A 72089-nucleotide genomic window follows, 5' to 3' on the forward strand; every position below is an offset into this window, starting at 1 on the left:
AGCAGGGAGAGCTATGGCAAGTTTCTGAACATAACAAGAACTCTTTTTCCCCATTAAACTCTCAGGTCTGTTCAACTTTAGTATATGAGAGATAGACAGTTTGTGAAGACCCACTGGAGCAGAAAGGTGATAGCTTTTGGGTAAGAGGGTGGAAGGGTGCCTATGTATGAAATGTTAGAGTGGGAGAGGCAGTCATATTCCAGGGCTGATATTCTCACCTCTGAGAGCTGCTGCTACATAGGGGGATGATGAAGAATGTCTGGGACCCAGTTGTAGAGATGCTGATACCACAGATGACAGAGAGGCAAGAAAGGCAGTGTGGTTTACTGTGTGGATCCTTCTGACCAAGTCTACCCTTCTTAACATGATATATTTAACACAATTTCAGTTATGTAAGACAGATGATACAAATACTCATATGTTCACAGTCCCAGAATCTCAGAGACAATCATGCATGAACTGTGTCCCCATCCCAGTCTCTAAAAATTTTAATAGTTTCATTCTTTAATTTGATCCATATTTATCTTGAATATCTCTGAGGCCAGTCATCCTTGATTTGGGAGTCACTTGTCTTAGGGGGCCAATTGAATTTTATGTCCCCTTGTTATACTTTGCCCTAACCAACTGTGTGATATACAATGTCATACCCATCCTCATAAGAAAAGTGGAGTTGAACATAGGCTTCCCAGGTGGCTCAGTGATATAGAATTTGCCTGCCAGTGCAGGAGATGCAGAAGACATGAGTTTGCTCCCTGGATCAGGCAGATCCCCTGGAGGAGGAAATGGCAACTCGCTCCAGTATTCTTGCCTGGGAAATCCCATGGACAGAGGAGCCTGGCAGGCTACAGTCCATGGGATCACAAAAGAGTTGGACTATGTATATTTATCTGTGTATATCTGAAGAATTGATACTTTCAAATTGTGGTGCTGGAGAAGGCTCTTGAGAGTCCTTTGGACTGCAATGAGGTCAAACCAGTTAATCCTAAAGGAAATCAACCTTCAATATTTGCTGGAAGGGCTGAAGCTGAAGCTCCAATATTTTGGCCACCTGATGCAAAGAGCCAACTCATTGGAAAAAAACCCAACTCATTGGAAAAGACCCTGATGCTGGGAAAGATTTAGGGAAAAAGAGAAAGGTGCAGCAGAGGATGAGATGGTTAAATAGCATCACCAACACAATTTGGTGCAAATGAATTTGAGCAAAATCAGGAGAGAATGAAGGACTGGGAAGCCTGGTGTGCTACAGTCCATCAGGGTTGCAGAGTCAGACATGACTTAGCAACTGAGCAACAATAACAAATATATTGATTTGAAATAAAGATTGAAAAAGTAAGTAAAATGAAATTTTGTGTATATTTCATATCTTCCTTTGTTTATATAACATGCTTTCTTTCAAAAAAGGATTAAAAACCTAAGGAAATCTCAAATATATATCAGAGAAACAAGAAAGATATCAGTACCTGTCCCAGAATTCCTGACTTGTTTGTTGCATGCAGTTCTATCTGCTGGAGGATTCAGCATTGTCTCCTGCCTGACCTAGATTATATAACCATCTCTGTGTCTGGTCCCTGGGTGGTGAACCCTTGGTCTCTCAGGAATAATTAACAGACATCATGATGTAGTTTATCATCTGGCATTTCATACAAGTAAGTTGATTGTGAATGGAATACAGATACAGTTAAATGATACCAATCAACAAGCATTCTTTATATCCAGTTCACAAATCCCTATACAGGCACTTTATTTTCATTTGATAAATTACAAAACAAATGCATCAACCATTCACCCTTAGATAATTACACAGACACACAGGCATCCCATTAAACACATCCACAAAGTAAAGATTTTGTAAAAACAGCAAATATCTGAACATATATATACTACCTACAGATAACTAGATTTTGTTTTCTACACCACTTGGCTTTTAATTTTTAAATAAAAATGATGTTACAATGAATTATGTAATGAATTATACATATACATATATACATATAACACCACTTAGTGTATATTCAATTATTAATACCATAAAACCTGTGACGTGAGAAAATTAAATATATATAATTTATCATCTTTCTGCATTTTCATATTGTGTGGATCACAGCAAACTGTGGAAAATTCTTAAAGAGACGGGAATACCAGACCGCATTACCTGCCTCCAGGGAAACCTGTATGCATCTCAAGAAGCAACAGCTAGAACCAAACATGGAGCAACAGACTAGCTCAAAATTGGGAAAGGAGTTACCTTAAGGCTATATATTATCACTCTGCTTATTAAACTTATATACAGAGTACATCATGTGAAATGCTGGGCTGGATGAAGCACAAGCTGGAATCAAGATTTCTGGGAGAAATATAAACAACCTCAGATATGCAGATGACACCACTCTTATGGCAGAAAGTGAAGAGGAACTAAAGAGCCTTTTGATGAAGGTGAAAGAGCAAAGGGAAAAAGCTGGTTTACAACTCAACATTCAAAACACTAAGATCATGGCATACAGTCCCATAATTTCATGGCAAATACATGGGGAAACAATGGAAACAGTGACAGACTTTATTTTCTTTGGCTCCAAAATCACTGCAGATGGTGACTGCAGCCATGAAATTAAAAGATGCTTTCTCTTTGGGAGAAAAGATATGACCAACCTAGGCAGAAATATATTTTTTTTTTATCTTTATTTTTTTTAATTTAAATTTATTTAATTGGAAGCTAATTACTTTACAATATTGTACTGGTTTTGCCATACATCAACATAAATCCACCACGGGTATACACATGTTCCCCATCTTGAACCCCCCTCCCACCTCCCTCCCCAAATCCTCTGGGTCATCCCAGTGCACCAGCCCCAAGCATCCTGTATCCTGCATCGAACCTGGACTGGCGATTCATTTCTTATATGATATTATACATGTTTCAATGCCATTCTCCCAAATCATCCCACCCTTTCCCTCTCCCACAGAGTCCAAAAGACTGTTCAATACTGTGTCTTTTTTGCTGTCTTGCATACAAGATTATCATTTACAATCTTTCTAAATTCCATATATATGCATTAGTATACTGTATTGGTGTTTTTCTTTCTGGTTTACTTCACTCTGTATAATAGGCTCCAGTTTCATCCACCTCATTAGAACTGACTCAAATGTATTCTTTTTAATGGCTGAGTGATACTCCATTGTGTATATGTACCACAGCTTTCTTATCCATTCATCTGCTGATGGACATCTAGGTTGTTTCCATGTCCTGGCTATTATAAACAATGCTGCGATGAACATTGGGGTACATGTGTCTCTTTCAGTTCTGGTTTTCTCGGTGTGTATGTCCAGCAGTGGGATTGCTGGGTCATAAGGCAGTTCTATTTCCAGTTTTTTAAGGAATCTCCACACTGTTCTCCATAGTGGCTGTACTAGTTTGCATTCCCACCAACGGTGTAAGAGGGTTCCCTTTTCTCCACACCCTCTCCAGCATTTATTGCTTGTAGACTTTTGGATCACAGCCATTCTGGCAGAATATTAAAAAGCAGAGACATCACTTTGCTGACAAAGGTCAGTATAGACAAAGCTATCGTTTTTCCAATAGTTACATATGGATGTGAGAGTTGGACCTTAAGGAAAGCTGAGTGTCAAAGAATTGATGCTTTTGAACTGTGGTGTTGGAGAAGACTCTTGAGAGTCCTTTGGACAGCAAGGAAATCAACCAGTCCATCCTAAAGGAAATCAGTCCTAAATATTCATTGGAAGGACTAATGCTGAGGCTGAAGCTCCAGCACTTAGGCCACCTGATGGGAAGAAATGACTCATTGAAAATGACCCTGATGCTGGGAAAGATTGAAGGCAGGATGAGAAGGGGATGACAGAGGATGAGATGATTGGATAGCATCACCGATTCAATGGACATGAGTTTGAGCAAACCCCAGGAAATGGTGAAGGACAGGGAAGCCTGGCATGCTGCAGTCCATGGGGTTGCAAAGAGTTGGACATGACTTAGCAACTGCACAACAACAACATAGTTTATCAAAGTCAGATATTTCTTAAAATAAATTCTATGTGGGAACTTCCCTGGGGGTCCAGTGGTTAAGACCCTGCACTTCCACCACAGAGGGTGAGGGTTCCAGTTTGGTGCCCTTGGTGTGGGTTAAGATCCCACATACCACATGGCAGGCCAATAAATAAATAAATAAATTAAAATCACAAAAAAAAATAAATAAATTCTATAAATGATGTTTAGGAGCAAAAAGTATTAAAATGACTTAAAACTTGCAATTTTTGCTTTTTCACCTATACTCACTTTATATTATCTAATTTTCACTGCATGTTATTATAGATTTGACATATTATCACATATATCCTGACCTAATAGCCTCATAATATGAAACAGAAATTGAAGCCCAGAGGGAATAATATTCTGCAATTCTGTAGACATTGTTTCTTTACTTCCATAGAAATACCTCAAAAATAGATTCCTGAATACAGCACAATGAAACAAATTTGTCTTAAAATATAACTCTAAGTAGTCTCTCAGATGTTATGGCTTGTTTATGTTAAAGTGACACTTGAAAACTCACAAAACAATGACATATGGCTCCTAGGTTTCTGGGAGGACTGATGGATCATACAAGTCCCATTTCTAAACCAAGGAGGGATCCAGCAGTGACCGAGAGCAGAGGGGCAACTAGGAAGTGCTGTCACACTGGGAGGGCGTCTGTTTTAGTTACATCACATGGACTCAAACATAATCAATGTCGGGGTGAAGAGAAAGTGATGTGGGGGACCACTTCGTTGCAGTTTCAGGAAGGAATAGGAAGTAAAGAAAGTGGTGTCCTTGACATTGTACAACCTGACAGTTTTGAGGAGGTGATCTCTGCATTATCCATCTATTGTAGTATTTTATCACACATGTGAATCATTGCTGTATACTTCTGAGCACAGGTTGCTACTTGTTTTTTAGACACCTATAGGTGATAAATATTCTTCCCAAATGTACTATAATCATGTATATTACCTCTACAACTTCAGTCTTAATGCAGTTAATTTAATTGTCACAGATGTGTAAATGCAAAATGTGAGCAAACAAGAAAAGATGTGCAAGGCATGTACCAGTTTATGCATTCCAGTAATTCAGTAAGTTTCATATTTCTTCTGAGCTCTAACTTGGAATAAATACAAAACAAATGATTTTCAGTTATTTTTGTTTATGTCTTCATATTGTTTACTGTTATAGTATTTCCCCTTGCTGTCTATAAAGCTAAAATATCCTTCAGACAAAATTCAATTAAATTAATAATTTTCATAAAAGAGATTTCTGTTACAATTATTAATGCTTTTCCTTAGTGTATTCTCTTCTTTATGTGATGACCTCAATATGAAAATACCAAATGTACTTCTGTGGCAGATATTGACAAGAAAAATCTCAAAAACCCTATGTAATTGCTAAAAGTATTTCAGCATGTATGTATAAGATGATGATATATTTGTGGTCATTAAGAATTTATTTCCATTCTCTATTTCTCTGGTGTGTATTTGGAGGGAGTGAAGTCAACATCATCACCATAACCTGATTTCTTTCCAGGTGTATTTTTCTCAGATGCTTCTCTTTCTCTAAGAATACCATGTTTCCTCAGGCTACACTCTGTTTGTACAGAAACCCATAACCTGATTTATTTTCAGACAAATTTTGACAGATCCTCTTTTCTAAGAATACCATGTTTCCTCAGGCTACACTCTGTTTAGACAGAACCCCATCTTATCTTCACAAACCTGACTGCCCATCCAGGCCATGGCACTAATAGGGAATACCTTTTAGAATCTTGAGGGCGTGGAGGGAGAGACTGAAGGTTGAATTTAAAATGCAAGACTTTAGAGACAAACAACTGAAATAAAAAATCTGTATCTAAACAAACTTCCTTGATGCCAATGATGTCCCTAAACATAATACTGTATAGGTAACTATCTATTTAAAATTTTAAAACAAAATTTAGATTTAGTAAATATTCATACAGTTTTCTATAAAATATGTCAATTCACACCTCCACTATGACTTTTCAGTGTGAATCATCTGGGTTTTCCATATCTTGTGTTAGCCGCTCAGACATGTCTGACTCTTTTCAATTCTCTGGATTGTAGCCCACCAGGATCCTCTGTCCATGGAATTCTCCAGGCAAGAATACTGGAGTGGGGTGCCATTCCCTTCTCCAGAGCATCTTCCTGACCCAGGGAATGAACCCAGGTCTGTTGCAGGCAGATTCTTTACCATCTCAGTCACCAGGAAAGCCCTTTTACATCTTAAACAGCACTATTGTTGTCTGCCTTTTCAATCCTCGTCCATTCAGTAGAATATCTGATTCCCTGATGACACAAAAAGCTGGAAATCAACTTATATGAATATCCTTTTTAATGAAATGTCTCTTAAAGTCAAAATTCTGTATAGGTCAGTTAATTGGGCTAAATTAATGGGATTGGGCCTCCTGTAACCTACTGGACTGGAGATGTCATTTTTTCCATCCATTGCTATATGTGTATGTATATATATATAGAGAGAGAGAGAGAGAGAGAACTGCATCCCTCTGTTATACTTTTTTACATCATCCCAAGTAGAAATTATTGATAGAGGCATATTAACATAGATACAGCACATGGTAGCTGGAATGTTCAATAGTGATTACTGCATTCATAACTCTCTTTTGACCAGTGGAAAATGAGGCCCATGGAGGAAGTGATTTGTTGAAGGTGACAGTTACTGTAAGTTGAATGTTTACACAGACACAATGCTTTTGAAATTGCTTCTCCAGTTCATACCTTATTTCTAGAGAGGTTTTCAAGCTAAGTTAAATTTGCTGCCTCTGAAGAAAGAGCCACATACTTATCAAATCAATGAGAGCTGTTACAATTTTGATTCAACAAACTCTACTAACTAACTTTCCACCAGTATGAGCTCATGGCTCCTATCATTCTGTATATGACCTAACTACCATCCCTGGTTATGCTTATTTGTGGGGATACCAATTGCAGAGTAGAAGGAAAGAACTGTGAGAAAAGAATTGACCTAAGTTTCAATCTCATTACGCACGGTTACTGAAGGAGGCCATGCAATGGGAGTCAGAGACAGTAAATTAAGCCTAAAATTGTTGGGATGATACCTTAATGAGAGGCTGACAAATGACTCAGAGAGGAAATAGGACTGGACAATATAAAGTATTAAACTCAAAGTTGAGGTTGAGTAGTCAGGGAGAGGGTGAACTAGCAAGAGAGAAGAAAGCCTTCAGTATTGAAAATGTATGCTGTGTTATAAATTACATCAGAGTTGCATTTATTGCAGTGGAAACTATATTTAACAGTAGTTTTTTCAGAGGAAGGGATAAGTTAGAAGGTTGGAATCAACATAAACACACTACTAGGTATAAAGTAGATAATCAACAAGATCTTACTCTATAGTATAGGGAACTCAATACTCTGCAATAACCTATATGGGATAATAATCTGAAAAAGAATAGATACATGGATTTGTATTACAAATCACTTTTCTGTACATGACTGAAACTAAGACAAAATTGTTAATCAACTCTAACCCAATATAAAATAGAAATTAAAAGTAGAATTTTGCCAATACAGATCACTGTGAAGGTAAGGTGTGAGCAATGCTGGCTTTCTGTGGGGAAGAATGGAATGGTAGCCTTAGGTGATGAGAATCAAGTGTCTTGTCCTAAATATGGAACAAGAAATGTCCTAAGTGCATGAGTTCATCACAAAAGATAGACATTGTTTCCTTTGCAGCTAAATGTGCCATTTCAACCATGGCCCTTGGGGCAGGACCAGAGAATTACATAAGAAAAGTACTCTGGGATTTATTAGCCAAATTACTTCTTGGCAAGGTGCAACCAGGGAATTGCATCATTAGGGTTGTTTCAGGCATTTGGACTGACTTGGGAATGGTGTGTCCAACGTAGATCACTGTGAAGTAACCTCTGCTCAGTTGGGACAATGAGTGAATGCAGGGTCCTGAAAAACCAGTCCTAAGGGCAAAGAACTTCAAACATGATATGATGATGGGATGTGTAGTGAGATCTAAAACCCTGGATGACCTGCCTCTGAAGTGGATAAAGATGGATCCTGAAGACGCCACTCATGACCTGGTGCTGTGAATGATGCCATCTCTTTTCAGGGCTCGTCCTGAGGGAGTTGTGAAGCTTTATATGATTGTGCAACCTTATGTAAAACAGATAGCGAGTGAGAGCCTGCTGTACAGCACAGGGAGCTCAATGTGGTGCCCTGTGGTGACATAGAGGGGTGCGGTGCCAGAGTGGAGGGGGGGGGGGGGGATATATACACACACATAGGTTATTTGTTTAATGCACAGCAGAACTAGCACAACATTGTTAAGCAACTGTGCCGGGGACCAGCCCCGGCTGATCCAGGGTAAAAAAGTCAGGCAGCAGGCATTTGGACTGAAAATTTGGGAATAGGCTGAGTGTTACGTGGGAGAAACTGTGCTTCAAGACAAGAAGTTTCAATGCAAAGTCCTGGTTCTCCTTATCAACTCGTCGGACAAAGGAATGTAATGCAGGGTCCAGATGGAGACTCAACCAAGTGAGAGACCAGTCCATGGGGAGGGCAAACAAACTGATCCCCAAACATGATACATGATGATGGGATGTGTCAGCAGTCCTGACTTTTATCAAATCCATCTGAAACCTTAGGGGTGACCTCTTCTGCCTGGTGGATAAAGATCTCCTGAAGTCACCAATCAGACCTTATTTTTGCTGTGAATTACATTGCCATCTCATTTCAGGTCTAACGTGATTAATATCAAAGGTTAATACTTATTATTTCTTCTATAATTCTGAGGGCAGGGGATTACTTAGCAACAAACATTGGCTCAACAAATGAAAAATGATTTGTGCAGCCCATTATACTTATAAATAGTTTTCTAACTTTTTTAGGAACCTGTTTTAGAAGGTTTGGAGCCCTCACGGTTGGGAGGCTGTGAGCAATCACATGTAGGAGTTGACGAGCCTGTCAGGCAGGCTAGAGAACCTTCAGAGGAGTTTGTAGGTTAAAACACTCTTGTCACACCCAAGAGTTTTTATTGACTGGGGCTAAAGGTTAACTCCTTCTCCGAAAGAGGTGGTGGGGACAGCCATTATAAAGGTGGTGAGGTATGCACAACACAGGCTCTGGTTATGGGGGTAGGTGATTTCCAGGGGGTTGAAAACATCAGCCTCCTTCCTCATGACCTTTGCCAACTAACACAACATTGTAAAACAACTGTACCCCAACTTAAAAAAATCCAGATTGAATACTCACCTCTCTCACATCTTAATCATTATGTTAAAACAAAAATAAACAGAAACAAATACAAAAACCCTGGTTTCCTTATCATATGTAAAGGCATTAATACAGTGTCATTAGATAAAAAGTTAAAGGAACAAAGTAAAGTCTATCTTTTTTTCCTTAAACATACAGTGGGTAGATGGTAAAGAATCCATCTGCAATGAAGGAGACTAGGGTTCAGTCCCTGGTTAGAAAGATCTCCTGAAGAAGGAAATCCAGTATTTTTGCCTGGAGAATTACATGGACAGAAGAACCTCGTGGGCTATAGTCCATGGGCTCAGCAAAAGTCAGACACTACTGAGTGACTAAGCACCTCAGCACCTTAAATGTAAATGATGGCCAGAGAATCCAATTTTACATAACACAAATAAGCTTATTTTTAATAGGCATGACTATCTTTAATAGGTTTTTAACAAAGTACATTGAATGTGGAAGGGGTTTGGACAATAATTAAGAGGTACTGATATATAAAATATACTGAGAAAAAAATCCATTATTTGAAGTTATAAAAGAAAATAGGTGGGTCATGGAGAAAGCAAGGGATTTTCAAAAAACATCTGCTTCTGCTTCACTGGCTGTGCTACAGTCTTTGACTGTGGATCACAAAAATCTGTGGAAAAATCTTAGAAGTGATGGTTTTTTGCCAAAAGTTTTCATTTCCTTCTCAGGTTCAAAGGATTTGTTAACAAAGTAACCCACTCATTATATACAAATATATAATGCAGATATTTAATAGACAATTATCTAGCTTACTTTCAAGATACTAACATTAATAGAGAAGAGGATACATCACCAAACTGGGTTTTGACCAACATCCAGACTTAAACAGGGCTGGGAGTTCCCATGTCATGGACATCTGGAGTCCCAACTGGGAAAAGGTCCCAGGCAGTACCTCCACTCTGCTCTGTGGGTGAGACTTCAAAGACTGTCCTGATTTCAATTTATAATCCCAGGACAGACTCAAATGGATACATTCATCAATCTGGGACCAAACTGCAAGCCTGGTTTCAAGATAATGCTGTTGGCTTTGCCATGGAAAACTTGGAATGTGGCAAAGCCTGGGGCTTGGTTGGCCAGGCCCCCTCCAGGGGCTTAACTATCTCAGGATTCCTCCCCCATCTTATCTATGGGGCTGCAAGTCTTGCACTCACAGCGGTCACTCCCAGTCAGGGCAGTGCCCAGGTAGGTTAGAAGCAAGGTCACAGGCCTGCTCTGCTTTGTCTCTGAAGCCTAAACAAGACTATTTATTTACTTTCTTTAACAGATGGGAGTACCAGATCACTTTATCTGTCTCCTGAGAAAATTGCATATGAGTCAAGAAGCAACAGTTAGAACCAGACATAGAACAAATGACTGGTTCAAAATTGGGAAAGGGGTATGACAAGGCTGTATATTGTCATCCTGTTTATTTAACTTATATGCAGAATACACCATAAGAAATGCTGGGCTGGATGAATCACAAGCTGGAATCAAATTGCCAGGAGAAATATCAACAACCTTAGATGTGCAGATGATACCACTCTGATGGCAGAAAGTGAAGAGGAACTAAAGAGCTTCTTGATGAAGGTAAAAGAGGAGAGTGAGAAAGCTGGCTTACAACTCAACATTCAAAACACTAAGATCATGGCATCTGGTCCCAACGTTTCATGGCATAATTTTGTTGTTCATTCACTAAGTCATGTCTAACTCTTTGCAGCCCCATAGTCTGCAGCACACCAGGCTTCCCTGTCCTTCATCATCTCCCAGAGTTTTCTCAAACTCATGTCTATTGAGTCAGCAATGCCATCCAGCCATCTCATTCTCTGTTGTACCCTTTTCCTCCTGCTTTCAGTCATTTCCCAAATTCAAGGTCTTTCCCAAACATTTGGCTCTTTGGATCAGGTAACCAACATATTGGAGCTTCAGCTTCAGCATCAATCTTTCCAATGAATATTCAGGGTTGATTTCTTTTAGGATTGACTGGTTTGATCTTCTTGCTGTTCAAGGAACTCTCAAGAGTCTTCTCCAGCACCACAGGTCAAAAACATCGATTCTTTGGACCCAGCCTTCTTTATGGTACAATTCTTACCTCTGTACATGACAACTGGAAAAGCCATATTTTGATGACTACTGCTAAAATTCTGTTTAGAATAAAGTTCCAGTACACATCGCAGATACACGGGGAGCCAAATCAATCATTGCAAATATAATCAATTCTAAACATTACCTTGCATTTGTTTCTTATCTTCCTGTATACCAATACTTAAAATGATAACTTTCTCTTTCATTTAAAAGATAGCAATTGGGCTTTTTCCTTTTTTTTAAATATTAACTGAGGTAATGGCTCACTGGTAAAGAATCAGCCTAATAATGCAAATGACGTGGGTTTAATCCCTTGGTAGGGAAGATCCCCTGGAGAAGGAAATGGTAACCCACTCCAGTATTCTTGCCGGGGAAATCCCATGGACAGAGGAGCCTGGCGGGCTACAACAGTGTCACACACAACTTTGTGACTAAAAACGACAACAGCAAAAGGCTCATGCTAGGAACACCTCAAGAGGTGGAGTTGTGTTTTCCAGTGACCTTTAAAGAAGACCCAGGTTCTTCATCCCCAACTTCTAATCATGAGTTTCTGTGCATCTGTGAAGAGCACCGTATCTGTTCTCTGCAATATTGGCAAAATAGAACATCCACAGGATGATAACCAGTCTCTGAAGTGTAATAGCAATCTAGTACACATGATTCTAAGGTTACTTAGTGATATTATTGGGGCAGAATTATAAGGAATAGACTATGCATGAAGTTCTGTCAATCCCTATGATCCCTGTGTCTGTTACTCATTCAGCTAAGTCTGGAGGCACGAAACAGAGACGTATTTCTTTTACACTGAATACACATCTGTGCTAAGTTGCTTCAGTTGTGCCTGACTCTTAACGACCCCATGGACTAAAGCCCACCAGGCTTGACTGTCCATGGGATTCTCCAGGCAAGAATACTAGAGTGGGTTGCCATGCCCTCCTCCAGGGAATCTTCCCCATTAAGGGATCAAGCCCACATCTCATTTCTCCTGCATTGGCAGGTAGGTTCTTTACCATCTGGAAGGCACAGTAAATATACTAGAATAAAGTGAAACAAAGGGAGGGGTTCTTGCTAGTGTATTTGGTAAATTTACAAGGACTCCTTTGCTTAATAATGCAAGGGGTCCTCATTCATTTATTCAATAAGTGTTTTTGAATGGCATTCTGAAGCCCAGCAATATAAATATCAAAATAGATAATAGGTGAACAAGAAAGGAAAGGAACTTGCATCTATCGAGGTTTTAATTACAACACATGGTTTTATGTTTATTCTTATTTATTTATGAATTTATTTTGTATATGAAAGTATTTATTCACTGCCTCTACAATTTTACATGCTATGATGACACAGTTATAGAGTGATACAAGTACATAAAAAGTGTACAAAAAAACTATTTGACTCACTAATATTTTCTTATTGCTGAGCAACTTTATTAAATCTATTGTTTAAAAAATGTACTGGAATCATAGGATGGTAAGTTGAATTGACATAAGTGGAGGGATAGCTTGGTGAATGCTATCTCACAGGAGGCTTATCCAAGGAAAGAGGTATAAAAAAGACCCTCTCTGCAAACAGCATCACATTCCAGGATCAGTCTGAGACAAACTAAGAGGTCAATGACTACTTTTCAACACTCAATTTATGCACAAAGGTAATCTTTTTGGGTAATATCCAGAAGACTGTAATGATGAGACTACAAGAATCTCTTCAGTACCTGAACTTCAGCTCTCAGAATCTTTATATATGTAGTTTTGGTTGAAAACACTGTATCACTCAGAACACAATTTATTTTTTTATTTTTTTAAATAGATTTTATTATTTAGAGTAGTTGTAGGTTCACAGCAAAGTTTAGCCACAAATACAAAGGCAAATACAAAGACTTCTCATACAGACTTTATCCCCTCCAATTTTTCTTTCAAAATAGAAAGATCTGGCAATGTTTCCCACATAGCAATATTTGCTTTGAGCTTAAGAGCAGCTGTCCTGTTTACTGGGGCTGCTGTTCTCTATTTTACCAGTTTGCAGTCAGTCACTCCCTACAAGCAATTGCCTTCTGTCATGTACATTATCTAACTCTTACAGATATGTAAGAATAAAACTTCCTTGTGAAAGAAAATCACCTTAACTTGTTGCAATAAAAAATCATACGAGAATCTGCTATAACAGGCTTATTAGAAACCTACAAAATGTCAATATTTTGACTCTATAGATTTGAACTCCTAACAGTGAACTTAAAAATTATGTATATCAAACAGTCCCATAATTAAGGGAATTTTAATTTGGTACATTGTCATATAATCTATAACCAGTGATTAAAAGTTACAATTGAAGAGTATATGACACAATAAAGCATGTTACAATTTAAGAATACTTTTCCTAAATAGATAGTAGCAGGTAATGGCTCTCTAGTTAATTTTCCACATAGTAGTATTGATCCATACCTGCTTTAAAAAAAAAGTTACCACGCAGGTAATCATTTCTCCATTGCTAGTTGAATCTGACTACTCTTCCTCTGCTACTTCTGAATTTCTTCCAAGCTGTCTCTCCTGCCTGCTCACCTAAGCCAGAAACCTGGTTATCCTGTTTTCACTTAGTCATCTGTGTTACCACTGCATCATACTATTCTCTCTGCCTCCATTCTTATTCCCTTTTATCTTCCACACAGGTGCCAGAGTGACCTTTAAAATTTGAATTTGATGATGCTATTCTTTTCAGTGGCTTCCTAACTCTCACCAGCTTCTTTAGCTTAATGCCTGGTTGTCACAGAAGATAGTGATGTGACTAATAGCAAAAGGTGTCAGAGACACAATGGGAAGTTTCTTTAATGGCAAAAGATAAGGAAGAGACTTTTAGAGACCCAGTGTTATTTCCTGTCTGAAGCTTTTCTAATTGTCCTCCTCTGTCTGGAATGAACACTTCATTTCCCTGTTTCTGTTTTGTGTTAACTCTTATCTGACTTTAAATGTAGCTCAGATACTATTTTTCCCCCAAAGACCCTGGTTTCCCCACTCCTCCCCTGTTTAGGTTAAGTTCTTTCTCCTGTGTTCCTATAGCTCTTTGCACATCTCTGTCATTATTCAATGTCTTCTGAAGACAGTGAAATAAAATAGCTATGAAATAAGTGGTATTTGTCAAACAGATACTCCTTTACAAAATTGAGTACTCATTAGAATTTATTCAAAAGCCTTTTTGCTAACATGCCTCAGCATTCTCAAAGAGTCAAAACAGTATGAAGCATCTTCCAAACAGAGCAATGAACCATCTATTCAACTATTTATTTTAAATTTCAAGTTTTTAATTATTCTTTTTTTAAATTTAATTTAATTTTATTTTATTTATTTACAATATTGTATTGGTTTTGCCATATATCAACATGCATCTGTTACAGGTATACATGTGTTCCCCATCCTGAACCCTCCCTCCTCCTCCCTCCCATACCGTCCGTCCCTCTGGGTCGTTCCAGTGCACCAGCCCCAAGCATCTAGTATCAGGCATTGAACCTGGACTGGCGACTCATTTCATATATGATATTATACATGTTTCAATGTCATTCTCCCAAATCATCCCACCCTCTCCCTCTCCCACAGAGTCCAAAAGACTGTTCTCCTACATCATGAAATCTCTTTTGCTGTCTCAGATACAGGGTTACTGTTACCATCTTTCTAAATTCCATATATATGCATTAGTAAACTGTTTGACTCACGAATTTTTCTTTCTGGCTTTATTAAACATATTGTATAATAGGCTCCAGTTTCATCCAGGATGGTCATTAGAACTGACTCAAATGTATTCTTTTTAATGACTGAATAATACTCCATTGTGTATATGTACCACAGCTTTCTTATCCATTCATCTGCTGATGGACATCTAGGTTGTTTCCATGTCTTAGTCTATTATAAAAGTGCTGATGATGAACACTTTCAACACGTCAATCTTTCAATTCTGGTTTCCTAGTGGGTATGCCCAGCAGACTGGGATTGCTGGGTCATAAGGCAGTTCTATTTCCAGTTTTTTAAGGAATCTCCACACTGTTCTCCATAGTAGCTGTACTAGTTTGCATTCCCACCAACCTCAGAACACAATTTAGTACTGATTACTTTTTTAATGGCAACTTTCACATCCTTATTTCTTAAGCTTTAGATGAATGGGTTTAACATGGGGATGACAACTGTGTAGAAGCCAGAGGTTATTTTGTCTATGTCCATGGAGTAACTTGAGTTGGGTCTGAAATGCATGAACAGGAGTGTGCCATGAAATATAGCCACAGTGGTTAAATGGGAGGCACATGTAGAGAAAGCTTTGCGTCTCCCCTCGGCTGAGTTCATCCTAAGGATGGTTGCTTTGATGTAGCTGTAGGAGAGGAGGACAGTGATAATGCTGGTCCCCACAACACAACTACTGGATATGAACAGCATTATCTCATTGATGGATGCATCTGAGGAGGAGAGGGCTAGCAAGGCCAGGAAGTCACAGAAAAAGTGATTGATGACATTAGAACTGCAAAATGATAATCAAAATGTACAACAGGTGTGGATTGCTGAATCTACCAAACCTTTCACGTAGACAACAGATATTAGCTGGGTATAGAGTCTTTTGGACATGGAAACTGTATAAAGAAGTGGATTGCAAATGGCTACATAATGGTCATAAGCCATGACAGCCAACATGAGACTTTCCACATCTGCAAAGGTCCCCCAGAAATACATCTGCATAGCACACAAGTCAAATGGAATCCTGTTATGCTCAGATAGGAAATCAGCCAGCATCTTGGGAGAGACAGCAGAGGAGTAGCAGACATCACAGGAGGAAAGATTGCTCAGGAAATAATACATGGGTGTGTGCAGTCTTGGGTCCACCTTCATCAGCAGGATCATCCCAACACTGGCAACCACAGTTACCCCATAAACCAGCAGGAAGAGCATGAAGAGCCCCTGCTGCATGTGCCTTCTGTCTGAAAGTCCTAGGAATGTGAAGTTAGTAGCCACACTGCAGTTCTCAGCACTCATCACTCAAATCTGTTGGGAAATTCCTGGTTGTGAAAGAAGAAATGGAAATGGAGGGTAAATATGTCAATTTACTATCATTATAGTTAAACCCCTGGTCCTTTTGTAGATGTAAGTAATCAAGAAAAGAGACAGACCTTCCTAGGACTGCATGAGGCCAACAGACTCTGAGAAATATTCTCCAATTTTGTTTAAATGAAAAAAAAAAATTGACAACAATACATTTGCAAAGCACTGTATAGTTTTGCAGTGCCCTTTCATCCAAACTAAATCAGACTGTTTTCAATCCAACTTGTGTAGTATTTATGACCATGTTTGTGGCTTTCATGATGGCTGAGATGGTAAAGAATTAACCTGCAATGCAGGATACCTGGGTTTGATCCCTGGGTCAGGAAGATACCCTGGAGAAGGGAATGGCTATCCACTCCAGTATTCTTGCCTGGAGAATTCCATGAACAGAAGATCCTGGTGGGCTCTACAGTCCATGGGGTCGCAGAGTCAGGCACAACTGAGTGACTAACACTTTGCTGCTGCTGCTGCTGCTGCTGCTGCTAAGTCACTTCAGTCATGTCTGACTCTGTGCGACCCCATAGATGGCAGCCCACCAGGCTCCCCCGTCCCTGGGATTCTCCAGGCAAGAACACTGGAGTGGATTGCCAGTTCCTTCTCCAAAAGTGAAAGTGAAGTTGCTCAGTTGTGTCCGACTCTTAGTGACCCCATGGACTGCAGCGCACCAGGCTCCTCCATCCATGGGATTTTCCAGGCAAGAGTACCGGAGTGGGGTGCCATTGCCTTCTCTGAACACTTTGCTACTTCTGTCTAATACTAACAAAATGATATGCTCTGAGTGAAGCAAGGGTCTGATAATTGGGGGTTCACATAACTTGTCTTTTGACAAGATTGCTGGTTTTTTTGGTTTGTTTTGTTTTTCAGTGATGTAGAAATGTTGTTATATCCTGTGTTAGAGAAGAGTATTAAGTAAGAAGCACAGGTGATGAATATATTGCTTTCTTATTCCCCCTGTGGAGAGGGCAGAACTATAGCCAGTTCTGAATATAAGAAGTCCTCACTTCCCCATTAACCTCTCAAGTCCCTCCAACCTCATCATAGGAGGGATAGATGGTTCATGTCTCAGGACCCGCTGGGACAGAGAGGGTGGTGATTTTTGGATAAGAGGGTGGAAGGGTCTCTATGAACTAAATGCTGAGGTGCACACAGAGTAACATGCCAGCGCTGACCATTCTTCTGCTTGGAAGTTGCAGTTATACTGGGGAGATGATGAAGAGCATTTGAGATCCAGTTGCAGAGATGCTGGTAGCAAGGGTCACTGAGGCAAGGCAGAAGGCCTGGCTTGCCGCGTGAGTCCTTTCTGCCCTAACCTACCCTCTTCCACACTTTGTATTCTGCCATAACAGTTTTGTAAGACACATAACATAAATGCTCTCATAGTCACACTTCTGTAACCTCAGAGACATTCACGTCTGAGCTGTGGCCCCACTCCAATTCTCTAAACATTTTAATATTGTTTGATTGTTTTATTTGAGCCAGATTTCTCTTCAGTATCTCTGAGTTCTGCCTTTCTTTGGTTTAAGAATTACTTGTCTTTGGAAGGACAATGGAATTCTATGTCCAACTGTTATATTTTACCCAAACCAATTATGTGATATATAATGTCATCAGTTAGTCAGTTGAGTCACTCAGTTGGGTCTGACTCTTTGTGACCTCATGGACTGCAGCACGCCAGGCTTCCCTGTCCATCACCAAATCCAACCATCTCATCCTCTGCCATTCCCTTCTCCTCCACTTGTCCTCTTATGTTCTAGGAGAATTTAAAAAGCAGGAATTGAATGTAGATGAGAAATAGAGAAGAGCACTGGAACAGTGGTCTAGTGATCACTGTGCAGGTTTTCAACCCTAGGACTTAACTCGTATATCTGCTTAGAAAGACATAATTAAACAAAAATACTTTCCTTTAAAACTTAAAACATTTATAGAAATATAATATGTATGTTACACATAATGCATAGTATAACAGATAAATTTTTAAAATAGTAAAACATCTGACCATTTCCATAATGCATGTTTGCTCCTTTTATATTCCCTATTTATATGTATTTAAAATAAACAACTTGTACAACTAACTAAAATAAAAATGTGTGTACTATTTCATATGTTCCTTTGTTTATATAAAATACCTTCTTTCAAAAAAGCATTAAAAAATAAGGAAATCTCAAATATAAATGAAAGAAACAGCAAAGATATCAGTGCCTGTCCCAGAACTCCTGACTTGTTCGTTGCACGCAGTTCTGTCTGCAGGAGGGTTCAGCATTGCCTACTGCCTGACCCAGATTATATAATCATATCTGTGTCTGGTCCCTGGGTGGTGAACCCTTAGTCTCTCAGGAATAAGTAACAGATATGATGTAATTTATCATCTGATATTTCATACAAGTAAGCTGATTGCACATGGAATATAGACCTTTAGAATAGTTTGCCTTTGGCCCCCTTAATGCCCAATATTATACTTATTCAGAAACAGTGAATGCCTCTGATCTGCAAGCATTCCTAATTCCCAGTTCACCAATCCTTATGTAGCCACTTTGTTTTCATTCAACACATTAGCAAACAAATGCATACCCATTCCCCCTCACACACTTACACAGACACACAAACACTCTCCATTAAACACATTCATGAAATAAAGATTTTGTAAAATCAGCAAAAATCTCAACATATTTACATTCCAAAGGGATAACTGGATGTTTTCTACACTATTTGGCTTTTAGTTTTTAAATAAAAATGATGTTAGGATTATGTGTATGTACAGGGAAGCCTGACTTGTATGGACACAGTGACTGACCAACAGTGACTGACCAACAGCAAGGCTTTTTATATTATGTCATAATTACAGTCTGTTAGAAATAATTTTAATAATTATTTAATTGACAGTGGTCACTTCCATTATATGGCAAGATTCATTAGTAGAAAAGCAGATGGAGTCACGGTGAAATAAAGCCCACATAGAGTGCAACAGCAACTTAGAAAACACTAACTTTCGGAAAATTTTAAAAATTAACACATATAAAGACTGAAGAAACACAAATTTGACAAATAAAGAGTCTGAAAATTTTCCACAAATAAGGAGTATTAAACAGAAGTTTAAGATATAAAATGAAACCTGTGGCATTTAGGAAATCATACATATTGCTAGGATTGGAAGATAGTATAAATACAAACAGAATCATACAACATTAGTCAAACCAATTTTGATTTTCATAAATTATTGTGTAACATTGGGAGGAAAATGTATACGAGCAAATTTTCAATGGACCATTTTTTATTTTTACATTTCATCAGAGCCTCTTTCACATCTTTGTTCCGTAGGCTGTAAATCAGAGAATTTAACATGGGAATCACAAGGGTATAAAACAAGGAGGTCATTTTGTCTTCATCTAGAAAGTAGGAAGCACTTGGCCTGAAATACATGAAGAGCAGAGTTCCCTGAAAATTGCCAAAGCAGTTAGGTGGGAGGTGCAGGTGGAGAAAGCCTTGAACCTCCCCTCAGCAGAGTGGATCTTTATCACTGCTAGGATGATGTAACAGTAAGAACAAAAAGACCTGAGAGGGTGATCAGTTCAATGAAGCCAAAAATGATAAATATCACTAATTCATTGACCTGTGTATCTGAGCAAGATAGCAAGAGGAGAGGAGGGACATCACAGAAAAAATGGTTAATTTCATTTGACCCACAGAAACATAAATGGAGGGTTAATATTGTATTTATCAAAGCATCCATAACTCCCACCATATAAACCCCAGCCATCAGCAGGGAGCACACCTTGCCAGACATCTTGACTGTATAAAGCAAGGGGTTGCTAATAGCCATGTACCAGTTGTAGGCCATGACCGCCAACAGTAGACACTCAGAATCTGCAAAGGTACAGAAGATCAGGAATTGTAGGGCACAGCCATAGAAGGGGATTGATTTGTTCTTGATGAGGAAGCCTGCCAGCATCCTGGGTCCATGGCTGTGGAATAGCAGAGGTCACTGAAGGAGAGGTGGCTGAGGAAAAGTACATGGATGTGTGCAGCTGGGGGTCTGTTCTAACTAAAATGATCATCCCGAGATTTGCAACAAGAATAATGAGATAAACAACTAGAACATGGTAAATAGAGTCACTTTGATTACAGGGCTACTACTAATTCCCAAGAGAAGGAATTCTTTCAAGGAAGTGCAATTTTCCCCATCCATTCTTCTTTATTCTTCTTGTAAAAATGCTCCAGAAATGACTGAAACAATGACAGATCAATGTTTTTACTCTTTTTGAGACAAAATATTATCTGTAAATCAGATAAAATTAATTCCAGTACATTTTATTCTGAGAAAATAGCCCATACAAATTTCCCCACGATTTGATTTTAAAAGGTTAAGTGTGGGATAGGAGTTTTGAGAAAGTCTGACTCTAAATTTGGATGTCACCTATGATGTATGTGACTAGTTGGAACCTTCACTTGCTTTATTTCAGCAATCAGTTCTTTACTGAAACCTCATTGCATGTCAAACATAATATGAAAGTAACACTTTAATTAAAGACAGGTTGGAGTATTCAACCTTATATTTTAAAGATACCTATCCAACTAAGAATACAAGTGATTACACTTCTTGAGTACTTAAGAATCATAATGTGTTTATTTGTTCGTTTGCTTGTTCAATTGCTAAGACATGTCTGGCTCTTTCAACTCAATGTTGAAGCCTACCAGGCTCCTCTGTCCATGGGATTTACCAGGCAAGGACACAGGAGTGGGTTGCCATTTCCTTCTCCAGGGCGTCTTCCCGAATCAGGGCGATTGAACCCCATCCGCTGAACTGCAGGCAGATTCCTTACCACTGAGCCACCTGGGGAGCCCAGTTTGCTTATTATTGTGTATTAAATAATGACAGAATGAACTTATCTCTGATTTTGAAAGAATGAACAATATGGTATTATTGTCTCTGCTCTACTTTTTAATGTAGATATTGAGCATTAGATATATTTTAGTAAAATTATCTCTAGAAATATTTTACTGCTTTGACACATTATTATTACTTACGTGCAGGAGCAGTCTAGTATCAAAGGACATATCTCTTGACCAGATAAAGAAAAATTCTAGAAACAAGAAACTTTAGCTAATGCATTTTCATCCCTTTTGATTTTAACCCTGCTTGTTCATTAAAAATAGATGGGACAAAAGTAACAAACATATATTTGATATAAGCTTCTATTTGTGTGTATGTTTATATGTATGTGCACGTGAGTGCTTGTGTGTGCATGCACTCTGTTGATATGACATTTGGAGTATGAATGATGAACTGATTTTGCTTTAGATTTGAGTAAATATGGTATGTGGTTTTTATGGATTGAATTTGCACAAATTATTAATAGTATTAGTATTGTAATAAGTCATTATGCACAGCAGCAAAGAATTTGCCTGCAATGCAGGAGACACAGGTTCAATCTGGGGCTCAGGAAGATCCCCTGGAGAAGGAAATAGCAACCCACTCTAGTATTCTTGCCAGAAAAATCCCATGGACAGAGGAGACTGTTGGGCTACAGTCTTTGCAGTCACAAAGAGTCAGACATGACTGAGTAATTGAGCACACACAACATGAACAATATGACACTTTTTACTGTTAAAATATTCAAAAAAATCTTAAATCTTTGTTATACCTTTTCACAGTGCTTAAAAAAAAATCCAACTTTTCCCTTAATTTTGTTTAAGATATACATATGTAAAATTGTTTGCTAATCAAAATAAATCTGATTTGTCCTGCTTTAATAAGAAATACAATGGGGGACAGATGTACACCCATGGCTGATTCATGTCAGTGTATGGCAAAACCACCACAATATTGTAAAGTAATTAGCCTCCAATTAAAATTAATAAATTAATTTTAAAAATAAATACAATGTTTTTTTTCCATTAGATTACAGATAATTAACCAAAGAAAATAAATAAATAAAGTGTTCATTTACAAGTCTCTAAGTATTTGATTCCTTAGTTTTTGAAATCTTATTCTTCATTCTTCAAATGTGGCAACTCAGAAACCTACCTGCGATGAGCAAGTTCTCCTGAGCTTGCCTCTGGCAGGTGAACAATATAGACAGATCACACTTAATTTTTACTTAGTGACAGTTGGGAGTTAAATCTCTAAGGCACTTGCCCTCACTTTTCTGTGTTATGCAAGCATGAGATTAATTAGATTTCCAGTTTTGTATTTTCCCCCATGAATGCTGTAACTTTAGAAAATGCCAAACTTTAATTCTTCACACTTGAAGAAAATTGATCGTATCAGGACGGTTAAATGATTTTTTAGTATGATTTATTGTGACCCCAAGTCTACATCATCTTCCTCCTGTCAAATAAGACATATAATGAAACTCAAATGGACTCTCTACTTATTTTATTTATCTATTATTTCTTTTGCTAAATTTATGAAATTAATAGATTTATTAAATATAGTGATTATTTATTAATTTGTTTACCCTTAATTATTTTTAATGTTTCTTTACTGCTGAAACAATTTCCTTCACCTTCCTACTTTGGAATATAACAGTTTTTCAATGGTATGTTACTAACCAATACCTTCTTATCCTCATAAACTGTCTGTGATTTCATTTCTGAAGTCACATGTTATCCAACAAGATTTCAATTATTTGTATAATTTCACACATATAAAATCATTTATTTTTTTTCTCTAAATGGATTCTGCAGGAAGAAAAAAAGTGAATTTCTAGATCCAGTTCTAAACTAATTTGATTCATCAGGACACCATTGAAATCCTCAGTTACTTAGTTTCTTTGATGATCTTACACCAGAGGTTTATATTCAGTTTATAATTATGGTGGTATTAAAGAGTTATCATGTTTCATCTTATAGTTTGCACTGTTTAGCAAATCAAAACCAAAATATTTTTATAAATAAAGATATTGATGAAGTGATGTGCATTTAAGTTCCCTTAACAATCATTTTGTTAACCTCTACATCAAAGGGTAATACAAAAATAGCTGTTCAGAGACATATATGGTACTCAAGTGGTAAACTAATAGCTGAAGGTAGGGCAGGTTTCTGTATATGACTTTTATTCTGCAACTCTGTTGAATTTATTGATGGGTCCTAATAGTTTTCTTTTTTGCCGATGTCTTTCCTTGTTGGCAAAGTAATGTCTCTGCTTTGAATATGCTATCTAGGTTGGTCATAACTTTTCTTCCAAGGAGTAAGTGTCTTTAATTTCATGGCTGCAGTCACCATCTGCAGTGATTTTGAGCCTAAAAATAAAGTCAGACACTGTTTCCACTGTCCCCATCTATTTCCCATGAAGTGATGGGACCAGATGCCATGATCTTCGTTTTCTGAATGCTGGAGTTTTAAGCCAACTTTTTTCAGTCTCCACTTTCACTTTCATCAAGAGGTTTTTAGTTCCTGACCTGTATACAGGTTTCTCAAGAGGCAGGTCAGGTGGTCTGGTATTCCCATCTCTTAAAGAATTTTTCCACAGTTTATTGTGATCCACACAGTCAAAGGCTTTTGTCATAGCCAATAAAGCAGAAATAGATGTTTTCCTGAACTTTTGCTTTTTTCCATGATCCAGTGGATGTTGGGCAATTTGATCTCTGGTTCCTCTGCCTTTTCTAAAACCAGCTTGAAACATCAGGAAGTTCACGGTTCACATATTGCTGAAGCCCGGCTTGAGAATTTTGAGCATTACTTTACTAGTGTGAGATGAGTGCACCAGCAGCAGTTTGAGCATCCTTTTAGCATTGCTTTCTTTGGGATTTGAATGAAAACTGACCTTTTCCAGTCCTGTGGCCACTGCTGAGTTTTCCAAATTTGCTGGCATATTGAGCGCAGCACTTTCACAGCATCATCTTTCAGCACTTGAAATAGCTCAACTGGAATTCCATCACTTCCACTAGCTTTAATGGCTCACTGGTAAAGAATCAGCCTTATAATGCAAATGATGCAGGTTTAACCCCTTGGTAGGGAAGATCCCCTGGAGAAGGAAATGGTAACCCACGCCAGTATTCTTGCCTGGGAAATCCCATGGACAGAGGAGCCTGGTGGGCTACAATAGAGTCAGACACAACTTTGTGACTAAAAACAATGACAGCAAAAGGCAAATGCTAGGAACACCTCAAGAGGTGGAGTTGTCTTTTCCAGTGACCTTTAAAGAAGACCCAGATTCTTCATCCCCCAACTTCTAATCATGAGTTTCTGTACATCTGTGAATAGCACCATATCTGGTCTCTGCAATATTGGCAAGATAGAACATCCACAGGATGATAACCAGTCTCTGAAGTGTAATAGCAATCTAGTACACATGATTCTAAGATTACTTAGTGATATTATTGGGGCAGAAGTATAAGGAATAGACTATTCATGAAATTCTGTCAATCCCTGTGATCCCTGTGTCTGTTACTCATTCAACTGAGTCTGGAGGTACAAAACAGAGACATATTTCTTTTACACTGAATACACATGTGTGCTAAGTCACTTCAGTTGTGCCTGACTCTTAATGACCCCATGAACTAAAGCCCACCAGGCTTGACTGTCGATGGGATTCTCCAGGCAAGAATACTAGAGTGGGTTGCCATGCCCTCCTCCAGGGAATCTTCCCCATTAAGGGATCAAGCCCACATCTCATTTCCCCTGCATTGGCAGGTAGGTTCTTTACCATCTGGAAGGCACAGTAAATATACTAGAATAAAGTGAAATAAAGGGAGGGGTTCTTTCTAGTGTATTTGGTAAATTTACAAGGACTCCTTTGCTTAATAATACAAGGGGTCCTCATTCATTTATTCAGTAAGTGTTTTTGAATGGCATTCTGAAGCTCAGAAATATAAATATCAAAATAGATAATGGGTGAACAAGAAAGGAAAGGAACTTGCATCTATTGAGGTTTTAATTACAACACATGGTTTTATGTTTATTCTTATTTATTTATGAATTTATTTTGTATATGAAAGTATTTATTCACTGCCTCTACAATTTTACATGCTATTTGACTCACTAATATTCTCTTATTGTTGAGCACCTTTATTAAACCTATTGTTTAAAAAATGTACTGGAATCATAGGATGGTAAGTTGAATTGACATAGGTGGAGGGATAGCTTGGTGAATGCTATCTCACAGGAGGCTTACCCAAGGAAAGAGGTTTAAAAAGATCCTGTCTTCAAAACAGCATATTGCTCCCCTTTCTTAGTCTGGAGACAAATTAAGATGACCAATGACTACTTTCAACACTCAATTTAGGCACAAAGGTGACTAATGGGTAATATCCAGAAGACTGTAATGATGAGACTACAAGAATCTATCAGCACCTGAACTTCAGCTCTCAAAATCTTTACATATGTAGTTTTGGTTGAAAACACTGTATCACTCAGAACACAGTTTAGTACTGATTACTTTTTTAATGGCAACTTTCACATCCTTATTCCTTAAGCTGTAGATGAGTGGGTTTAACATGGGGATGACAACTGTGTAGAAGGCAGAGGTTATTTTGTCTGTGTCCATGGAGTAACTTGAGCTGGGTCTGAAATGCATGAACAGGAGCGTGCCATGAAATATAGCCACAGCAGTTAAATGGGAGGCACATGTAGAGAAAGCTTTGCGTCTCCCCTCGGCTGAATTCATCCTAAGGATGGTTGCTATGATGTAGCTGTAGGAGAGGAGGACAGTGATAATGCTGGTCCCCACAACACAATTACTGGATATGAACAGCATTATCTCATTGATGGATGTATCTGAGGAGGAGAGGGCTAGCAAGGCCGGGAAGTCACAGAAAAAGTGATTGATGACATTAGAACTGCAAAATGATAGTCGAAATGTACAACAGGTGTGGATTGCTGAATCTACCAAACCTTCCACGTAGACAACAGATATTAGCTGGGTACAGAGTCTTCTGGACATGGAAACTCTATAAAGAAGTGGATTGCAAGTGGCTACATAATGGTCATAAGCCATGACAGCCAACAATGAGACTTTCTACATCTGCAAAGGTCCCCCAGAAATACATCTGCATAGCACACAAGTCAAATGGAATCCTTTTATGCTCAGATAGGAAATCAGCCAGCATCTTGGGAGAGACAGCAGAGGAGTAGCAGACATCACAGGAGGAAAGATTGCTCAGGAAATGATACATGGGTGTGTGCAGTCTTGGGTCCACCTTGATCAGCAGGGTCATCCCGACACTGGCAACCACAGTTACCCCATAAACCAGCATGAAGAGCACGAAGAGCCCCTGCTGCACGTGCTTTCTGTCTGAAAGTCCTAGGAATGTGAAGTTAGCAGCCACACTGCAGTTCTCAGCAGTCATCACTCAGATCTGTTGGGAAATTCTTGGTTGTGAAAGAGGAAATGGAAATGGAGGGTAAATATGTCAATTTACTATCGTTATAGTTAACCCCCTGGTCCTTTTGTAGATGTAAGTAATCAAGAAAAGAGACAAACCTTCCTAGGACTGCATGAGGCCAACAGACTCTGAGAAATATTCTCCAATTTTGTTTAAATGAAAAAAAAATTGACAACAATACATTTGCAAAGCACTATATAGTTTTGCAGTGTCCTTTCATCGAACTAAATCAGACTGTTTTCAATCCAACTTGTGTAGTATTTATGACCATGTTTGTGGCTTTCTTGATGGCTGAGATGGTAAAGAATTAACCTGCAATGCAGGATACCTGGGTTTGATCCCTGGGTCAGGAAGATACCCTGGAAAAGGGAACGGCTATCCACTCCAGTATTCTTGCCTGGAGAATTCCATAAACAGAAGATCCTGGTGGGCTCTACAGTCCATGAGGTCGCAGAGTCAGGCACAACTGAGTGACTAACACTTTGCTACTTCTGTCTGATACTAACAAAATGATGTGCTCTGAGTGAAGCAAGGATCTGATAATTGGATGGTTCACATAACTTGTCTTTTGACAAGATTGCTGGGTTTTTTGGTTTGTTTTGTTTTTCAATGATGTAGAAATGTTGTTATACCCTGTGTTAGAGAAGAGTAGTAAATAAGAAGCACAAGTGATGAATATATTGCTTTCTTATTCCCCCTGTGGAGAGGGCAGAACTATAGCCAGTTCTGAATATAAGAAGTCCTCACTTCCGCATTAACCTCTCAAGTCCCTCCAACCTCATCATAGGAGGGATAGATGGTTCATGTTTCAGGACCCGCTGGGACAGAGAGGGTGGTGATTTTTGGATAAGAGGGTGGAAGGGGCTCTCTGAACTTAATGCTGAGATGCACATAGAGTAACATGCCAGTGCTGACCATTCTTCTGCTTGGAAGTTGCAGTTATACCAGGGAGATGATGAAGAGCATTTGAGATCCAGTTGCAGAGATGCTGGTAGCAAGGGTCATAGAGGCAAGGCAGAAGGCCTGGTTTGCTGCATGAGTCCTTTCTGCCCTAACCTACTCTCTTCCACACTTTGTATTCTGCCATAACGGTTTCATAAGACACATAACATAAATACTCTCATGGTCACACTTCTGTAACCTCAGAGACATTCACATCTGAGCTGTGGCCCCACTCCAATTCTCTAAACATTTTAACATTGTTTGATTGTTTTATTTGAGCCAGATTTCTCTTCAGTATCTCTGAGTTCTGCCTTTCTTTGGTTTAAGAATTACTTGTCTTTGGAAGGACAATGGAATTCTATGTCCCCCTGTTATATTTTACCCAAACCAATTATGTGATATATAATGTCATCAGTTAGTCAGTTGAGTCACTCAGTTGGGTCTGACTCTTTGTGACCTCATGGACTGCAGCACACCAGCCTTCCCTGTCCATCACCAACTCCCAGAGCTTGCTCAAACTCATGTCCATTGAGTCAGAGATGACATCCAACCATCTCATCCTCTGTCATTCCCTTCTCCTCCACTTGTCCTCTTATGTTCTAGGAGAATTTAAAACACAGGAATTGAATGCAGATGAGGGATACAGAAGAGCATTGGAGCAGTGGTCTAGTGATCACTGTGCAGATTTTCAACCCTAGAACTTAACTTGTATATCTGCTTAGAAAGACATAATTAAGAAAAAATACTTTCCTTTAAAACTTAAAGCATTTATAGAAATATAATATGCATGTTACACATAATGCATAGTATAACAGATAAATATTTAAAATATTAAAAAACATCTGACCATTTCCATAATGTATGTTTGCTCCTTTTATATTCCTTATTTATATATATTTAAAATAAACAACTACAACTAACTACAATAAAAATGTGTGTACTATTTCATACGTTCCTTTGTTTATATAAAATACCTTCTTTCAAAAAAGCATTAAAACATAAGGAAATCTCAAATATAAATCAAAGAAACAGCAAAGATATCAGTGCCTGTCCCAGAACTCCTGGCTTGTTCGTTGCACTCAGTTCTGTCTGCAGGAGGATTCAGCATTGCCTCCTGCCTGACCCGGATTATATAATCATCCCTGTGTCTGGTCCCTGGGTGGTGAACCCCTAGTCTCTCAGGAATAAGTAACAGATATGATGTAATTTATCATCTGATATTTCATACAAGTAAGCTGATTGCACATGGAATATAGACTTTTAGAATAGTTTGCCTTTGGTCCCCCTCTACCTTAATGCCCAATATTATACTTATTCAGAAACAGTGAATGCCTCTGATCTGCAAGCATTCCTAATTTCCAGTTCACCAATCCTTATGTAGCCACTTTGTTATCATTCAATACATTAGAAAACAAATGCATGCCCATTCACCCTCACACACTTACACAGACACACAAACACAAACACTCTCCATTAAACACATTCATGAAACAAAGATTTTGTAAAAACATCAAAAATCTCAACATATTTACATTCCATAGGGACAACTAGCTGTTTTCTACACTATTTGGCTTTTAGTTTTTAAATAAAAATGATATTAGGATTATGTGTGTATACAGGGAAGCCTGACATGCTTAAATTCATGGAATCACAAAGAGTTGGACACAATGACTGACCAACAGCAAGGCTTTTTATATTATATCATAATTACAGTCTGTTAGAAATAATTTTAATAATTATTTAATTGACATTAGTCACTTCCATTATATGGCAAGATTCATTAGTATAAAAGCAGATGGAGTTATGATGAAATAAAGCCCACATAGAGTGCAACAGCAACTTAGAAAACACTAATTTTCAGAAAATTTTAAAAAAAATTTAACACATATAAAGACTTAAGAAACACAAATTTGACAAATGAAGACTGAAAATTTTCCACAAATAAGGAATATTAAACAGAATTTAAGTTATAAAATGAAACCTGTGGCATTTAGGAAATCATACATATTGCTAGGATTGGAAGATAGTATAAATACAAATGGAGTCATACAACATTAGTCAAACCAATTTTGATTTTCATAAATCATTGTGTAACATTGGGAGGAAAATGTATATGAGCAAATTTTCGATGGAACCGTTTTTTATTTTCACATTTCATGAGAGCCTGTTTCACATCTTTGTTCCATAGGCTGTAAATCAGAGGATTTAGCATGGGAATCACAAGGATATAAAACAAGGAGGTCATTTTGTCTTCATCTAGAGAGTAGGAAGCACTTGGCCTGAAATACATGAAGAGCAGAGTTCCCTGAAAAATTGCCGCAGCAGTTAGGTGGGAGGTGCAGGTAGAGAAAGCCTTGAACCTCCCCTCAGCAGAGTGGATCTTTATCACTGCTAGGATGATGTAACAGTAAGACACAAAAAGACCTGAGAGGGTGTTCAGTTCAGTGAAGCCAAAAATGATAAATATCACTAACTCATTGACCTGTGTATCTGAGAAAGATAGCAAGAGGAGAGGAGGGACGTCACAGAAGAAATGGTTAATTTCGTTTGACCCACAGGAACATAAGTGGAAGGTTAATATTGTATTTATCGAAGCATCCATAATTCCCACCATATAAACCCCAGCCATCAGCAGGAAGCACACCTTCCCAGACATCTTGACTGTATAAAGCAAGGGGTTGCTAATAGCCATGTACCGATCGTAGACCATGACTGCCAACAGTAGACACTCAGAATCTGCAAAGGTACAGAAGATCAGGAATTGTAGAGCACAGCCATAGCAGGGGATGGATTTGTTCTTGATGAGGAAGCTTGCCAGCATCCTAGGTCCAATGGCTGTGGAATAGCAGAAGTCACTGAAGGAGAGATAGCTGAGGAAAAAGTACATGGGTGTGTGCAGCTGGGGCTCTGTTCTAACTAAAACGATCATCCCGAGATTTGCAACAAGAACAATGAGATAAACAACCAGAAACGTGGTAAATAGAGTCACTTTGATTATAGGGCTACTACTAATTCCCAAGAGAAGGAATTCTTTCAAGGAAGTGCAATTTTCCCCATCCATTCTTCTTTATTCTTCTTGTAAAAATGCTCCAGAAATGACTGAGACAATGACAGATCAATGTTTTCACTCTTTTTGAGACAAAATATTATCTGTAAATCAGATAAAATTAATTCCAGTACATTTTATTCTGAGAAAATAGCCCATACAAATTTCCCCACTATTTGATTTTAAAAGGTTAAGTGTAGGATAGGAGTTTTGAGAAAGTCTGACTCTAAATTTGGATGTCATCTATGATGTATGTGACTAGTTGGAACATTCACTGCTTTATCTCAGCAATCAGTTCTTTACTGAAAGCTCATTGCATGTCAAACATAATATGAAAGTAACACCTTAATTAAAGACAAGGTTGGAGTATTCAACCTTATATTTTACAGATACCTATCCAACTAAGAATACAAGTGATTGCACTTCTTGAGTACTTAAGAATCATAATGTGTTTATTTGTTTGTTTGCTTGTTCAATCGCTAAGACATGTCTGGCTCTTTCAACTCAATATTGAAGCCTACCAGGCTCCTCTGTCCATGGGATTTACCAGGTAAGGACACTGGAGTGGGTTGCAATTTCCTTCTTCAGGGTGTCTTCCTGAATCAGGGATCAAACCCCCATCTCCTGAACTGCAGGTGGATTCCTTACCACTGACCCACCTGGGGAGCCTAGTTTGCTTATTATTATGTATTAAATAATGACAGAATGAACTTATCTCTGCAGAATGAACAATATGGTTACTGTCTCTGCTCTACTTTTTAATGTAGATATTGAGCATTAGATATATTTTAGTAAAATTGTCTCTAGAAATATTTTACTGCTTTGCCACATTATTATTACTTATGTGCAGGAGCAGTCTGGTGCCAAAAGACATGTCTCTTGACCAGATAAAGAAAAATTCTGGAAACAAGCAGAAACAAGAAACTTTAGCTAATGCATTTTCAACCCTTTAGATTTTAACCTGGCTTGTCCATTAAAAATAGATGGGACAAAAGTAACAAACATATATTTGATATAAGCTTCTATTTGTGTGTATGTTTATATGTATGTGCACGTGTGTGCTTGTATGTGCATGCACTCTGTTGATATATGAGAATTGGAGTATGAATGATGAACTGATTTTGCTTTAGACTTGAGTAAATATGGTATGTGGTTTTTATGGAATTGAATTTGCACAAATTATTAATAGTATTAGTATTGTAACAAGTCATTATGCACAGTGGCAAAGAATTTGCCTGCAATGCAGGAGACACGGCTTCAATCTGGAGCTCAGGAAGGTGCCCTGGAGAAGGAAATAGCAACCTACTCTAGTATTCTTGCTGGGAAAATCCCATGGACAGAGGAGACTATTGGGCTATGGTCCTTGCAGTCACAAAGAGTCAGACATGACTGAGTAATTGAGCACACACAACATGAACAATATGATACTTTTTACTGTTAAAATATTCAAAAAAAATCTTAAATCTTAGTTATACCTTTTCATACTGCTTAAAAAGATCAATATAGTTTTGGAAGTTTTGGCCACAGCAATCAGAGCAGAAAAAGAAATAAAAGGAATCCAAACTGGAAAAGAAGAAGTAAAACTCTCACTATTTGCAGATGACATGATCCTCTACATAGAAAACCCTAAAGACTCCACTAGAAAATTACTAGAACTAATCAATGACTATAGTAAAGTTGCAGGATATAAAATCAACACACAGAAATCCCTTGCATTCCTATACACTAATAATGAGAAAACAGAAAGAGAAATTAAGGAAACAATTCCATTCACCATTGCAATGGAAAGAATAAAATACTTAGGAATACATCTACCTAAAGAAACTAAAGACCTAGATATAGAAAACTATAAAACACTGGTGAAAAAAATCAAAGAGGACACTAATAGATGGAGAAATATACCATGTTCATGGATTGGAAGAATCAATATAGTGAAAATGAGTATACTACCCAAAGCAATTTATAGATTTTGCAATCCCTATCAAGCTGCCAACAGTATTCTTCACAGAGCTAGAACAAATAATTTCACAATTTCTGGAAATACAAAAAACCTCGAATAGCCAAAGCGATCTTGAGAAAGAAGAATGGAACTTGAGGAATCATTACCTGACTTATATTTTACTACAAAGCCACAGTCATAGAAATATTTTACTGGCACAAAGACAGAAATATAGATCAATGGAACAAAATAGAAAGCCCAGAGATAAATCCACGCATATTATAACTTATCTTTGACAAAGGAGGCAGAATATACAATGGAGAAAAGACAATCTCTTTAACAAGTGGTGCTGGGAAATCTGGTCAACCACTTGTAAAGAAAAAACTAGAACACTTTCTAACACCATACACAAAAATAAACTCAAAATGGATTAAAGATCTCAATGTAAGACCAGAAACTATAAAACCTAGAGGAGAACATAGGCAAAACACTTTTACATCACAGCAGGATCCTCTATGACCCACCTCCCAGAATATTGGAAATAAAAGCAAAAATAAACAAATGGGACCTAATTAAACTTAAAACCTTCTGCACATCAAAGGAAACTATTTGCAAGGTGAAAAGACAGCCTTCAGAATTAGCAAATGAAGCAACTGACAAACAACTAATTCAAAAATATACAATGCAACTCCTACAGCTCAACTCCAGAAAAATAAATGCCCAATCAAAAAATGGGTCAAAGAACTAAATAGACATTTCTCCAAAGAAGACATTGAGGGCTAACAAACACATGAAAAGATTCAACATCACTCATTATCAGAGAAATGCAAATCAAAACCACTATGAGGTACCATTTCACACTTTAAGAACTTCCAAAAGTCTACAAATAATAAATGCTGGAGAGGGTGTGGAGAAAAGGAACCCTCTTACACTGTTGGTGGGAATGCAAACTAGTACAGCCACTATGGAGAACAGTGTGGAGAGTCCTTAAAAAACTGGAAATAGAACTGCCTTATGACCCAGCAATCCCACTGCTATACACTCTGAGGAAACCAAAGAAAGAGACACATGTACCCCAATGTTCATCACAGCACTGTTTATAATAGCCAGGACACAGAAGCAACCTAGATGTCCATCAGCAGATGAATGGATAAGAAAGCGGTGGTACATATACACAATGGAGTATTACTCAGCCATTAAAAAGAAAACATTTGAATCAGTTCTAATGGGGTGGATGAAGTAAGCCAGAAGGAAAAACACCAATACAGTATACTAACGCATATATATGGAATTTAGAAAGATGGTAACAATAACCCTGTTGACAGCAAAAGAGTCCTGATGTATAGAACAGTCTCATGGACTCTATGGGGAGGGAGACGGTGGGAAGATTTGGGAGAATGGCATTGAAACATGTAAAATATCATGTATGAAACGAGATGCCAGTCCAATGCGATACTGGATGCTTGGGGCTGGTGCACTTACCCAGAGGGATGGTATGGGGAGGAGGAGGGGAGGAGGGTTCAGGAAAAATCTATAAATTCATTTTGATATGCAAAACTAATACAATTATTAAAATTTAAAAATAAAATAAAATTTTTAAAAAAAAAAAATCCAGCTTTTCCCCTTAATTTTGTTTAAGATATACATATGTAAAATTGTTTGCTAATCAAAATAAATCTGATTTGTCCTGCTTTAATAAGAAATACAGTGGAGGACAGATGTACACCCATGGCTGACTCATATCAATGTATGGCAAAACCACTACAATATTATAATTAGCCTCCAATTAAACAAATTAATTTAAAAAATACAATGTTTTTTCCATTAGATTACAGATTATTAACCAAAAGAAATAACTAAATAAAGTGTTCATTTACAAGTCTCCAAATATTTGATTCCTCAGTTTTTGAAATTTAAGGCTCTTATTCTTCATTCTTCAAATTTGGCAACTCAGAAACCTACCTACGATGAGCAAGTTCTGCTGAGCTTGCCTCTGGCAGGTGAACAATATAGACAGATCACACTTAATTTTTACTTAGTGACAGTTGGGAGTTAAATCTCTAAGGCATTTGCCCTCACTCTTCTGTGTTATGCAAGCATGTGATTAATTAGATTTCTAGTTTTGTATTTTCCCCCATGAATGCTGCAACAACTTTAGAAAAGGCTGAACTTTAATTCTTCACACTTGAAGAAAATTGATCATATCAGGAAGGTTAAATGATTTTTCAGTATGATTTATTGTGACCCCAAGTCTACATCATCTTCCTCCAGTCAAATCAGACATATAATGAAACTGAAATGGACTCTCCACTTAATTATTTTATCTGTTATTATTTCCCTTGAAATCAATAGATTTATTAAATATAGTGATTATTTATTTGTTTGTTTGTTTACCCTTAATTATTTTTAATGTTTCTTTACTGCTGAAACAATCTCCTTCACCTTCCTACTTTGGAATATAACAGTTTTTCAATGATATGTTACTAACCAATACCTTTTTTTCCTCATTAACTGTCTGTGATTTCATTTCTGAAGTCGCATGTTATCCAACAAGATTTCAATTATTTGTATAATTTCACACATATAAAATCATTTATTTTTTTTCCTCTAAATGGATTCTGCAGGAACAAAAAAAGTGAATTTTTAGATCCAGTTCTAAACTAATCTGATTCATCAGGACAGCATTGAAATCCTCAGTTACTTAGTTTCTTTGATGATCTTACACCAGAGGTTTATCTTCAGTTTATAATTATGATGGTATTAAAGAGTTATCATATTTCATCTTATAGTTTCCACTATGTTTAGCGAAGCAAAACCAAAATATTTTTATAAATAAAAATGTTGATGAAGTGATGTGCATTTAAGTTCCCTTAACAATCATTTTATTAATCTCTACATCAAAGGGTGATACAACAATAGCTGTTCAGAAACATATATAGTACTCAATATATAGCTGAAGGTAGGGCAGATTTCTGTATATGACTTTTATTCTGCAGCTTTATTGAATTTATTGATGGGTCCTAATAGTTTTATTTGTTGCCAATGTTTTTAGGATTTTCTAGATACTATATCATGAATCTTCAAGTAATGGTGTGTGTGTGTGTGTGCGCGTGCACACACGTGTGTGCACTCAGTCGTGTCTGACTCTTTGTGACCCCATGGACTGTAGCCTGGCAAGTTCCTCTGTCCATGGGATTCTCCAGGCAAGAACACTGGAGTGGGCTGCCATTTCCTTCTCCAGGTCAGGTAATGATAGTTTTATTAAAACTGTCTCCTTTTCAATTTTGATTTCTTTTATTTTTTACCTTGTCTTCTTGCTGAAACTGGGATTTTCAGCACTATACTGAATAAAATTGATGAAAATGAGCATCCTTGTCTTGCTCCTGATCTTAGATAAAATGCTGTCAGCTTTTCATTGTTGTGTTTGATGTTGATTATAGGCTTGTCATATATATCCTTTATTGTTTTTTGAGCTATGCTCTCTTTATATCAACTTCAACATCATATGTTGAATTTTGTCATTAGCTTTATTTTCATCTATTAAGATGAACATATGAGATTATTTTTTTAACTTGTTAATGTGATGTATCACACTGATTAATTTGAAAATTGAATCATCCTCATGATGACTGCTTTGAAATTTTATCATAGTTGCTTATCACCAGTTAGGTTAGTTATTCTTCTAAGGTTTTATTTTGTCCTTTTGTTTGGAATTTATTTCTCTGCTTCCTCACTTTACATGAAGTGAGGTGAAGTGAAAGTCACTCAATCATGTCTGACTCTTTGCAACCCGATGGATACACAGTCCATGGGATTCTCTAAGCCAGAATACTGGAGTGGGTAGCCATTCCCTTCTCCAGAGGAGCTTCCCAACCCAGGGATTGAACCCAGGTCTCTCACTTTGCAGGTGGATTCTTTACCAGCTGAGCCACCAGGGAAGCCCAAGAATACTGGAGCGGATAGCCTATCCCTTCTCCAGGGGATCTTTCTGATCCAGGAGTTGAACCAGGGTCTCCTGAATTGCAGGCAGCTTCTTTACCAGCTGAGCTATGTATATGTACTAGGTAAGTCAGTTATGTTTCCTATCTTTCCACCACATAGGGTTCCTGTATGTGAGCTGTGTGAGCCTTTGTGTTGTGATGGAGCCAGCTACTGTGAAAGTACTCCTAGGTGAATTGCCCTCTGGCCAGTTTGGCTAAAAGGTTCTGCCTGATACAGTGGCTCCTGGCCCATTGTTGTACAGGCTTAGGTCCTGAGGTGACTGGCTACAGGCATGGAGGGGCTAGGACTGTTCCAGGCCTGCTAGTGGACAGGACTGGGGTCCCTGTGGCTGGTCAGAGGCTTGGAGAGGTTGGGGTTCATTTCAGCCCATTGCTGGGAGAGTTCTGGTCCCTGGGCATCTAGCTGCAGCACCTGGGGCTTCTGGGTCTGATGGCAACTATCTAGTGGATGAGTAAGCACTTTGCACTAACAGAGCAGAGTGAGGACTAGGCAATGCTGGTTGTCATAAGAGTGTCCTAGTGCCCAAATGAGATCTCAGAAGTGGCTGCTGCCAGCATCTGTGTTTCCACAGGAGTTCGACTTGGCTGCTGCTTCTACAAGAGGCTCTCCAAGATCAGCAAATGGATCTGATCTGGGCTCCCTTAAAATTAAGGCCTTTACACTCACACTCAGAATGCATGAGATCATGTGCAGACCCTTTAAGAATTGAGTCTGTTTCCTGCAGCCATCCAGCTCTCTCATAGGCACGCCTTTCCAGCTTTCAAAGCCAGACCTTCTGGGCTTGTTTTGCAGTGGAGGGGCCCTGGGCGAGGCAGTCCAATGGGAGCTCAGCCCCTTCACTCCCTTGGGGAGAGACTCTGCAGTTGTCTCCATCCCTCCATTTGTGAGCTGCCCGCCTGGGGTGTGGGTCTGACCATGCCATGTCTCCGTCCCTCCTCCCCATTTCACAGTGGTCCTTCTCTGTATCTTTAGGTGTGGAAATCTTTTCTTCCAGTCTTCAGGTATTATCATAAATAGTTGCTCTGTAAATAAATATCAACAGTGTTTTTATATCATCATATAATTTTCTATGAAATATGTCAATACCCACCTCCACTAACACACTATCATTGTGAATCCTCTGGTTATTAAACATCAATACCAGTGATGTCTTTCACTTTAATTTTAGCTACTGTGTAGTTTTTTTCTCATGGCTAATACATTTGATTACCCATTTAAAAAAGGCAGAATGAAATAATGGTTTAATGGGTCCAGCTTGATGGCATTAGGACTCCTGAAACACATGCTGTCTTATGATTGCCACTTTCATCCAAGGTCTATTGTAATGAATATGCTTAAAGAGAAAAAACACGCACACCAAAAGAATTGGCTATTGTCTTGATAGGTTCATACCAATGTAGCTACAGAATGTGGTAGCAGGAATAGACAAGAAAGATTATTCTGTCTAAGCCCATCTTTTAGCAGAGTAGACACTATATCCCAAAGAGAAAAAAAATGATTTTTTCCAGGTCACTTTGCTACTGCTGAGCTGAAATACAAATTCAGACCCAATTCCGTTATGCATTTTTTCAGTTCATAGAATGCTGAAGAAGATGACTTCAAACTAGGTTAAATTTGCTGCCTCTTAAGATCAAGCCACACACTTATTGATGTAGTGAGTATTAATACACACAGAAGAATTATCACACATACACAGGCACAGATATACACACTATATTTTAAAAATTTCATCCAAATAGTCTTTAAAAATGTCAATCAGACAGAACATTGAGTGTTTACTGCTTGATAATTTTCTTAAGATTAAATACAAATAGAACCAGAAAATCCTATTAAAGCAGTTTTTAAAGAAAAGAGTTAAAAATACAATGGTAAAGAGATTAAGGGATGTCTCTTTATCTTAAACATATATGTGAAAGATAGTCATTGAATCTAATTTTATACAACACAAAAAGTTTTAATTTTTATAGCCATGAATATGTTTAGTATGTTTTTATTAAGGTAAATTGAAAGTGGAAGGAGTTGGACTGTAATTAATTTCCTAATATGTGAAATATTCTATGAACAACAAATATATTATCTGGAATATAAAATAAAATATTTTAGAGTAATATATACTTTTGTGTTAAAACTCAATTCAATCAGTAATTGAAAGCAAATAACCTGCTGATAATTATGTTTTAATGTGTTGCTTTATTCTTATGATATTTTAAAGTACATAGTATTCAGCACTTTTATGCCTAATGAGATATATAGAATTGGAAAAGAAATTAAATTGAAAACCTTGTATAACTCATTATCCCATCCTCCTGGAATCAGAAAAGAGTGACCCCATGTTCATTTTTGATGATGTAAAATAAAGTGAGTGGTCATGACAACCTGATATAATGTTATGTTTTTCATAAATGGATTAACTGCTAATTTATTACTGTGAGAACAACCTAAGCGCTTAATTTAGTGTTACAAAGTGAGGATTACTTAATATCCATCTACTTGGCAATCACCACTATTTAAACTGTTAAGAATACAGTTCCTGTTTATTTCACAAATACACAGAGAGCAAATATAAGTACTTACAAATGGAATACTAATACAAATACTACTTTTTCCCCATTGAACACAATTTTTTTAATAACCATTCCTTTACAACTGCAACTGTATTAACCAGTTTGTTTGTTTTTTGGGTTTTTTTGCTAATTTTAAGAAGAATGCTATGAGCACATGAAAAGAGATGGAGTCTTCTTTTCTAGTGAGCTTTAGAGAGGGTCCTGGTACATTGCCCCCAGCTCCCATTCACGTAGTTACTACCAAGTTGTTCCCGCTGATGTAATCAGGGCAGAATGACGAAGAATAGAAGATTGAGAAATTCTCTACATCCAATGACCCCTGCCTCTGATACATATTTAGCCTATGCCAAAAGATAGACGCATAAGTGAATTTTGTCTAAAATAGACATTCTGGAATAAACTATTAAAAATATAATATTTTTTTATTTCAAAAATTGGCAAAATTCATTTCTGCATCAGTTTTTCAAACTCATTTATTTATTCATTAAATGTTTCTGAATGGCACTTTGAGTTAAGGTGAAACAAGACAGGCTAGGGCCTTGTATTTTTTCTTTGAGTTAAGGTAGGAGGTTTTTCTTTTCTTTCTTTCTTTATTTTTATTACTTAAGTACTACTAAGTGTCATGATGGAACATGTGTTACTATTACACAAGAGAGGCAAAAACAAATCTTTTAACCCACCAACTCTCACTTTTGAGGGAGAAAGTTTATTAATCCCATTGTTTTTTAAAAAATTACTGGAATATTTGGACCACAAGTTGAATTGGTGTGGGAAGAAGGATTGCTCTGCCCATGATATCTCTCTGAAGCATACACATGAACAGAGAAGAGATATAATATATCTTTCCTAAAAAATAGCAAAGGGAACCCATAACTATTCTTCATTAGTTTAGAGAGACAATGAAGATAAATCATTTTTGACCCCCACATTCATTTTAGGCATAAAGATAAGCGATAGAAAATATCTAGAAGTTATATTGGTGAGATTACCAGACTCAGTCAAAGTACCTGAACATTAGCTATCAAAATCTTTAAATAAATCATTTTGGGTAAAAACGTAATTTAGAGACAATTGCTCTTTTCAGTGCATTTTCACATCCTTGTTTCTTAAACTGTAGATCAGTGGATTTACAGTCAAATCAGTGGATTTGACTGCATCCTCCAGACCAGAACCTGGGGTCACACATCCACCATCTTCATCGTGAATCCACTCCCTACACCCTGCAACTGGGATCACACGTCCACAGTCTCCAGGGTGACCCCACCACCCAGATCCTGCACCCAGGGTCTCATGTCCACTGTCTCCAGGGTGACACCCCTCCCAGACTCTGAACCTGGAGTCACACGTCCTCAGTCTCTGGGGTGACAACACCTCACAGTGCCTCCATCTGAGGTCAAATTTCCACAGTCTCCAGGGTTACCCCCTCCCAGACCCTGTACCTGCAGACACACGTCCACAGTCTCAAGGGTGATCCCACACTCCAGACCCTTTTCCTGGGGTCACACATCCAGTCTCCATGGTGAAACCCTTCCCCAGGCCCTGTAGCTGGGGTCACATATCCACAGTCTCAAAGGTGACACCCCTCCCCACATCCTGTACCAGTGATCACATGTTTAGTCTCCAGGGTGATCCCACCCTCAAGACCCTGTACCTGGCTTCACAAGTCCACACTCCCGGGTGACCCCACCTCTCAGACTCCACACCTAGGCTCACACATCCACAGTCTCCAGGTTGACCCCACCTCTCAGTACTGTACCTGGGCTCACACGTCCACAGTCTCCAGGGTGACCCCACCTCCTAGACCCTCCATTGGAGTCACACGTACACAGTCTCCATGATGAACCCACCTCCCAGACCCTGCACCTGGGTAGAGGTTACAACAGACAATGCAGAAATATAAAGGATTATAATAGACTATTACGAACAACTATATGGCAATAAAATTGATAAACAGAAGAAATGGACAGATTCTTAGAAAAGTTTGATTATTCAAGACTGTATCCACAGTATCCAAATTTGGTGAAGATTGAAACAGACACCTGGCCAAAGAAGATAAAAAGATTATAAATAAGCATACAAGGGTATACTCAAGATGCTAATGGAATGTATGTTCAGTCAACTTTGGAAGACAGTTTGGCACTTTTCTCCAAATCTAAAGAGTCTCACCTTAGGAATCAAGAAGTGCACCTCTTGTATTTAGACAACTGCTTTGGAAAACTGAAATAAAAACTAGCATCAAGTAATGTACAAGAGTGCTATTCATGATTCATAATAATTAAAAACTTTAAAATATCAGGATATCCTTCCATAGATGTGCATTCACAGGTAAATTAGGGCACAGACATTTCAAGGGGAGCACAAAACAGCACACCCAAAATATGCACATTTGACAAAAGGATTATTTTAGATTGATTAATTAAAAAAAAAAAAAAGCAGCCCCTGAGAGAATTTTTGAAAACCAAGTAGAAATGCCATTTTATGAAGTAGATTTACATTTATTAAGGACATCTCCATCTGTAGGATATGTCCCTCTCTGGACAATGAAATGGAGGATGACTAAATATCAAGAATGACTTGACTAAATGACTTGACTAAATATCAAGAAGGTCTATGGAATGGACCTGGATGTTCATCTGCATAACCACCATACCTTTGTTCACTGTGCTTCACTTAATCTCCCTTAAATAGCTTCTTCCATCCCCTAACCTCCTTCTTTCATTCTTAGCTGATGATAGCATTTAAGGTGAAGTCTTGGACCATTTCAGGAAGAGACTTAGTTTTCCCACGTATCTTTAAACTATACAGGAGGTATCTTTCAATATTAGACAAGATTGTTTTTCTCCAGTCCATTTCATTATGAGCATCTCAATGAAGAACATTGAGGGTAGAGGGAAAAATTAATTTTCTTCTCATATAATGCAATACAATAGTATTCAGAGAAATAAAGGAATGAACAACCAACCCATTTATTTAAAAAAAAAAAAAGGAAAAAAAAAGCATGAATCTAACACTTATATTACTAAGTGAAGGAATCCAGCCTCAAGTGCTACACACTGTATGACCTTATAAGACATTTTAGAAAAGGTAAAACAGACGTGATAAACAGTTTATGGAATATGTGGCTGAAATATTTCATATGGTATTTTAGTGATGAATACCTGCCACTATGCATTTGTCTAAGCACATAGATTTTTGTTTTCAGAACCCAACAAGTAAATTATTACCTATTAACATTTATTTATTTATGGTATGGGAGTGTCAAAGACTGGAATGCAGAATTTAACAAAGAGTCTAACAGACTGAGAAATATATCTTCCATCAGACTTCCCTGGTGGGCCAGTGGTTAAGGCTCCATGTTGCCAATGCAGCAGAGGTAGGTTCAATTCCTGGTCAGGGACCTAAAATCCCACATGCCACAGCACAGCCAAGAGATTAAAAAAGAACAAGAAAGTTTTTTTAAAGCCACTCTTAGTGTTAAGACAAAATTATCTGACTTAAGTTCACTGTGGAAATGATTAGAATCTGCAGGCCAAAGGCAAAATGTACCAAACATAAACAATGGGCTCTGTAAGTTCTTCCCACAGGGGTTGTAGCTAACAGGACGGAAACTACCGTATCAGTCACTGAATGGAGCAAGCACTGAATTTGGTAAATGACAAGTAGTGGAAGCCAAGTTTCTTACCACTGGAGTGGGAAGTGACAGGCAGTCAAAGGGAGAAGGTTATAATACCTGTGTCATAAAAAATCAGGTTGGAGACATTATTATAAACTACTTTAGCCTAATACAGAAACACACAGCTCCATGTGAAAATCTTCAGAACCATGTGTATGTATAGTCTGGGATACATGCATATGTATTTGCATTCATTTTCTGCTGAGATTACTAAGTTCCCACATTCAAATTTTTATTAACATTCTTTAATAAAAAGGAACAAGGACTCTTTAAATATTTGGCTGATACTAGGACTGAGACAGTAAATATGTAAAGCAGCATAATCTTAAAATATGAGAAAGAAGAACCAAAAAACCCATGAAAGCTGAATTATTTAAAATAAAAACAGGACAGCATGGAAGAAAGCTCTCAATAGTCAAAGCAAGAATGAACTAAGCAGTCTAATTGGCTGGATTATAGTCAAAAGAAAGTAAAAGTGAAGCATCTCTGTCGTGTTTGACTCTTTGAGACCCCATGGACCATAGCCTATGAGGATCCTTCATCCATAAAATTTTCCAGGCAAGAGTACTGGAGTGGTTTGCCATTTCCTTCTGCAGGGGATCTTTCCCATCCAGGGATTGAACCCAGGTCTCCTGCATTGCAAGCAGATGCTTTTACAGTCTGAGCCACCAGTGAAGCTCCCAAAACTTTAAAATAATTTTCAGGTGTCCAAACAGGTTAAAAAAAAAAAAAAAAAAATAGGCAAATGAAGCAATGTTGAACAAAAAATCTCTAATCTCAAAACATTCTAAATAATTGATACAGACAGCTCAACTGTCCAGAAAAATAAATAACTCCCCAATCAAAAAATGGGTCAAAGAACTAAATAGACATTTCTCCAAAGAAGACATACAGATGGCTAGGGGAAAACACATGAAAAGACAACATCAAATTATTGAGAAATGCAAATCAAAACCACTTGGAACGTTACTTTACTTGTCAGAATGGATGTGATCCAAAAGTCTATCTATGCAACAAATGCCAGGGTTTTCTCAAAAACATTAAAATGTTGGTATCAATGCAAGCAGTACAGCCACATGGAGAAAAGTGTGGAGTTTTCATTAAAAAACCCAAAAAAGAACTGCCAAAGAATGATCCCAATCCCACTGCACAGTTATACACACTGAGGAAACCAGAAGGGAAAGAAAGTAATGCTCAAAATGTTCATCAAGCCAGGGGACATGGAAGCAGTACAGATGCCCATCAGCAGATGAATGGATGTTCAAGCTGGTACATTTACAAAATGCAGAATTACCAGAGATCAAATTGCCAACATCATTTGAATCAGTTCTAAAAAGATGGATGAAAAAAACCTATTATAAAATGACTGCTTTATTGAAAAAAAACACCAATTTGAGTATACTAAGCATACAAACTGGAAAAAATTTAGAAAGATGAATACCAACCACCTGTACCTGCCTCCTGAGAAATCAAAAGAGACACTGATGTATAGATCAGTCTTATGGACTCTGGAGAGGGAAGGGTGGGAGATTTCCAAATGGCATTGAAAATGTATAATATCATGTCAAGGCAGTCCAGGTTCAATATTGTCACCCTGTTTATTTGCTTTATATGGTACATCTGGGAATCCCAGAGGGATGGATGGGAGAGCACAGGGCTGAGGGTTCAGGATGGGAACACAGGTATACCTGTAATCTCAGGATTCATTTGGATATTTATGCAGAAACTAAACAAGAACTAAAAGTTTAAAAATAAAATAAAATTGAAAAAGTTGGCTTAAAACAGTATTGAAAGTTTAAAAATAAAATAAAATTTAAAAAACATAGGTTTGTTTATAGTAGCCAGGAACAAATATCTCTAGATGAAAAATTCTAAATGAATTGATACAGACACTCAGCTGTCCAATGGAATATTCAGTTCAGTTCAGTTCTCCTCAAATGTAGGTCCAACATTTTGAGATCCCATGAAGGCACTCCAGGATGGACGTGGGGAAATCAACCTGTCAAATCAAATGTTCACTCAAAATGTCCATCAAGAAATTGGAATCCAGAATCTTTCCTCTGTGGAGATGTAAAATCCTGCGATCAATCCCTCCCAGCATTTTCTCAAGTCTTTAAAAATGTAGTTATCTCTTCACATGAGGTGGCCACAGGACTGAAAAAGTTCACTTTTCATTCCTTCCAAAAACAAGGACAATGTCCAAAGAATGGACTGGTTCCAACTTGCACCAAGGGACACTCATCTTCACAATTACCACAGTTCAAAAGCATCAAAATTCTTCAGCAGCCAGCTTTCTTCACAGTCCAAGTCTGTGAACCATCAAATGACCAGATGTTCAAGCTGGATTTAGAAAAGAATACATTTGAACCAGACTTCTAATGAGGTGGATGAACATCCATTGGATCATTGAAAAAGCAAGAAAGAAAAACACCAAAACATCTACTAATGCATTTATTGAATTTAGAAAGAATTTGACTGTGCAGAGCATAACAAACTGTGCAAGAATTCAAAAGAGACACAGATGTACCAGACCAGTCTTTTGGACTCTCTGAGAAATCTGTATGCAGGGTGGGATGATATGGGAGAATGACATGGAAACAATAACTTATCAAATTGGGAAATGAATCACCAGTCCAGATTTGATCATGATACTGGGTATTTAACTTATATGCAGAATACATGGGATGACCCAGAGGGATGGAGGGGGAGGGAGGTGGGCTGGAATCAAGACTGCCAGAACAAATATCAATAATCTCAGAGATTCAAGTCAATCTTATGCAGAAAGCAAAATAACTAAAGTAAAATAAATAAATAAATCATTCTTGGAAGAAGATTAAAAAAAAAAAAAACTCAGTATTCAGAAAACTAAGATCATGTCATCTGGTCCCATCACTTCATGGCAAATAGATGGGAAAACAATGGAAACAGTGACAGACTTTATTTTGGGGGGCTCCAAAATCACTGCAGATGGTGACTGCAGCCATGAAATTAAAAGACATCTGCTCCTTGGAAGAAAAGTTATGACCAACCTAGACAGCATATTAAAAAGCAGAGACATTACCAACAAAGGTCCATGTACTCAAAGATATGGTTTTTCCAGTAGTCATCATGTATACATGTTAGAGCTGGACTACAAAGAAAACTGAGTACCTAACAAGTGATGCTTTTGAACTGTGGTGTTTGAGAAGACTCTTGAGAGTGCCTTGGACTGCAAGCAGATCCAACCAGTCAATTCTAAGGGAAATCAGCCCTAAATATTCATTGGAAGGACTGATGCTGAAGCTGAAACTGCAATACTTTGGCCACCTGATGTGAAGAACTTATGCATTGGAAAAGACCCTGATGCTGGATAAGACTGAAGGCAGGAGCAGAATGGGATAACAGGATGAGATGATTGGATGGCATCACCAACTCAATGGACATGAGTTTGAGCAAGCTCTGGGAGTTGGTGATGGATAGGGAAGCCTGGTGTGCTGCAGTCCATGGGGTCCCAAAGAGTCGGATATGATTGAGTGACTGAACTGAATTATATGTTTTGGCAATTCCTCTCCTAGATATACATCCAAAGAATTTAAAGCATGTGTTCAAATATAAACTTGTACACCAATATTCACAACAACAGTGTTCTTGAGAGCCCAAGTTAAAAACAATGAAAATGCCCACCAACAGGTTAATGGAAGAGCAAATAGGGTAGATCCATCCATAAGATGAATTACTCTACCATATAAAGGAATATAGTAAAATAGTACCACAGCTGCAGAAAACAGGGGGCTTCTCAAAAACATAAACACAGAGTTAACACAGAATCCATCCATTCAGGTTCAGGTTATACACCCAAAATATTTAAAACCAAGAACCAGAACAGATATTCGAACCCTATATTCATAGCAGCATTATTCATAGTAGCCAAAAGCTGGAAGCAACACACATATCCAACAGATGACTGGACAAGCACAATGTAGTATAAACACAATGGAATATGATTCAACCTTTAAAAACAAGATAACTCTCACACATGATATAATGTGGATGAAACCTCAAGTCATTATGCCAAGTGAAAGAAGCCCGACACAAAAGGAAAACTGTTCTATGATTCTACTAGTATGAGATATCCATATAAGACAAATTCCAAGTAGAATAAGATGGCCAGGGGTTGAGTGTGGTTGAGTGTTTAATGGTTACAGTGTCACTTCAGGAAAAGGAAAAGATTCTGGAGATGAATGGTGGGGAAATTTTTACAATGTGAGTGCAGTTAATGCTATAGAAGTACATACTTAAAATGACTCAAATGATAAATGTTGTTATATGTCTGTAAGCTCAATGAAAAAATGACACGTGGAACAACATGGAAAAGCACTGAAAACATTCTCAGTGAAAGAAACTACACAGAAAAAGCCACCCAGATCATAGTCATCTTTTCACTTTAAATCCACGAAGGCTTTTAATATGAGGGAAAGGCCCAGTGATAGCTCCAGAAAATGAAAACTGCATTAGAATGGAGAAAGACATTTGCACAAAGCTTGGACAGCTGATTAAAGTTGAACTGCTCCTATGGATAAGATTGTAATATGGAACCATAATTATCCCCAATTTTGGGGTTATGGGCTGGTTCCCCAGGAAAGTGACCCTGTTTTGAGCAAAACACATTGCAGTATTTGGTGTGAATGTAGAAAAATTTGTACCACTATTTAAAGTTGAAGCATTTGAAAATTTACTAGAAAGTAAATTACTTTAAATACAACCATGTATGTCACATGCAGAAAATCAGAGATGACATTGAACATTGCAATAGAGGCCAAGACTTAACCAAACCAAATTCAATGAAAGTAGTCATGCTAATTGCCTTATACTAGTCCACATGGTATTAAAAGTCACTGTAGGAAGAGTATATTAGTAGACACCATGCCTTGGGTGCTGTGGATGACCCAGATAGAACTAAAACTATGAGATATCTTAATTCTAGTTTTCCCATAACACTACACCAAAGCAACTTTCAGAACTAAAAAGTTAATTCATGGACTTGCCTGGCAGTCCAGTGGTTAAGACTCTGCACTTCCACTGCAGGGGTACAGGTTTGATCCTTTGTCAGGGAACTAAGATCCAACATGTCAAGCTGCAGGGCCAAAAGAAAAAAAGAAAGCATGAAACTGAAAGAAAGTAGAACTGTAAGATCATTTGTGATTCTCTACACTAATAATGAACTATTATAAAGAGAAATTAAGAAAATAATCCCTTTTACAATTGCATTCCCCACCCCCAACCCAGCTAAAATCTAGAAATCTAACCAAGGATTTGAAAGACCTGCAAGCTAAAAAACTCCAAAACAATGATCAAAGAAACTGAATGGACACAAGTAAAAAGATATCCCATGTTAATGGGTGAAAATACCATTAAAATATCCATTCTAACCAAAGCAATGTACACATTCATGCAATCACTGCCAACATTTCAATGGCATTTCTTACAGAAACAAAAGCAATCTTCACATCTGTGTGGAGCCACAAATGACCCAGAAGAGCCAAAGGGACCCTGAGAAAGCAGAACAGGCTGGCAGCATCTCCATCCCTGACTTCAATCTAGAGTATACACCCAGAGTCACCACAAGACGTGTGGAGTTGGCACAGAAATAGGCACAGAGACAAGAGAGCTCAGAAGTAAACCTACAGGTACATGGTAATTAATTTACAAGAAAGGAAGTAAGAACATTCACCCAGGAAAGGACAGCTCCCCCCCACCCCGCAATAAACCGTGCTGGGAAAAATGGAAACCACACACCAAGAAACAATACAGGACACCATCTTATACCACAGACAAAAACTGACTAAAATCCCACAACTTTCCACATCAAGCCCTAACAGTCCTGGGTTCTCATAAGGCAGACTTTCAGCAACAGCCACACACAGAAAGCTTCTTCCCAATTTTCCTCACATTTTCCATCAGCATCACCACCTCCTTGCAGGTCTTGAGGAAACTAGACTCCCATCAGACTCAACTGAACCCCACAATGTCCCAAAGCTGAAGCCCCAGCAGGTCCTGAGGAGACCAGAGTCCTGTCAGCCTCAACTGAACCCCACAATGCCCCAAAACTGAAGCCCAAGTGTGTCCTGAGGGACCAGGCTCCCATCAGCCTCAACTGAGCCCTGCCATGCCCCAAAACTGAAGCCCAAGTGGGTCCTGAGGAGACCAGATTCCATCAGCCTGAACTGAACCCCACCATGCCCCAAAACTGAAGCCCAAGTGGGTCCTGAGGAGACCAGATTCCATCAGCCTGAACTGAACCCCACAGTGTCCTGAAGCTGAGGCCTCAGCAGGTCCTGAGGAGACCAGATTCCATCAGCCTGAACTGAACCACACCATGCCCCAAAACTGAAACCCCAGTGGGTTCTGAGGAGGCAAGACTTCCATCCACCTGAGCTGAACCCCACCATGTCCCCAAAGCTGAAACCACGTGGGTCCTGTAGTGACCCATCTCCTGTCAGCCTGAACTGAACCTCACACTGTCCTGAAGCTGAGGTCTCAGCAGGTTCTGAGGAGGCCAGAGTCCTGTCAGTGGCCACCCACAGCCACTGGAAGTGTTCCAGCAGAGCAGGGAGTTCCCACTTGGCTGTGGTGGGGGGATTGTCAGGGAGGCGGGCTCTACATTATCATGGACAGGCATGATCAAGCAGGTTTGCAGGGGCCAGGACCAGGGTGAAGGAGGCAAGCTCCAGCTCCAAGTATTGTAAGTCCCCACTTTCTGAGACTGTGTAACCTACATGATCCAGACTTTGCAAGGAGCAAGCTGAGTTACAGAGGCAGAAGGGCAGGAGGTGATGTAAAATTTTAACATTTCCTCTTCAGGTTCAGGAACACGAAGGCCTCCAAGGTTCCCAGTTCCTTGTGCCCCAGTGACTGTGAGCTCCTCCTCCAGGGCGTATGGCCAACCCCCATACTAAGTCCCTTGACATCCACAGCCCTGGCCCAAGCCTAACCTCTCCATCAGGCCCTGATGAAGCAATCAATGTAATACACCACATTAACAAATTGAAAGATAAAAACCATATGATTATCTCAGTAGATGCAAAGAAAGCCTTTGACAATATTCAACATCCATTTAGGATAAAAACCCTCCAGAAAGCAGGAATAGAAGGAACATACTTCAACATCATAAAAGCCATATATGATAAACCCACAGAAAATATTATCCTCAATGGTGAAAAATTGAAAGCATTTCCCCTAAAGTCAGGAACAATACAAGGATGCCCACTCTCACCACTACTATTCAACATAGTTTTGGAAGTTTTAGCCACAGCAATCAGAGAAGAAAAAGAAGTAAAAGGAACCCAGATTGGAAAAGGGAAAGTAAAACTCTCACTGCAGATAACATGATCCTCTATATAGAAAACCCTAAAGACTCCATCAGAAAATTACTAGAGCTAATCAATGAATACAGTAAAGTTACAGGATATAAAATTAACACACAGAAAACCCTTGCATTCTTATACACTAACAATGAGAAAACAGAAAGAGAAATTAAGGAAACAATTCCATTCACCATTGCAATTGAAAAGAAGAAAATACTTAAGACTAAAGCTACCTAAAGAAACAAAAAACCTATATATAGAAAACTATAAAACACTGATGAAAGAAATCAAAGATGACACAAATAGATGGAGAAATATACCATGTCCATGGATTGGAAGAATCAATATAGTGAAAATGAATATACTACCCAAAGCAATCTATAGATTCAATGCAATCCCTATCAAGCTACCAATGGTATTCTTCAAAGAACTAGAACAAATAATTTCACAATTTGTATGTAAATACAAAAAACCTTGAATATCCAAAACAATCTTGAGAAAAAACAATGGAACTGGAGGAATCAACCTGCCTGACTTTAGGCTCTACTACAAAGCCACAGTCATCAAGACAGTATGGTACTGGAATAAAGACAAAAATATAGATCCATGGAACAAAATAGAAAGCCCAGGGATAAATCCACACACCTATGGATACCTTATCTTTGACAAAGGAGGCAAGAATATACAATGGAGAAAAGACAATCTCTTTTAACAAGTGGTGCTGGGAAAACTGGTCAACCACTTGTAAAAGAATGAAATTAGAACACTTTCTAACACCATACACAAAAATAAACTCAAAATGGATTAATCATCTAAATGTAAGACCAGAAACTATAAAACTCCTAGAGGAAAACATAGGCAAAACTCTCTCTGACATAAATCACAGCAGGATCCCCACCTCCCAGAGTAATGAAAATAAAAGCAAAAATAAACAAATGGGACCTAATTAAACTTAAAAGCTTTTGCACAACTAAGGAAACTATAAGCAAAGTGAAAAGACAGACTTCAGAATGGGAGAAAATAATAGCAAATGAAGCAACTGACAAGCAACTATTCTCAAAAATATACAAGCAACTCCTGCAGCTCAATTCCAGAAAAATGAATGACCCAATCAAAAAATGGGCCAAAGAACTAAACAGACATTTCCCCAAAGAAGACATACAGATGGCTAGCAAACACATGAAAAGTTGCTCAACAACACTCATTATCAGAGAAATGCAAATCAAAACCACAATGAGGTACCATCTCACACCAGTCAGAATGGCTGCTATCAAAAAGTCTACAAACAATAAATGCTGGAGAGGGTGCAGAGAAAAAGGAACCCTTTTACACTGTTAGTGGGAATGTAAACTAGTACAGCCACTATGGAGAACAGTGTGGAGATTCCTTAAAAAACTGGAAATAGAACTGCCATACAACCCAGCAATCCCACTACTGGGCATACACACCAAGGAAACCAGAATTGAAAGAGACAGGTGTACCCCAATGTTCATCGCAGCACTGTTTACAATAGCCAGGACATGGAAGCAACTTAAATGTCCATCGGCAGACAAATGGATAAGAAAGCTGTGGTACATATACACAATGGAATATTACTCAGCTATTAAAAAGAATGCATTTGAATCAGTTCTAATAAGGTGGATGAAACTGAAGCCTATTATACAAAGCAAAGGCAGAAAGAAAAATACCAATACATTATATTAACACATTTATGTGGAATTTAGAAAGATGGTAATGATGACCCTATATGCGAGACAGCAAAAGAGACACGATGTAAAGAACAGACTTTTGGATTCTGTGGGAGAAGGTGAGGGTGGGATGATTGGAGAGAATAGCATTGAAACATATGTGAAATATGTGAAATCAGGTTCTCAGGTACTGCACAAAGGCACAGACCTGGCTGGGTCTGCGTTTTTTGCCCTTTCCATGTACAAGGAGCTCAGGTGACCAGGTGCTTGGTGAGTGCACTGTCCCACGTGGACCATGCGTCTTAATCACCTCCCTGGTCCCAGCTGCTCGGTTTCCCAGATGCACCGAAAGAGCCCTGTCTCAGGTGTGCCGCGTGTCTCCTCTGGGGAGCTGATATCAGGCTGTGACCCTCCTGGCAGATGTCAACCATCCAGGATCCCAGGAAGACTTGGTTAGCAACTGGAAGCCTGCTCGCAGTTTGACAGAGGATGCCGTCTCTGGGGCTGAGTTTGCCCCTTGCCTTCCAGCTCTGGCTGTCGCCCACCTGCCTCTCTGCCTCCAGCAGGGGGATGGGCCGGTCTGCAGCCCGCCAGCTCTCCTCTGGTATTGGCTCAATCCTTTGTTCTATGAACTGGCCAGGCTGTGCCTTAGGTTATAGGTTAGAGCTTTTCACAGGAAAGTTCTCTCTCTCTCTCTCTTTTCTCTCTCTCTGGCTATCCCACAGTTTGGGTTGCTATCTTATGTTAGCTCCTTCAGATTGTCCTCAGGGCATTCATGCCCAGTCCTTATCCTAATCATGCAGCCCACGCCTCCCCTGCCCGCTGGTGGCAGATGCGAGCGTCTGGGCTCTTTATCCACTGGGAGTTGCAGTTAAAGGGCGTATTCTGAGGGGTTGTTTCTTTTCCCCCTCCCCGTTATGTTGCCCTCTAAGATTCCAAAGCACTCCACAGACCCGCTGGTGAGAGGGTTTCCTGGTGTTTGGAAACTTCTCCTTCACGACTCCTTCCCCGGGACAGGTCTCTGTCCCTAACTCTTTTGTCTCTCTTTTTGTCTATTTTGTCCTACCTTCTTTTGAAGTGAATGGGCTGACATTCTGGGTGCCTGGTGTCCTCTGCCAGTGTTCATAAGTTGTTTTGTGGAGTTTGCTCAGCGTTCAAATGATCTTTTGATGAATTTGTGGAGGAGAAAGTGGCCTCCCCATCCTACTCCTCCACCATCTTAGGATCGCCCCCCCTCCCTTCTGTGTATTCTTGCCACCTCTTCTTAATATCTTCTGCGTCTGTTAGGTCCATATCATTTTTGTCCTTTATTGTGTCCATCTTTGCATTAAATATTCCATTGGTACCTCTAATTTTCTTGAAGACAGCTCTAATCTTTCTTTCCCATTCTATTGTTTTCCTCTATTTCTGTGCATTGATCACTGAGGAAGGCTTTCTTATCTCTCCTTGCTATTCTCTGGAACTCTGCTTTCAAGTGGGTATATCTTTCCTTTTCTCCTTTGCCTTTAGCTTCTCTTCTTTTCTTAGCTATTTCTAAGGCCTGTTCAGACAACCATTTGAGAAGACAAACCAGAGTTGGGCAGGAAAAATGCTGCCGCCTTGTGGCCATTTCCCATAACAACAACTTTAAAACGGGTATGGATGTGAGAGTTGGACTATGAAGAAAGCTGAGCACCGAAGAATTGATGCTTTTGAACTGTGATGTTGGAGAAGACTCTTGAGAGTCCCTTGGGCTGCAAGGAGATCCAACCAGTCCATTCTAGAGGAGATCAGCCCTGGGATTTCTTTGGAAGGAATGATGCTAAAGCTGAAACTCCACTACTTTGGCCACCTCATGAAGAGTTGACTCACTGGAAAAGACTCTGATGCTGGGAGGGATTGGGGGCAGGAAGAGAAGGGGATGACAGAGGATGAGATGGCTGGATGGCATCACTGACTCAATGTACATGAGTTTGAGTGAACTCCGAGAGTTGGTGATGGACAGGGAGGCCTGGCGTGCTGCGATTCATGGAGTCACAAAGAGTCGGACACGACTGAGCGACTGAACTGAACTGAACTGGATGATCTCTGAATATTCACAATGCATGCAGGGATGGAAAGGACACCCACTCTCAAGCAAAGTCCTTGGGGTAAATCACCAAACAAAGAATTCAAAACAGAGTCAACGTTCAAGAAGCCAATTGCAACAGCACACTGTACTCTCACTGTATAAGATCAAAAAGCACATGGAAACATACTCCACATGACTTATTATCAAATCAATGCAAATCAAAACACAGGGAGGAATTACCTCACCATTGTCAGAATGGCCATCATCAGAAAGATCCACAAATAACAAATGCTTCAGATCTTGAATACAAGAGGGAATCTTCCTACACTCTTGGTGGGGGTGTAATGGGTGCAGCCACTGTGGAAAACAGCATTCAGTTCAGTTCAGTTCAGTCACTCAGTCGTGTCCGACCCCTTGTGACCCCATATACTGCAGCACACCAGACCTCCCTGTCCATCACCAACTCCTAGAGCCTACTCAAACTCATGTTCATCAAGTCGGTGATGCCATCCAACCATCTCATCCTCTGCCGTCCCCTTCTCCTCCCGCCTTCAATCTTTCCCAGCACCAGGGTCTTTCCCAATGAGTCGATTCTTCACATCATGTGACCAAAGTATTGGAGCTTCAGCTTCAGCATCAGTCCTTCCAATGAATACTCAGGACTGATCTCCTTTAGGATGGACTGGCTGGATCTCCTTGCAGTCCAAGGGACTCTCAAGAGTCTTCTCCAACACCACAGTTCAAAAGCATCAAATGTTCGGTGTTCAGCTTTCTTTATGGTCCAACTCACATCCATACATGACTATTGGAAAAACCATAGCTTTGACTAGATGGACCTTGGTCGGTAAAGTAATGTCTCTGCTTTTTAATATGTTGTCTTGGTTGGTCATAGCTTTTCTTCCAAGGAGCAAGCGTCTTTTAATTTCATGGCTGCAGGCACCATCTGCAGTGATTTTGGAACCAAAAAAATAAAGTCTCTCACTGTTTCCATTGTTTTCCCATCTATTTGCCATGAAGTGATGGGACTGGATGACATTATCTTAGTTTTTTGAACGTTGAATTTTAAGCCTACTTTTTCACTCTCTTCTTTCACTTCCATCAAGAGGCTCTTTAGCTCTTCTTTGCTTTCTGCCATAAGGGTGGTGTCATCTGCATAACTGAGATTATTGATGTTTCTCCCAGCAATCTTGATTCCAGCTTGTGCTTCGTGGAAGTTCCTTAAAAAACTCAACACACAGGTACCATATGATCCAGCAATCCCACTCTTAGACTCAGATATGGAAAAAATCATAATCTGAAATGATTTGTGCACCCCTTTATTCAGAGCAGCACTATTTATTAGAGTTGAGATAGAGAATCAACCAACAAGATCAGGGATGGAAAAGTGAAGACTAAGTGAGACAACTAGATACAGGAATACTCCTCACTCATAAAACAGAATTAAATAAATAATGTCCTTGGAGCAGCAGAGATGGACCAAGACATGACCATGCACAGTGAAGTCAATCAGAGAGAGAGAAATACCATCAGGTATCACCTACAGGTGGAATCTATCCATTTATACCAAAAAACTACTATACAAAAGAGAAACAGACTTACCAACTTCGACAGCCAACTTACAATTACTTAAAAAAAAAAAAAAATTAGGAAGAAGGATAAATTAAGACTTCTGCATTATCACATACACTAATATATATCCAATAGATAATCATAAAGGACATACTGAGTTGCACAGAGAGCCCTACTGAGCACACTGTTCAGAGCAAGAATAGATACACATCTACGTATATCTGAATCAAGTTCCTGGACACCTAAAAAAAAACACATTGGACACCTAAAAATCCACACTATTCTAATATATAATAAAGAAAGGCAATGACAAAGAATATTCAAAATACCATACAATTGCACTCATTTCACATTCTAGCAAGGTAATGCTCAAAATTCTTCAAGTTAGGCTTCAACAGTACACGAACCAAGAAATTCAACGTACATGCTGGATTTAGAAAAGGCAGAGAAACTGGAGATCAAATTGCCAACATCCAATGGCTCACGGAAAAAGAAACAGAATTTCAGAAAAACAACTTCTTCACTGACAACACTAAAGCCTTTGAGCGTGTGGATCACAACAAACTGTGGAAAATTCTGAAAGAGATGGGGATACCAGACCACCTGACCTGCCACCTGAGAAACCTGTATGCAGGTCAGGAAGCAACAGTTAGAACCAGACATGGAACAACAGACTGATTCCAAACTGGGAAAGGAGTACATCAAGGCTGTATATTGTCACTCTGCTTATTTAACTTATATGCAGAGTACATTATGTGAAATGCCAGGCTAGATGAAGCACAAGCTGGAATCAAGATTGCTGGGAGAAATGTCAATAACCTCAGATATGCAGATGACATCACACTTATGGCAGAAAGTGAAACCACCCTTATGGCAGAAAGCGAAGAAGAGCTAAAGAGCCTCTTGATGGAAATGAAAGAGGAGAGTAAAAAAGTTGGCTTAAAACTAAACATTCAAAAAACTAAGATCATGACATCCAGTCCCATCACTTCATGACAAATAGATGGGGAAACAGTGGAAACAGTGTCAGACTTTATTTTTTGGGGCTCCAAAATCACTGCAGATGGTGACTGCAGCCATGAAACTAAAACACGCTTACTCCTTGGAAGAAAAGCTATGACCAATCTAGACAGCATATTAAAAAGCAGAGACATTACTTTGCCAACAAAGGTCCATCTAGTAAGCTATGGTTTTGCCAGTAGTCATGTATGGATGTAAGAGTTGGACCATAGAGAAAGCTGAGCACCAAAGAACTGATGCTTTTGAACTGTGGTATTGGAGGAGACTCCTGAGAATCCCTTGGACTTCAAGGAGATCCAACCAGTCCTGGAAGGACTGATGCTGAAGCTCCAATACTTTGGCCACCAGATGTGAAGAACGAACTCATTGGAAAAGACTCTGATGCTGGGAAAGATTGAAGGCAGGAGTGTTGCCGAAACCAGTACTTGAGAAACCAAGCACCACACTTGGAGAGTTGGAGAACTCAGGTTTATTATGCCAGTGGGCCCAGAGGAGTTAACACTCCAAACTCTGAGCCCTGAACAAAGGGATTACAGAGATTTTATAGACCTACTATAGTGGGCAACACTAGCTGGTAATAGGCTGGTTTAAACTAAGGGGTTTCGCACACACGGGAACAGTGATCAAGATGGGGAGGTGAATGCCTGACCTGGACAGGCATGATTAAGCAGGTTTGCAGCAGCTGGGTGGCTCCAAAGAGCAGGACAAGGGTGTATGAGATAAACTCCGGTTCCGAGTATCGCAAGTCCCCACTTTCTAAGACTACGTGACCTATGTGATCCAGACTTTGCAAGGAGCAAGCTGAGTTACAGAGAGAGAAGGAGGTAAAATTTTAACTCTTCCTCTTCATTCCCTCCTCTTGATGCTTCTGTCACTCATTGTAGAAAGCATCATCTCATGTTTTAGTAGGACATTCAGAGCTCCCCATTGTTTAGGGGGCTATATTGAGTGGAGAAGGCAATGGCACCCCACTCCAGTACTCTTGCCTGGAAAATCCCATGGACGGAGGAGCCTGGTGGGCTGCAGTCCATGGGGTCGCTAAGAGTCAGACACGACTGAGCAACTTCACTTTCATTTTTCATTTTCACGCATTGGAGAAGGAAATGGCAACCCACTCCAGTGTTCTTGCCTGGAGAATCCTAGGGATGGGGGAGCCTGGTGGGCTGCCGTCTATGGGGTCGCACAGAGTCAGACACGACTGAAGCTAGTTGTTGGTGGTCTCCCTTGAGCTTTTTTATCACTGGGGGTGGTCTCCCATATAAGATCTCAAAGGGAGAATAGTCTGAGGACCCCGCGGTGCATTTACAGAGGGCAATGAGAATAACGCAGCTTGTTCTGGCAGCACTGTCTGGGTGTTGGCTGGGGGATTTTCTTGTCGTACTACTACTTGGAGAAACAAACTTAACAAGAAAGTTAAAGATGTATGACCCAAAGATTAATAGAAATAGGAAAGCTGCCAAGGCACTAGCTAGGAGAACCAGGTCCAGACATTGGTTTGTGACATTAGTGCTTCTCTAGGCATGAGAAGATGTAAGAATTTGGACTCATAAAAATCCTTACCTGAAAACATCTGACTATCCAAAGGCCTGTTTTTATGGGTTTTCCCACAGCACAGAATGCCTTATTTTTTGAACTCCTTTCAACGGGGTGTTGAAGGTTGGCATCTTGTAGTGGCCATGATTTAATCTTTGTAGAGGCAGCTGGCAAGGGCCAACTTCTAGTCAGCAGGGCCCCTTCATAGTCATATTTGACTGTGTTTTGGGGGCATTTCATGGTCGTTGTGTCCTGCGGCGCTGGGAAGGCCCATTCCCAGATCTAACAAAGATTTCACTTACAGGCCACTCATGTGTTGGCACCAGACCAGGCCTTGTAAGTAGCAAGTCTCTGGACCATACCTGTCTTACTAGCCTCTTGTTCCAAGAAAATATTTCCTCTTGTTGCTTCTTCTCATATCTAGAGTTACATTATTACATTTATTGATCTCATATGGAACTGCATATCAGCAGTTTATCACAGGCTCAGTCACACATTTTGTAACATAAATAATCTTCTGAAACAAGCTACATAGAAAATAATATAGCTAGCAATTATTAGTAAAGTCACAAGCAAGAATTTAAGTCAAGAACTTTCATTGGGTATAGCCCAGTATACCCCAGGTCATCTGTCTCAGTTAAATGATTATCAGTTCAGTTCAGTTCAGTCGCTCAGTCGTGTCTGACTCTTTGCGACCCCATGAATTGCAGCAGGCCAGGCCTCCCTGTCCATCACCAACTCCCGGAGTTCACTCAAACTCATGTCCATTAACTCGGTGATGCCATCCAGCCATCTCATCCTCTGTCGTCCCCGTCTCCTCCTGCCCTCAATCCCTCCCAGCATCAGAGTCTTTCCCAATGAGTCAACTCTTCGCATGAGGTGGCCAAAGTACTGGACTTTCAGCTTTAGCATCATTCCTTCCAAAGAACACCCAGGACTGATCTCCTTTACAATAGACTGGTTGGATGTCCTTGCAGTCCAAGGGACTCTCAAGAGTCTTCTCCAACACCACAGTTCAAAAGCATCAATTCTTCGGCGCTCAGCTTTCTTCACAGTTCAACTCTCACAGCCATACATGATCACTGGAAAAACCATAACCTTGACTAGATGGACCTTTGTTGGCAAAGTAATGTCTCTGCTTTTCAATATGCTATCTAGGTTGGTCATAACTTTCCTTCCAAGGAGTAAGCGTCTTTTAATTTCATGGCTGCAGTCACCATCTGCAGTGATTTTGGAGCCCAAAAAAATAAAGTCTGACACTGTTTCCACTGTTTCCCCATCTATTTCCCATGAATTGATGGGACCAGGTGCCATGATCTTCGTTTTCTGAATGTTGAGCTTTAAGCCAACTTTTTCACTCTCCTCTTTCACTTTCATCAAGAGGCTTTTTAGTTCCTCTTCACTTTCTGCCATAAAGGTGGTGTCATCTGCATATCTGAAGTTATTGATATTTCTCCTGGCAATCTTGATTCCAGCTTGTGTTTCTTCCAGTCCAGCGTTTCTCATGATGTACTCTGCATATACGTTGAATAAGCAGGGTGACAATAAACAGCCTTGACATACTCCTTGTCCTATTTGGAACCAGTCTGTTGTTCCATGTCCAGTTCTAACTGTTGCTTCCTGACCTGCATACAGGTTTCTCAAGAGGCAGGTCAGGTGGTCTGATATTCCCATCTCTTTCAGAATTTTCCACAGTTTATTGTGATCCACACAGTCAAAGGCTTTGGCATAGTCAATAAAGCACAAATAGATGTTTTTCTGGAACTCTCTTGCTTTTTCCAAGATCCAGCGGATGTTGGCAATTTGATCTCTGGTTTACAGCTTGAACATCTGGAAGTTCACAGTGTATGTATTGCTGAAGCCTGGCTTGGAGAATTTTGAGCATTACTTTACTAGCGTGTGAGATGAGTGCAATTGTGCGGTAGTTTGAGCATTCTTTGGCATTGCCTTTCTTTGGGATTGGAATGAAAACTGACCTTTCCAGTCCTGTGGCCACTGCTGAGTTTTCCAAATTTGCTGGCATATTGCATGCAGCACTTTCACAGCATCATCTTTCAGGATTTGAAATAGCTCAACTGGAATTCTATCACCTCCACTAGCTTTGTTCATAGTGATGCTTTCTAAGACCCACTTGACTTCACATTCCAGGATGTCTGGCTCTAGGTCAGTGATCACACCATCGTGATTATCTTGGTCCTGAAGATCTTTTGTACAGTTCTTCTGTATATTCTTGCCACCTCTTCTTAATATCTTCTGCTTCTGTTAGGTCCATACCATTTCTGTTCTTTATCGAGCCCATCTTTGCATGAAATGTTCCCTTGGTATCTCTAATTTTCTTGAAGAGATCTCTAGTCTTTCCCATTCTGTTGTTTTCCTCTTTTTCTACAAATGATTATAGCCAAGTGTTACTCTCCTGGTTGTACATCATAGAGCATCTGACCTTTATCCAAAGACTGGTTACTGAGATAAGCTTTGGAAACAATCTTAGAGTGTCCTTTTTAATAATTTAATTAAAACTTTTAGCAATATAACCTAACAAGGAACTATCTCAGAAGTGAGTCTTAGTAAACACAGACCTTAATTAACAAAACTAGAACTTAATACTTAGTGACACATAATTTTTTCTTTTCTTTTTTTTTTTTTGGAGAACTCATTGTGAGGGCATTAACAGTGTAGCCAGGTAAGGCTTTAACCCATCAAATAAAAATAAGGTCTGTCAGGGAACTGGGAAAAGCCAAGGGGCCATCTTGGATTTCCCATAGCCCTGGCTCTTTGATTTTCAGTTGTTGTTTATCCATTTTTAATTTGCTGATTTAAGAGCAGACTATCGCCATGTTTTAAGGATATCAAGATAGTAAAAGTCTAACCATGAGGGGTTATTTTTTGCAGAAGCAGAATGAGCTGTGTCCACAAATACCATAATCTTAAATGTTTATTTACTTTACCAAAGTAACAAAAAGATTTTAAAAACAAATATAAATCACTTAAAGGCAAAGAAATTCATAATCTGTTATCAAAAGCTGCATTTTAAGAAAACTTTGTTCTCTAAACAGAGAGAAGACCAAATTCCAATCTGGTACCAGCTTACTGTTAATAACAAAATTTGTTTATCTGTTTAATCTTAGAAAGTCTTTTCCATAAATCTTGAAGAACTAGCAATATTCTTCTAAAAACATGAGAGTAAAACTGTAGAAGGTATGTTTAAAATCTGATTCTATTGCAATTGACAAAGAAACCTGTTCATAACACTTTAATGTGATAACTAGAATTATAATTGACCATATGTTATCAGGGCATATCAGATCTATATGAATTTCACATAATTTTAGGATATCTATATTAGTAACATCAACCATACAGTATAACCTGAAAAGATTTATCACCCCTTCAACAATAATTCCCATGTAATTTAACATGTCCAATGAACCCAGGTAGCTTAATAGCTCTTTAGGATGTCTCAGGGGCCCTCTGAAGCATCCCAAAGTTAGCTAGAAATCAAGTTATTTAGGAAGTTTTGTTGATAAATATCAAAAGGGTTTATAATAGTCAGGTGGGATCATATAAGTTACCACAAAATAATAGTTATTTACTCAGCCAAAGTTAACAAAAAATTTCAAAGGTAAATATAAAACAGGTCAATTAAGAGGTAAAAAAAAAAATTAAATCTAATATTAAAAGCAGTTCAACACCTGAAGAAAGTATGTCCTCTTAACAGAGAGAAAGGCCAAATTTAAGTTTTTCCACCAGCTTACTTGAAACTCATTTAGGTAAACTTAATTAAATTTATTTTAAATTTAGTCAGTCCTAACCATGCACAAAATTTTTTCAGGGTCCACCTTCCACAAACCTTTTAATTACTTTCTGTAACAACTACCTGTAAATCAAACCTACTTTCTTTTCCCTTTATAAAATGTAATTTTATTTTTTTGTATTTTCTTTATTAAAAACATACATCCTACTTTCTTATTAGATAACCAAACATTAATACTAGATATTTAACATTGAATATTTCCCAGTTCACTTGAATCTGAAATTTATTTAGGCTAGTTTTTCTTGTATTTAGAATTGTTTGATTTGTAAGGGCTTACTTTTCTTTAGGCCAATTAAATTAGAACTCATTTACAACTTCAACAATATTATCAGAAAAAAAGATATATAGTGAGACATACATAAATCCAGACAGACTGACTGACTGAGATCTTATAGTTTTCTGCTTGAGATTTAAAATATACCTTTGGGTCCCAGCAAAGGTCCGTCTAGTCAAGGCTATGGTTTTTCCAGTGGTCATATATGGATGTGAGAGTTGGACTGTGAAGAAGGCTGAGCACCAAAGAATTGATGCTTTTGAACTGTGGTACTGGAGAAGACTCTTGAGAGTCCCTTGGACTGCAAGGACATCCAACCAGTCCATTCTAAGAAATTCTAGCAATGACGAATTTAGTAAGTGCCTATCAGAATAATGACATCATTGAATTTGAAAAGATTCTAAAAACAAATCACAGCAACATCATGGATGATTCCTTCATAAGGGAACACAATGAAGAGCTTTTGCGAAACATCAGAACACAAGTGCTTATAAAATTAATTAAGCTTTACACAAGAATACATATTCCTTTTATTTCTAAGGAGTTAAACACAGATGTAGCTGATGTGGAGAGCTTGCTGGTGCAGTGCATATTGGATAACACTATACATGGCCGAATTGATCAAGTCAACCAACTCCTTGAACTGGATCATCACAAGAGGGGTGGTGCCTGATATATTGCACTAGATAAATGGACCAACCAACTAAATTCTCTCAACCAGGCTATAGTCAGTAAACTGGCTTAACAGAGAACAAGCTTTTACAGACATACTTAAGGCAACAGTGCAGAGATGTAACCCTTAAAAGAACTGGGAATGGTAAAACTACTATCGGTTGATGTGCCCTGAAAATTACTGGACTTATGGCAGAAATGGTTTTTTTTGATCAACTGGTTTGTGTTTTGCTGCTGCATTTATCCCAAGGCCGGGGGGGGGGGGGGGAAACAGCTTTAATCTCTAGAAGAAAACCAAAATGCCACAGGATTTATGCTGTATTGACATCTTGCCCTAAAACATACAACATCGTAGTAATTTGTCGTGGGCAACATGACCAGAGAGATTTTTGTCATGATTTTAAATACACTGACACGCTGCTGCTGCTGCTGCTGCTAAGTCCCTTCAGTTGTGTCCGACTCTGTGCGACCCCATAGACGGCAGCCCACCAGGCTCCCCCGTCCCTGGGATTCTCCAGGCAAGAACACTGGAGTGGGTTGCCATTTCCTTCTCCAAAGCATGAAAGTGAAAAGTCAAAGTGAAGTCGCTCAGTCATGTCCAACTCTTAGCGACCCCATGGACTGCAGCCTATCAGACTCCTCCATCCATGGGATTTTCCAGGCAAGAGTACTGGAGTGGGGTGCCGTTGCCTTCTCCAACACTGACACGCTACTGTTGGTTAAATTTAAACATGTTTTACCTGCAGAAATTCTCTCACAAATAACCTGCAATAACTTGAAATGCATACCCTTTTGAACACTTCCTTTTCTCATGTATAAATTAAAATGTTTGCTGAATTTTGCAAAAATAAAATAAAATATATCTTTGACCCCTTTTTTTCTTCACTTGAAGTTTTAATTTGCCCAAGGCTGAGGTCTCAGGCAAAGCTGGCTGTATATTTCAAGGACATGGAAAGGGTTAACTTCAAGCTTTCCCCTGAGCAGGTCTTTTTACAAGCTCATTGTTTTTAATTACATATGCAAAAAGAATTGGTTTTGCAGTTTCCAAAAAGAAAAATTTCTCTCACTCTGTTCCATCAGCCATCACGCACTCACAATCATCAGAGGCTATCACAATGCTTTCCTTACCCTGAGTCCCCAGGTCTCCCTATCTGATGCTCCCTTCCTGGGAGCCCAAGGAGGTGATCAGTCTCCTCTTCCACCCACTGGGGTAGGTTCCTGCCTAGGGATTGGCCTTGGGCCTTACCTTATCCTGTGGCCATTCCTGGTGAGTTGGTCCGTCCCTCCAGTGAGTACAGTTGGGGCTCGGCCGTCTGGAGAGTCGGAACGCAGGTCCAAAAGAGAGCCCGGAATACCGTCAGGTGGCGCGCCTCCTCCTTCGTCTCAGGGTTCCTTCACTCCAGCCCGGCCGAGCCACCAGTCTGGCGCCTCAAGGGCCTAGCGGGGTTGGAATCTGGCTGGGGCCTTCAGAAATGTTGCAGAAACCAGTACTCAAGAAACCAAGCACCACACTTGGAGAGTTGGAGAACTCAGATTTATTATGCCAGCGGGCCCAGAGGAGTTAACACTCCAAGCTCTGAGCCCGGAACAAAGGGATTGCAGAGTTTTAATAGACCGACTGTAGTGGGCAACACTAGCCGTTAATAGGCTGGTTTAAACTAAGGGTTTTCGCGCATGGGAACAGTGGTCAAGATGGGGAGGGGGATGCCTGACCTGGACAGGCATGATGAAACAGATTGGCAGGGGCTGGGTGATTGCAAAGAGCAGGAAAGGATGTGTACGATAAACTCCAGTTCCTAGTATTACAAGTCCCCACTTTCTGAGACTACGTGATCCAGACTTTGCAAGTGGCAAGGTGAGTTACAGAGGCAGAAGGAGGTAAAATTTTAACTTTTCCTCTTCAGGAGGAGAAGGGGATGACAGAGGATAAGATGGTTGGATGGCATTGCAAACTCGATGGACATGAGTTTGAGCAAGCTCCGGGAGTTGGTGGTGGACAAAAAAGCCTAGCGTGCTACAGTCTGCAGCGTTGCAAAGAATCAGACACATCTGAGTGACTGAACTGAACAGAACTGGACAGCAAAGAGATCAAACCAGTCAATCCTAAAGGAAATCAACCCTGAATATTCATTGGAAGGACTGATGCTGAAGCCGAAGCTCCAATACTTTGGCATCAGATTTGAAGAGCTGACTCATTGAAAAAGACCCTGATGCTGGGGCAGATTGAGGTAGGAAGAGAAGGGGGCAAGATGGTTGGATGACATCACCAACTCAATGGACATGAGTCTGTGCAAACTCTTGGATTTAGTGAAGAACAGAGAAGCCTGGTGTGCTGCAGTCCGTGAGTTGCAAAGAATAGATGCAACTTAGCAACTGAACAACAATAAAAATGAAATTACCAAAAAAAAAAAAAATAGGGGCATGAAGAAATGCTGCCATCTTGTAGCCATTCACTGTAACAGCAAGTTTTTAAGGTGTGTTTGTGGCTCAGTCGTGTCTGAGTCTTTGCAACCCCATTGATTGTAGACTGCCAGGCTCCTGTGTCCATGGAATTTCTCAGGCAAGAATACTGGAGTGGGTATACATTCCCTTCTCCAGGGGATCTTCCAGACCTGGGAATCGAACCCAGGTCTCCTGCATTGCAGGCAGATTCTTTGCCATCTGAACCACCAGGGAAGCACTTAAAAGGTGCGTTGATGGGCATTTAATGTTCACACGGCCTGCGGGGCTGTACGTAAAACTCACCTGCCTTCAAGAAATGTCATAGGCATGGTCATTAATTTTAAAAAACCCAATACACAGCAGAAGTTCAAGAAGCCAATTTCAAGAGACATGTTTCACTCACACCCTTTTAAAAAATCACATGAAAAGAAAGATGTCAGCATTGCTAAATATTAGAGAAATGCAAACCAAAACTACACTGAGGTATCACCATAGAGTGGTCAGAATGGCCATTGGCAGAAACCCTACAAAGGATAAATACTGGAGACAGTATGGAGAAAAAGGAACCCTCCCACACTGATGCTGGCAATGCAAATTGCGAACAGCCACTCTGGAGGACAGAGTGGAGCTTTCTCAAACAATGAAAAGGCCAGTGAAATTAGAATACTCCCTAACACCACACACAAAATTAAACTCCCAACAGTTTAAAGATCTAAACCTAAGGATGGGTACTATAAAACTCCTGAGGAAAATATAGGGAGATGTAAATCACAGCAAGTTCTTTTGGGATCTACTTCTTACAATAATCAAAAACAAAACAAGAATAAACAAATTGTGCCTAATTAATCTTAACAGCATTTGCACAGCAAAGGAAATCCTAAAATAAATTCATTTCTTCTTCTCCAGAAAATAATTTAGGATGCCCTGTAAATATAACCACAAACTGAGTCAAATATTACAGTAATGCTTTCCTATTATCCAGACAAAACATATCTTAGAGATGTTTTCTTTAGAAATATATATATATATATATATATATGTATATATCTGATATATATACATATATATATCTGTAACAGATATGCAATCATAAAAGAGTCACCCACTTGATTTTCTCCTAACCCCCACCTTTATGGATTTAAGTCTTGGTGACCAGTGACTATTTAATAAATACATTTAAGAAATTGTTGGCAGAGATGGCTCTTTTAAACAATAACTTGCAGTTATATCTCAGAACATAATTTATCTACAAAAAACACTTTAAGTATAGGGAAAGATTGCTTCTGTTTCCCTCGGCTGCAGGGATGACTGCATTGGGGTGCAGTCTCCCCTCACGCATCACCTTGGACAGGCCTAACCCTCGGTCGCTCGCTGGAGCTCAGCTGCAGGGCTGGCCCAAGGAGCCTCTTCTGTCGAGGGGGATTCAGGCTCATGCTCCCCTAAGAGCCCACAACACGTGGAGCTAGGAGTGCTCACTGCAGCCCCCAGGCTACATGGTCTCATGAGGAGCTACTGTGGGAACAGAGGCAGTTCAGGCCTACACTCCACATCAGTTCGATTTACCAACTCTGATTTGTGTCCTGAACTGCTTTTCTTTTCTTCTTCTTCTTTTAGAAAGCTGTTTTTCTGGTTTTATCTATATTTGCTTATTTATTGATGTCACGGTATGGTTTTCGGGATCTTAGTTCCCTGACTACACTGGTGCCTCCTTGCAGGGGAAGCCGGGGAAAAACCACAAGGGAACTCCCTGGAACTGCTGTTCTTGGGGTGGTTCTGCTGTGTCTGTCTTTCACCCTTTAATTTTACATAATAACCATTAGAACCAGTTTGTAGTTGAAGACAAAAGGATGATTTTTCACTGGGAATTAGCCAGTTATTTCGCAAATCCCTTGGGAATTCAAACACTGATGGGTATTCCTATTTGCAAACAGTGATTATACAAGACTAAATGCCATGTTACGTGGTTAGACGATGTTGTCATGCAGAATCCACTTGCATACAACAACTTGCCCCGGAAGGACCCAGAAATCCCAGGTCCTGCCTTGTCCCAGGCCCTGCACCCACCGAGGCTGGGGGCACGTAGAGAGAAAGGTTTGCCCTGCACATCCTGTTCTAGGACTGCCGGTCCAGGATCCAGGCAGCTGTGGTCAGCCAGCCAGCACACCCAATGGAAATTCACATCCAGTGGAAAGGACAGACAGAGAAACAGAAAATGACAATGTGGTGTGGCACGTGCTACGAGAGGAGACATTCAGGGGAACAACTCAGACAACAGGAGGGCCAAGGTGGTGTGCAGGGCCGGCCAGACCGGGTGGATCTGTAGAGGCTCCAGGAGGTGGACACAAAGGTTTCCTTGAACAGCACAGGGGTCAGTGTGACCAGGAAACAACCAGCAGGGGATGCTGAGGACCTGACCAAGCACCAGGAAGAGATGACGGTTGGCCTAGCTCCAGACAATCAGCCAGCACCTTGGGTCACCCAGGCCTGCTCTGGCCTTCTGTTTCCCCAGACACAGGCCACCTCTCCAGACAGCTCTGGGCAAAACCGTGTCTTCACCCACCTCCACCCAACTCCCTCCTCACCCACCTCAGGTCTTGGTGAGCCCAGAGCACCAGGGATGCCCACCATCCTCCCAGTTGAAGCCCACCAGCCAGCCCTTCGAGGTCCTGCCAACACACTTACATGGGCGGTCACGAGATGCAGCTGGAGTCCAAATCGCACAGTCCACTCATTTCACCTTGAGTTCCTAGGAAACAGCTCTTTACCCGTGAATCATACTTTGCATTTGCACTTTCACGCATTGCTGGTCCTTTACAAAACACATTTTCTTAGGGACTTTTACACTAAAGTGTCTTTTGCAAAGCAAGCATTCAGTTATAACGTTGATTTTGGTACAGTTTCATTTTATGTGCATAGATGTGTTAAAGAGGGCCATGTATAAAATGAGCTGCTTAGTTTGCCACTTCTTTGAAGTCTGAGGCACCTGAGGGTGAGCTCGCCTGGTGTTTAGGATTGTTTTCTCAGAGTCTTGTCTTCCCACCTTCATCTCCAGACACAAGGGAGATGACAAAACAGGTCTGCTGCTGCAAAGTGTCTTCAGGAATCTTCAAACCCAGCTTCTTCCAGGAGTTCAGGGTTAGGGACCAGAACAGTGAGAGGGTGTGTGTGGGAGGCAAAAGCAAGTCACCGAAACCAAGGGTCCGTGACCGGCCCACCTTCTGTCAGGGGCACCACCTGGAGCTGGTCTCCACACGGGCCAGCCCTTGTGCTGAGACGGGGGGAGCAGTTGACCCCAGAAACCACCAGCTAAGTGCCTGTGGGACCGACTGTCAGCCCCGAGCTAAGGTTGAACCATGACTACATTTACCTGCATATTTACTGTGAGTGGCTGTATTGTCCCCTATTCTTTCTATTTTCTATAAACCCGCTTTATGAAGGTATGATTGACATACAGAAAGCTGAGTTTGGAAATAGGTTACATCCACAAAGCCATGACCACAGTCTACACCGTAAACATTTATTTATAATTATCAGTATCATCATCATTTATGTGTACGGTAAGAATACTTAAGATAGGATCCATCCTATCGTAAATTTTAAGTACACAGTGCAGTATTGTGAAGTACAGGAGCCATATTTAACAGCCAACCTCCAGGACTTATTCATCTGGCATCACTGAAATTTGTGCCCTTGCACCAGCACCTCGCAACTTCTCAGGGACTCAGGAGGGTAAAGTATTGCCTAGGGCCTTTATAGCTGGGATTGTAGCAGCAGAGACTTGGTGTCTTTCTGCTCTGTCCAGACCTACTTGAGGTTGGTAAATGCTCTGCTCCCTCCAGAAGCTGGGTTTGAAGATTCCTGAAGACGTATAGAGCCCTGAGTTTGGACCCCACGCCCACCCATTCACTAGCAAACAGAAGCCCTTGCTCCCTGGACCTCTCTGCTCCTCTCTTCTGGTCTTCTCTCCCCCTAATATGCCCCTCCTTGCTTTCCACCAGAGAAGGAGCTGGTGGAGAAAAGGGAAGCCATCAGGCTATAACAGTGGCTCACACATAGGTGTTTCCTGGCGTGAGGGGCTGCTCTGTGTGTCCTGTGGGGTCACACATTAATCTTCATGACAACCTCATGTGGGGAGTTTTCATCACTACCTCCGCTTCACGGATGAGGGCCTGAGGCAGGGCAGTGCGGGAACGTAGCCACCCTCGCACACAATGAGACCCAGACGTCCTTAACCTGTGGCTCACCTGGCTCCAGCCACTGCCTCCTCGCGTTCTTGGAGACTCTGCTAGGTCCTTTCCACAAATCCCCTCAAGACTTACAGGCTCTTAACTAATCTATGTGGGCAAGTTACTTCAAGTTTGCCTGAAAAACAACCCCAGGCAGGTTTCTACCCAGCTATGAGCACACGGAAACCTGAAGACAGACGGGAGAGCCCAGGTCCCAGCAGACAGGAAGCAGCTGGTTTCACTGGAAAAGCAGAGGCAGACCTGGGGACTGGACAAGAGGAAGTGGGCCTGGGAAGGAGGGGCAGTGATACCCCCTCACAGCCCCATCCTCCACTCGAGCATAAGTCCACAGCAGTGCGCTGGCTCTGCAGTCAACACACTGAAGATGACGTGCCCCGTGGGCCAAGACCAAGTGCCAGCCAACATCCACAGAGGCGAAGGAAAGCAGAAAACAAAGAGCAACATCCACAGGGGCGAAGGAAAGCATAAAACAAAGAGCTGTTTTTGAGATTGAACTGTGATGGGCAACAGCAGCATCACCCCTCTCTAGCACATGTCTGTGCCCAGAGTGGCATTCTCCAAGGGCACTTGTAGACATTTGTGGAACACTGTTGTTGTCGTTCAGATGCTCAGTCGTGTCTGACTCTTTGTGACCCCATAGACTGCAGCACGCCAGGCCTCCCTGTCCCTCACCACCTCCCGGAATTTGTCCAAGTTCATGTTCATTGCATCCGTGATGCTGTCCAGCCATCTCATCCTCTGCCGTCCTCTTCTCCTGCCCTCAATCTTTCCCAGCATCAGCGACTTCTCTAGTGAGTCAACTGTTCGCATCAGAGGACCAAAATCCTGGAGCTTCACCTTCAGCATCAGTCCTTCCAGGGAATATCCAGTGCTGATCTCCCTTAAGATTGACTTGTTTGCTCTCCTTGCTATCCAGGGGACTTTCAGGAATCTTCTCCAGCCTTCTTCGAAGCACGGTTCAAAAGCATCAATTCTTGGTGTTCTGCCTTCTTTTCGGTCCAGCTCTCACACCCACACATGACCACTGGGAAGACCGGAGCCTTGACTACATGAACCTTTGGCGGCAGAGTGATGTCTCTACTTTTCAACACACTGTCTAGGTCTGTCATCGCCTTCCTGCCAAGAAGCAATCATCTTCTGATTTGATGGCTGCAGTCACAGTCCGCAGTGATTTGAGGAAGCTGAGAACCACAGAACTCAAGTCTCCCAGAAAGGAGCATGCCCTGTCCACAGGTTTTAAGTTGTTTCAGAAGGTCAGCACTGCTGGCCAGGCCCCAGCTTCACACAGGGGGTCAAAAGTCGGGCAAGATCCTTTTGCAAAGCTCCCCCACTAAGCTTCCACTCTAAGAAGGTCTTGATTACAGAAATGTATACTCATGCAGATGTTTTTACAATGCAGAAAATAATGGAGAGGAAGTCAAAACTCCCTGTGATTCCATCCCAAGAGATACTCGCCACTAACCTGTGGATCCATGACCTCTCTGCCTCAGGCTTACTGACCTCTCTAACCTGGACTTTAGTCTGGGATGGACATCACATCCCACACTACCCCTAGATGTCCAGGGCAGAGCTGGCAACACTCTGAGGGTCGAGGTGGGGGTGTCTGGCTGGGAGATCCGTCTGAAGGGGCACACTCTGAAGGGCCTGGGCTGCAGACTTGGTGTGCATCTGTGTCCTCGTCAGACCTCTGTTTATCAGCTGACCCCAGAGCCATGTGACTAAAGGGTGCTCCACAGAGCAGCCACGACCTCACTACTAACTGGCCCAGTCTGTCTCTTTCTACCCCAAATTCCACATTGTGTATTACCAGTGAGACCAAGACCAAGCCTGCTAGCACCAAGCCCAGCAGCACCCCCTGACTTTTCAGACCCTGCTCCACAGCAGAGGGGAGGGCAGGGAATTGGGGAGTTAACCAGGCCCTCGATTTCCAACTCCTGAGGCCAGGCCACCAGGTCATTCACAAACACTGGACAACAAAAAGTCCTTAAGTCTTAAGCTACAGGAGAGGCTCGTCCCTGACTCGTGGGCAGAGAGAGGGATGGGCTGTCCTCCTTCTCTGCAGGCTGGCATTACCACATGCCTAGGCTTCTCCCCCTCGGCGCTGCTGACTTTCTGGACTGAACTGCTCTGTGTAGGGCTGTCCTGGGCACTGAGTGTCCCGGCAGGGAGGGCCACATGGTTCTGCTCTGGAGCCCCGCACTTGCCCCCCTGCTCTGGGCAGCCCAGGGCACCCACAGGCAGGACTCACCAGGCACTCTGGAGTCGGGGGTGGGACTGGAGTCTCTTCTCCACCGCAGTTGGCATCCAAAAATCCTAACTGCTGATTCAGTAACTCATGTGAGGTTGACATTTCTCCTCTCTGTTATCAGGGTCTTAAAAACAATTTATCTCTGTGTTTTCATTATTAAATCCCTTTTCATTCTGATGAAACACCTTTGGTCTTCAAATACCTAGAAGTTTTGGGTTTTTTTTTTAAGATATCCTTTTTTTTCCATTTA

The 72089-nt window shown here is 39.9% G+C and overlaps 2 protein-coding genes and 2 pseudogenes across 2 annotated transcripts; all 4 read right to left on the reverse strand.

Annotated features, from left to right (window-relative positions):
* Nucleotides 1-15431: 15431 nt before the first annotated feature.
* Nucleotides 15432-16388, reverse strand: LOC138985339 (olfactory receptor 5J3-like; annotated as a pseudogene).
* Nucleotides 16389-19658: 3270 nt separating this feature from the next.
* On the reverse strand, nucleotides 19659-20637 carry LOC102286086 (olfactory receptor-like protein OLF2; annotated as a pseudogene).
* Nucleotides 20638-25800: 5163 nt separating this feature from the next.
* Nucleotides 25801-26740, reverse strand: LOC102288092 (olfactory receptor-like protein OLF2). Its single transcript, XM_005895609.2, is given in 2 exon segments — nucleotides 25801-26400; nucleotides 26402-26740. Coding segments are annotated over 2 exon segments (939 nt in total).
* Nucleotides 26741-29801: 3061 nt separating this feature from the next.
* On the reverse strand, nucleotides 29802-30797 carry LOC102287809 (olfactory receptor-like protein OLF2). Its single transcript, XM_005895608.2, has one exon. The coding sequence runs from the start codon at nucleotides 30777-30779 to the stop codon at nucleotides 29802-29804; it is 978 nt and encodes a 325-aa protein (XP_005895670.2). The 5' UTR covers nucleotides 30780-30797.
* Between the last annotated feature and the right edge of the window lie 41292 nt (nucleotides 30798-72089).

The sequence above is a fragment of the Bos mutus genome, chromosome 24 (assembly GCF_027580195.1).
Source record: "Bos mutus isolate GX-2022 chromosome 24, NWIPB_WYAK_1.1, whole genome shotgun sequence".
Taxonomy (NCBI): domain Eukaryota; kingdom Metazoa; phylum Chordata; class Mammalia; order Artiodactyla; family Bovidae; genus Bos; species Bos mutus.

What these genes read in the sequence shown, in the direction of transcription:
- LOC102287809 (XM_005895608.2), bottom strand. Translation starts at nt 30,779, where the DNA reads ATGGATGGGGAAAATTGCACTTCCTTGAAAGAATTCCTTCTCTTGGGA.